The sequence below is a fragment of the Squalius cephalus genome (assembly GCF_949319135.1).
Source record: "Squalius cephalus genome assembly, chromosome: 16".
Lineage (NCBI taxonomy): Eukaryota > Metazoa > Chordata > Actinopteri > Cypriniformes > Leuciscidae > Squalius > Squalius cephalus.
The window spans coordinates 6217269-6279854 of NC_137137.1; the positions used below are offsets into that span (position 1 = coordinate 6217269).

Sequence of the window (62586 nt, forward strand, 5' to 3'; positions counted from 1 at the left end):
CATTGAAGTCAACAGGGTGCAAATTTTAAAAAGAGGATAACACGGTGTAGGCAACACCGATTTTTGTCGTTGTTCTCTGTATTGACAGCACTCCAAATTGACAAAAAATGAGCTCAATGTTAAAATTGACCGGAGTTCTCCTTTAATAATAAAGTATCAAACTTTTTTATAATAAAGAGAAAAAATTTGGCAACACTTTACAATAAGGTTCCATTTACTAACATTAATTAAATACAATATAAAAAAAAAAAAAATGAACTAACTGTGAAAATACTTATAAAGCATCTATTAGTCTTCATTAAAATTATTTGTAACATTTACTAATACGTTATCAAAATCAAGTTTTTGTCTTTTATTATTATTTAATGGATCTGAGCTAATATGACCTAACTCTATTTTTAGTAAATAACTTTAACAAAGATTAATAAATACTGTTACAATTTGTTGGCTCATTGTTAATGTAAGTTAATGCATTAAATAATGTGACTTTATTGTAAAGTGTTACCACAAAAAAACAAAAAGTACTTTTACTTTTACTTTCACCTTTCTAGTAGCCTAAATGCATGCCATTTGTGTGGTTTAACAGAGTGATAAAGCTTTAGTAATTTTAGTTTTTCAACATAGTAAAATAATAAAAAGGGGGGAAAAAAATCATGTGTTATTATAAAATTAGGATTTTTTACATGTAGGCTTATACCATAAAGCATAAAGAATATCATTGTTGAAAAAACATGATGATTGAAAAAGTCTATTAATAGTTCTACTAATAATAATGTAGTAACAGATGAATACAGCAATTATAGGCTTTAGTAGAGGAACTTGTAGCAAGTATTTCAGTCAGACCTGAGCAGAGCACCCTGATTTATATGTGACTGCTGCCACCTAGTGTTCAGATTGGGGAACTGCTAAATTATATTTTCATCAATACTTTGTAATGCATGGTTAACCTATTATTAATCACATTTATTTTATTATTTTATTTATTACAATTATATTAATTGTGAAGTATTTATACATCATGACAGTATTTGTTTTACTGCTTTTAATTGATGGTGATTGAAACAAAATTCAAATAGGATCTAATGAAAATCTATCAGGATAATCATTTGGAATAATAGGAATTACAAACAAACCTCCTGGGCGATACAAAGTTCTGGAACTTTGGTAGTAGGAGATTATGGAACCTTTGGAATGCAGACACCAAGACCCTTCTTCCCCCCCCTGTATTTTCAGTATTGCACTATTGTCCACTTTATGTTCTATAATATTGTATTGTTCTGTACATTATATAGCGTGTAAATTTACAAACATCATTACAAGCAAACATTTGAGAATGTAGGCGTTGCAGAGATCAAAATATAACTAAATACGCGTCTCCATCTAATAAAACTCGAACCCCATTGGTCCGCTCCTCTGCACCTGTCCTTCATTTCAGCCAATCACAGCGCGACCTCACGCACCTCCAAGATGGCGACGTCCATCCAGAACCGCTGTGGGCACATTCTGTGTTGGCAAAATACTCGCGATAACTAATCAAAACAAAGTCAGGCACACGCGGCAATACAACTAATCATATCATTTTCACCTTTGGATATCTGCACATGTCAGTTGACGGCGTGGTGTTTGGTTGAATGGCTGTTTCAGAGTGAAATTGGGCGTCCTCTCGCCATGGCCACCGACAACAGGATTCATTTCTGGAGGAGAAACCAAAAGGTTCCCGGGAGGTGAATTTAATCATTTATTTCTTTTTATAAAGTAGCTATAAAGTGTGTTATTTTATTAGCAGAAGTCATTTTATATTAATATATCGGCTCAGTCCAGCTGCTTTGTTTACTGGACTCTATGTATGTGTGTCAAACCCTAGTGAGCTGTCTATTTTGACAGCATGCTTGGCATCCTAGACGTATGTTGCGTTTTTAGGTCATCAAAATGTTGTAAATATAAATTACTTATTTAGATCATTATAGATTATTTGGACATGTTATGAAACCACTTGTCGTAGCGAAGTCAATTTTGGTTAATGTCAACCATAACAAAAGTTCACCATGGTAAACATAGTTGCCACCAAAATACTATGGTAACTTTGTTTTAATCTCCATTGTCATCAAAAACAAAAAGCTTACACTATATGATGTCCAAATAATTTGGTTGTGATGTTAATAATTGTAATAATTACTAAATGTACAATCTATCAATGTACTATACAATGGTTGCAATTGTAATTTATGTAAGGGAAACACAACTTCCTGCCAAGTTTTGGTTGTTTTTTAAACACTATTTAATTAAAAGCTCTTAAAGCTGGCATGTAGGTTTGGCTTTGTCTTTGCTGGGGCTTTTGTTTAGTCTGACTCTGGGCAGAGTTTGCTGAGTGTGCTTCGTTGCAGGTTGTTTGGATTTTCATGGTCACAGACAGAATCAGTTCATCTGACTCCGCGTGAATGTGAGCTTGTGATGACTGGACAGTTTCCTGTAGATCAGATTTTATACTGGGCCATTGCATAATCTTGATAAAGAGGAACTAAAGAGGAACACTCATGCAGGAGATTCACTGCTGTTAGTGTACTGCCGTCACCGAAATATTTATATATACTTGGTAATATTTGCATATGGAATACATTTTTTGGGGTATTTCTTTGCCTTTATGGGAGTATATTTATTTCTAGCCATGTCCAATAGCTTAATTTCAGTCTTGAAAACATATAGCCTATAAACATTTATATTCAGATATTTTTATTTCTCTTTAACTGTAAAACAGGCAAGAGTGGAAAATGATCATCAAAAAAATAATTTCATGACATTTTTAATATCATCTGGACTTAAGTAAAACATATCCAAAGGAATTTTTGAAATATTTGATATGGTTTGGATTTTATGAGTTTTATCTCCCGGGTATGAAATATTGTTCCTACAATATTTTTTCAGAAAATAAAAATTAGATTAATATATGCCTACTTTATACAAAGTCAGAATGTCCAGCACTATGGAAGGACATGTTGGCTTTAGGTCAAACTGATTAAACGAGCACAGAAAATTTGAACCAAGTCATGTGACTCTCACACTCCAAACCGACTCAACTATGATATTGACAACAGTACTGGATGAAAAATTCTTTCTCGTGCCTCCTACAAGAGACTAAAGAATATGTATCCCGTGGTACACGTTGCCTGTTTTAGGGTTAAGACAGCATGAGTTGTATTCATTGAAATATACAGATATCTTGCTATTATTTCAATATTATGTTGGTATCTGGAAGTTATTGTCTGAAGTTTTTGATTAATTGAATTGTTCTTGTCCAGATTCCTGAGCACACACTCTTACAGAATTGAAGGGGGACAAAATCTATACTAGTATGATCATAGTGAATTTTTTTTTATTAAAGTCACCATGAAACAGAAGTTGTGATAATGTTTTCTTCCCTGTTGTGACGTATATCCGAGTGAAACGGCTTCTCGAACAAGGAACAATGTAGGGTGAGACTTTGTCCATCAGGAATAAATTGGATGTTTGTGAATATTTGTAGATAGTTGTGGCTATTGGTGGATTTCATGATGTGAGTGAAGGGTTGTCCCGCCCTTGCGCCAGGTTAAACATCATCAGAGAAGAGAAGAGACGAGATGGCGCTGCAAGAGAGAGGGGACAATAATTGGATTCAATAATACAAGGGCACATGAATTAAAAAAAAAATGTATGTGCATGGACAAATCATTTATAATAAATAATACTGCAATATTCCATAAAAAAATTGGATTTCACTGTGACTTTAAATGGAAAAAAACAACAACATTTTAGGGGAGTATTTTAATTTGTATTATTTTTGTTTTAGAAAGGGGAGAATTATTGCACTACTGTTCAAAAGTTTGGGCTTTTGTTTTTGAAAAAGATTCCTACTAATCATTTATTTGATCAAAAATACAGTCATGAACAGTTAGCCTATATTGTTAAATATTATTAATTTAAAATAACAGTTTTGTATTTTAATATATATATTTAAACTTTATTTAAAAATACAACAGTCTTTACTCCGGTCCTCAGTGTCACATGATCCTTCAGAAATCATTCTAATATGCTGATTTGTTGCTCAAGAAACATTTCTTATTTTTATAAATGTTGAAAACAGTTATGCTGCTTAATATTTTTGTCAAAACCGTGATGCATTTTTTTCCAGGATTTTTTGATGAATAGAAAGTTCAGAAGAACAGTGTTTATTTGAAACAGAAATATTTTGAAACATTGTAAGTGTCTTTACAGCCATTTTTGATCAATTTACCGTGTCCTTGTTGAATAAAAGTACCAATTTCTTTAAAAAAACAAAAAAAAACAAAAAAAACATACTGAGCCCAATCTTTTGAAATGTTGCATATGAAGTTATATGAAGTTATTTATATGGTTATGGTAGTGTTGGTCTCTCAATCAGTAAGCACTACAGTATATTTTTTTATTTAATTTAAAATAAAGTAAAAATTCCTCAACTTTAATTAACTGAGAATCGTTGAGCGGTTTTTGAAACGGTTCTCTTAAAATTGGTATGTAAAAGTTTCCATGATCACTTCAGAAAGTTTTAAAAATGCTGTATTATGAGCAGATCATAATGAAGATGATGTTAAAAACAGATGGAGTTGCCCTCTGTGATGGGAAAGATGAAGCTGTTAGTGTTTGGGTGTGGTTGTTATCCAGACGGCTTGAGTTGCTTGTTCAGGGGAATCTGCAGCAGTTGGTGGACTCACAGTGGGTGTGTTCCTGCTGTAACATGAGTGGACGAGAGGTGTGGCCACTTTCCTCACCTTTTATCTCATTCAACAGAAGGGACAGAGCATGCAAAACTGATACTAGATGCCTCCAGACAACCTTGGTGTCTTCTCGGTCAAATAACATGAGCCACAGTAACATACACATACAGTAACAGCCTACATGTATGGTTACATTCACTATAATTGTTTTCATAGTCTTCAATGTGATCATTGTTTGTAGGACAACATTAAACAGGATGTGAAAATAATAAATAATAAAAAAAAAAAAAAAAAAAAAGTTGTATCCAAAGAGAAAAAAGTAAAATATACCGACTTCGAGATATATACCATATATCGCCATTTAGCCAAATAATACAGAGATATGATTTTTTTTTGTCCATATCGCCCAGCCCTACCACTCGGTCTAAGATAGTCTGAATATAAACACTTATTGTAGGTATACCCTAGGGATTCAGGATAAGACAAAAGCCTGGTTTGGAAGAAAGATTCATGAGGAACTGTACTCACTCATTATGAATTTTGAACAAAAAAGTTACATACTAACTGTACCTTTAATTACTTAAAAAAAAATGTGTCCCGTTTCGTTGGTTATCACTGTCAGTCATCGCAGTTTCCGATTCAGTCATGCATTTAAATATGGTTGTCAATCCAGAAACTTTGCAGTGTACTCAGCAGCATGAAAAACTAAACCTGTATTCAGATTGCCAATGGGTAATAAACATAAAGCAAGATATTGGCTAGCCTAAGGCTAAGGCTGAAAGAGCAAGCTCACTGCATTTTGCACTCTCCTGAATACTCCTGTAGTAATAAAACTGTCTTAACTGTACAACGAATCTCTTATTTACATTGTGTTTACACAGTGTGTGGCTCATGTTGAACAAAGCAAAACCTCATTCGTTTTCAGCGGTGTTAAGCAGATTCTGACTAACTCACTGCTATTGTGTTCACGCGCTCAACAGATATGTTTGTGATTGACTGCAATGCTCAACGCTTTAACAAACACTGTAAATTGAAACGTCTATCAGCGGGCACCGAATATACCCGGTACTTACCGGTACAGCACAGCAGGACCGTCACAGAAAGACACACAATGCTTCTGTCTGTTGATAGCTGAATTATGGACTTGTTTAATTCACTTTAGTGAAATTCCCATTAAGGGAAATGAATAATTACATTGATAGCTCTCCCACTATGTTAGCTTTTGTATGTAGATTATAGTGTGGAAAAGTTATCTGTGTGTGTATAGCAGAAGGAACACGAGTCTAAGATAACGCTGCCCTCCGGCAAGCTGCTCGTTTATTCAAACACACTCCTTGCTCAGCCTAATATTTAATGCAAATGCAAGCGGCTTGCTTACATATCTGGAAGTAACTTACTTTTTATTTAGTACTCATAAAAATTGATGAGCCATATCTCAGCTGCATTGTGTTTTTGCCAATTATTCTGTGGTCCCATTTGCACATAATGCATTTAGTATTGTGATGATTTCAACAGAAAAGGGCCTTGTAACAACCGTACCGTTAATTTTCCTTTCAACAATATGACCACACCTATTGCCCTGTGTTGCCCATAAAAATTCTGCGTAGCACTGCAGTCTTTGGACTTATCTCAGCATTGTGCAGGATATTGCTCAGTAACTCACGATAGCCTCTTATATTGTAGAGATTCATATTTATATGTTGTTGTAATGTGGAGGGCCCAGCAGTGTGCTTGGACTTGTAATTTGAGATGTATTTTTTGCTGTCACCAAGGACTAGCAGGTCTATCCTCTTGCTCAGGAATTGTTTTAAACTATCTTTACTTCTCCAGATTTTGGTTTTCGCGGTGTGTTTCTGACTAGTGCCGGGGGATGTATTGAATATTGAGTCAGGGCTCCAGACTAACATTTGAGAGCAGTAGCACCAGTGCCACTGATGCTCAACAGATGGTGGCAGTTGCACTGGGGGAAAATGTATCATAAAAGTTAATTTAATCATAAAATGACTATGGTTTTGCATTAATAAGTGCAGTTACACTAATTGGATTAAATGTTTGTTAATTGGAAATTTTACAGTAATGCACTGAGCTTGAATTGATATGCAGATAAAATTAACTTTTAGTAACAACAGTCACGTGCAAAAACCAAAAACTCATTTTTATTGAGGAAAATGTAAATATTGTACTCTTGTTAAATGTACCATTGTATAGTATACTGAACTGACCGACAGCTTCAGTGATTAGGAGCGCTCTTTAGTTTTTTACTGTGTAAATCAGTCACAATTTGAAGAAATGTTTTTGTTTTTCATGAGACTTTGTGACTTCCTTTTTTCCACATATTAGGGAGTGGAAATGTCTAATCTATTGGGTATAGTGGTCTTTTTTTGTCTTTCATGTTAGTTTTCCTACATCTTTGAACTTAGGTTTACAAATCATCACATAAAATATAACATTAAAATTGGATAATATTTAGAGATTTGAAGTGCTGGACAAAGCTGTTAACCAAACTTACAATTAAATTTCCTATTTGACATCACCAATAAAATCTGACTTGAACTGCATCATAAATAAGGATGCAACGGATCACAGTTGATCCGTGATCCTTACTGGACCAGGTCCCATGGTTTGGCACGCATGTGATTCGCAGATTAATTGCTTAGTTTAACCATCATAGGGTGAAAGTTTGTGAAAGTGAAAAATTATCCTATCCTTTTCCGTGACTCAAAAACCGTAATATGATCCGAACCGTGAGTTTAGTGATCTGTTGCACCACTAATCAGTAATCATAAATCTTGTTTAAAAGGCATTAAAAAGTGTAGCCTATATTTAGGCACGTAATCCGCCATATTGCGTGTTGCAGTTTCCCCTCATTCATTCACAGTAATATGAGTGAACTGTCTATAGCCTTTGATTCTACGCATAGTCTTGGAAAATCTATGACATTATCTTCCAAAATGTTCAGAATACAACATAGCACTCACTGCATACTGTATCTCATAATGCAGTGTACTTATGTTACTTGACCTTCAATTTCATTGTAACTGTTGGGATTTGTGATCTGTTTCCTTATTGACAGCTAGGAGATAAGATAGATAAAAAAAAAAAAGGATTTTTGAACTACCATTCAAAAGTAATATTGTGAAATATTATGGCAATTCACAATAATTGTTTCCTATGTAATTTAATTCATGTGATGCAAAGCTGAATTTTCAGCATCATTACTCCAGTCTTCAGTGTCACATGATCCTTCAGAAATCATTCTGATATGATGATTTGCTGCTCAAGAAACATTTCTTATTGTAATCAATGTTGAAAATGGTTGTGGTGCTTAATGTTTGTGGGAACCATGATATTAGGCCTACTTTTTGAGGAATATTTGATGAATAGAAAATGCAAAAGAACAGCATCTAAAAAATTTTTTTTTATCTTTTGTAACAATTTTGTCACTTTTGATCAATTTTATGCATCCTTGTGTATAAAAGTATTCATTTCTTTAAAAACAAAACAAAAAAACTTACTGAGCCCAAACTTTTGAATGGTAGTATATATAATGTCATGCGAAAGCAATGTAGCATGCTACTATTTGAAATCGTTGCATAATGCATTCTTTTTTTTTTTTTACATGAAAATGAAAATATTATAATATGTATTCAGTTTATATTGTGTGATATGCAGTAAGCTAGTATTTCATTGACCTAGTTTCACTATCCTTCATTATCTTGTGACTCAGAAGAGGTCGTTAAGACATGTTTAAGTAGCATCTCTGATTTAAACTTTTATTCTTGTATGGTGTTTTGTCTTTTTGGAGCTTGACATTCCCAGTCTTCATTCTCTTTCATTACATAGAATAGTGGACTGGCCAGGATATTCCTCAGAAGTTTGCATTTTTTCGTTCCATGGAAGAAAGAATATCATATGGGTTTGGAACAACATGTGATTGTAAATGCATACATTTTGAGATGTATGTCAGATATTGTCATAAGGCTGAAATTATTCAGGATCACCCAGCCCTTTTTTTCTGACTCTTTATAGCAAATGTCAGCTTTTCTTTCTCTCAGCTTACAGCCAGTATATGGAGCACAACACCCTCCTCTGGACCCACGGAGACACCGTCCGTAAGTGCTGCTAGCTGGCGACTGTCTGCGTGCAAATCAGCCATATCTTTTTCAGTTATTTGTTCCTTTACTCTCCTCATTCATGTTTTTATTTTATTTTGCATTTCACTTGTGGTCCGAATCCATCTAAACATGTTTATTGAGTGGAAGATTTGCATAGACCTTTTGCAACATTTCATTCTTGATTTTTGTTGTTCATTTGTCATGCATTTTCCTTTCTTACTGTAACCTATCTATATAATATAGAGTGTGTGCAGTATAGCCGTGTTAAAAAGCTATTTTTTGTTTTGCTATAGATTAAAAGACACTCCGAAGCCCAGCAGTGTGAACACCAAATCCAAAAAACCTGCAACTTTCCACGAATTTGCCCGGAGCACCAATGATGCATGGGACCTTGATGATGAAGAGGATGACTGTATGTTCAGTCTCAAACAGTCCTCATCTTCCCCTGTCCAATCACGATCTACGCCTCAGACGCCCCGCCTCAAACTCTTCAAAACCCCAGAGGACACAGAGCCACTGCCCCGCCTACCAGACAGGCAGGAACCAATCAGCACAAACCCCGATCAAGATGGACTGGATGTTGAAAATGGTCCAGCCAATGGCAGGGTGGTGAAGTCCTGTAGCGATGCCCAGCTGAATGTGAATGCAGGTATGCTCTGGTAGCTGTTGTTTTTAAGCTACATTATTGTAAGGAGCTGTAGAATCATTAAGGTGTATCAAATTTGCTTTTTTTCCTTCCTGTATTCTGAAAAGTATCATCATTACCTAATTGCTGTTTGTTATACTGCTGGTACGGCTTTATAAATGACTTTTTGACTGTCCAGTCACAGACTGCTGTAGATACTTTTAACTAAACAGTTTGAGGGCTAAACTCGATAAGGGTTGGAAAAACGGGTAATATTTTGGCCATGCCTAACCTTAAAGAAGCTAGCTTAAGTTTATTAACCTCATCATAATTGAAAAATAACCCTACTTGTTTTTTTTTTGTGGCAGTTAAATTTGTTTTGCTTATGATTCAAGTCAATCTTGTCCACAAGTTTTTTTTAATTTTTTTTTTTAATTTGACAAAAAAAAAAAAACATATTGTAAAAAACATAGTATATATGTGTGTATTCATGCGTGTATACATACATATCCACATGCATGCATACGTACGTATGTATGTACGTATGCATGTGGATATGGATATGTATATGTATATGGGGCATGCGATCCATATAAGCTGAGAATGGTCTGCATACACAAGCCATTCGTGGACTCACTGATTAGTATTAACACTATAAATTACTATAAATTCCCTTTTATAAGGTGTACCATACATAACATTTTGGTAATACATATGTGACTGTAATTTATTTATTTGCCAAACAATGGTCACTTTCTTCAAATATATGTTTGAAGAATATATATACATGCATACATACATACACACACACGTATTTTATGACTTTTACCATGCTTAATATTTGTATCTTTCTATCCTGTTTAGCTCGCAATACCCTGCAGAAACAACAGTCACTTCCTGTGCGTCCCATCATTCCATTAGTTGCCCGCATTTCAGACCAAAATGCCTCAGGAGCTCCTCCCATGACAGTGAGAGAGAAGACTCGATTGGATAAATTTAAGCAGCTACTTGCCAGCCCCAACACAGATCTGGGTAAGCTTTAAAACAAACAATTAGTGAATTTTTCTTGCAATAAAAGTAAACAAAAAAGAGAAAGATTAGGGACTGTTTTTAGTAGGATAAAAAAAACAGGTCACTTGAGGGTTGCTTGTTAACTTAATTTAATATAAGATATTAATGTCCGTCCATCAGGACCAACTCAAAACAGAAAGCCTCAAAACCCTCACGTGTGTTCGCACCTCGTTCTCCTGCCTGTTTTTCAGCCTCTAGCTGAATCTCTTTGCCAGGTGAGACAGTGTGGGATGACAGAATGGATGAAAGCCGTCCATGATGTTATCCTACTCTTCCTGAGTTCACGCTGAGAGGCCCTTCTGTTCTCCCCACGTTCTCCAACCAATCGTCTCTTCGAGTGCACCTGCGAGCTGGCGGAACAAAAACAAGTTTTGCGCGTGCCTTCACTCGTTTGTGCTGCTGATGCTGTAATGATGCTTTCAAAGAGAGTCACTCTTCTTTGCTTTATAGTTTCAGCCTCCGCAGGCTCTGAGCCTTCTGAGCGACAGGCTGAAATCACGGGGGAATGAGAACCATCACTCATTGGAGGGAAAAATAATGCTTATGCACGTCTTTCACAGCGCCTTATGAAAAATGTGCTTGTGATATAGTTGGAGGGGGTTCCCTGCACAGTATTCTGGGTTCATAATGGCTTCTGAGATCTTTCATCATTCTGCTATCATATGACGGTTGGCAGGTGTCCAATTCCATTAGTATTTTAGGAGCGCTTGAATATTGAATATCGAATTTCATGTTTGTTCTAACTCAAAAACGACCCAGGAGCGACTCACCAGATGTTGCTCAGCAAGTCTTTTAAGTTTTCATAGACATTGTGAAAAGCAGTTTTACATTCGCTGATCACGATGACCCAGGGGGCTTGGTGGGAGTTCACAAAAACAATCTTCAAAAAGTAGTGTAGGCTTCAGCACCTGGACAGATCGATGGTATTTGGTGTAATGGCATCCACCTGCAATGTAATGTTGTCTTTATAACAGTGACAAAATAAGTCATTGAGAATAGTTGAGTTGAAAAGCTCCACTCAATGAAAGAGAGAATGGCTAAGATTCACTATGATTCATCTGGTTTTCATGACTACAGTTATCTTTGCGCTCTATTGTAAGATTCGAAAGTACAAAACCATTTTTCTTTCTTTGATAGTGGTGCTTGCAAAGGCAAGGATATACCAGTCACACTTTAGCATCTAACTACTTGTCCTGAATTGTTTATTGAGGTTTGTTTGTGTAAATTAATTTACGATAGAGCCTTGAGGCTATTTTGCAAACGTCTGAAGAAATTTTGTGACATTGATTATAAACTGGTTTTATTTACTGCATCTAGAGTATTTCTTCAGTAGCTCGGAGCTCCTGAATCTCTATGATTTTTGTTCATAGACATAGAAGAGAAGCAACAGGAAATACACTAATTAAAACAAAGCAATTCACATGAGAAGCAAAATTTATATAAACCTAATTTAATATACATTATTAAACGCATATATTTTTAAATACTTTAGTTCATTTTATTTATCCACTTGCTAATAATGTCTTATGAATCGATTATAATTTGAGATTTGTACTTTGACAAGATACAGCTGATGTGATAAACTTATTTCAGGATATGTTATCTGAACACTAATGTTAAAGGGTTAGTTTACCTAAAAATTTAAATTATTTCATTAATTATTCACTGTTCCAAACCCATAAGCCTTTTGTTCATCTTTAGAACATAAATGAAGATCTTTTTATTAAATCTGAGTTTTCTGTCCCTCCATAAAAACAAATTCATAAAGAGATCATAAAACTAATCCATATGATCACTTTATATGATAAACAGATTGAATTTAGGCTTTTATCCACATATAAACATAGATCAACGAACATAAACAGAAGCTCGACCAAACATGCTTGACGCGTGAGAACAAACCTCAAATTTGCTGCGTAACACGAAAACGAACCTCACTGGTTCTCACACGTCAAGCGAACTTGCGTACTTGCAGTTTACCACAACTGATGCGTGAGTTGAATAAATGTTTAAATGTGAGTTGATGAATCTTTAAATGTGAATAAAAGCCTACATTAAAACATATCATCATATAAAGCGATCGAGTGTCTTCAGAAAATTTGGACTAAACCACTCAATTCATATGGATTAGCCTGGTTTTAATTCATTAAATCAGAACTGAACTGAGCTGGATGATGATATAATTTTCTGCAGAACTGCTTTATAGATGAAATGAACTAATTTAATAATTGATGATCTTAAAACAAACATAGTGTCATTGTTGATTCAGTTCCGTTGTAGAGTTGCTTTACAGCCGAAAGTTGCTTTATCACTGTAAAGCTGCTTTAAAACAATCTGTATTGAATAAAGCGCTATATAAATAAAGGTGACTTGACTTAAATGTGCTCTTCAAACGTCATGCCAATATCCCAAGCCACTGCTCGATCACCTGTGAATCGTGAAATTCCCAGCCATTTCTTTTAAAGTCAATGTGCAGTTAAGTCTTATTGGAGTTGCTATAGATCAAGGTGGCATGGCTGTGAAAACTGTGAATGTTTCACTAATTAAAAATAATTGTTTATTGATTATGTTGATGGAACTGTAAGTTAAGTGTCACTGGACCTGTGAAGGCAGATTTAGAGTATGTCAAGCATGATTTTCTATCACAGAATATTAACAAATTCTTGAAGTATGCTTTTAGATGTTGATTAAGGCTGTTCAATTTCTTGGTCCACTTAATCTGATTCCAGCCCCCTCCTCCTGCCCCTGCAGGTCTCTTTTTACATTGTACTTTCGGGTCCAATCCGCAGTATGATTGTGTCATCCACTTGAGTATTAGCAGCAATCGTTTACCGCTGTAGCTACAAAACAACTCAGCAGTTTCATTGTGCAATTGAAGTATTTGTCATTTTGGATTAACTTTACATTTTTTGTTCATACAGAGGAGTTACGTAAACATAGCTGGTCGGGAATCCCTCGTGAGGTTCGGCCAGTCACCTGGAGACTTTTATCGGTAAGTATTTACTTGTACTTTTTCCTTTCCATTGCACAATTCTTATTTAAAAAAAACAGAGGTGAGAGGACAAGAAAAGTTGTGGAAAAGAGGGAAGAATTGGACTGAAATATGTTGTGAGCCATCTTTGAATTCATTTTGCTCACATAATCACCACGACACATGCCCTAACCACTAGGCCACGACTCTGATGCCTTCCAATATTTTTTGTATTATTATTATTAATAATATAGCTGACTCTTATCGGTTTTCTTCCTAGGGAAAATATTTTTTTGTTAAACATGTTTAAAACGTACTAATCTGAAATGCAGCCAAATGCATATTCAATTCAATGAATACTAGCAAATGATAAATTACTGTTTATTTAATTACAGCATTTAAAATCTTTTTTTTATCTACTGTTAGCCAGCATCACAAACTTTGCAGTTAAATTGTGCATAGGGTGTGCAATCATTTTTTACGCTTTTCCGAGGGTATAAAACATCTGTGCCACTTTCAGTTTAATGTGTTATTGATTTGTTTTGCAATATTGGCCTTGCTGAGCACTTAATGTCAGCAGAAATGTGACTGTCATCATAGGAGGGGCAGAGTGGGCTGCTGTGTTATGGCTGTATGTGCGCAGATGTTTGGAGAATGCTTTACAAGCCTCATTTGCGTTTCTGGTACAAACTTACACCGTCAATAACACACACCTCCGGGCTAAGCTGTACAAGCAAATCCCCACCCCGGCCCAGCTCCTCCAAGCTTTTGCTGCTTCATGCAATGTTTGCTGGGGGATTAGACTGAATAATTCTAAATGTACAAAGATGCAGAGGTGGATGCGTGCTGAATGAATGGTAGGGTGCCAAATGGAAGCGTTAAGTCTCCGCTTTTAATATTCAAATTATGATTATAAAGAGCAGCGTTTACGTTTTATTTTTGTAAGCCCAAGTCACGTTTGTTATGTCAGAATCGCATTGAAAAGCCGTTTTAAGATGATTTCGATTTTTACCATGGAATTTGAATAGCTGTTACTACAGTTTTGAAGGGCCAATGATGGGGCGAATCCAAACGAGCTGAGTTTGTGCACTTATTATTCGCCTAAAGCTACAGGCGTGAGCTGAATTGAGTGAGATTCTGAATGTACGTTATCATTTGTGTTCAAGCGCTCGGCAACTCTGTGTGTGCTCATTAAAACAAGAGTTGAGAAACAATGGGAGGGGAAGACACTTTAAAAACATCATTTTCAGAAACATGATGGAGAGTCGTGACAAACGATCTAACTGACAGTTCCACGCCTCCACTTCTGCTCTACAAATAGCCTGCACTTGTTGTCTGCTCTTTAGGGACTCGTCTGTAGCTACCAAGTATATTCTAGCAAAATTGCATCCTGCCTGTGTGTTAGTTTAGTCACTACATGATTAGAAGTTTCTTCCTGAGTTCTGGATTTGTTTTGTTTTTTCTTGACTTTTTGAGGTCTGAGGTCTGCTTTCTGTATTCTCAAATGCGCTTCTTAGTTAGTAGTGTTTGCTAAGGCAAGCATCATCATTATTATTGCTCATACCTAGAGTTAGGGGTTTGTTAAAATCCCTAACCCAAAATATTAAAATGAAGCAATTACTCTATGCAATGTGAATTACAAAGTTTACTGTGGACAGTATAACAGGCAACGTTTTGCCCACACAGACAATATAATGGTGTGAACACATAAAAAAACCCATAGACTTGCATTGAAGGAGAGATCTGAGTCATCAAAAGTTTTTTTTTAAATAAATTAATACTTTTATTCTGCAAGGATGCATTAAATTGATCAAAAGTGACCCATTATTTTTAATATTTCAAATAAATGCTATTCTTTTAAAAATGTATCACAGTTTCCACAAAAATATTTAGCAGCACACCTGTTTACAGCATTGATGACAATAATAAATCATTCTTCAGCACCAAATCAGCATATTAAAATGATTTCTGAAGGATCATGTGACACATGAGACATGAGTAATGATGCTGAAACTTCAGCTTTGCATCACAGGAATAATTGACATTTTAAAATATGTTCAAATAGAAAAGTTTAATTATTTTCTCGTAAACGATCTCGTAAAATCGTAAGTTTTAATTTTGTAATAATATTTTACAATATTACTGTTTTTACTGTGTTTTTGATCAAATAAATGCAACTTTGGCGAACATAAGAGCCTTCTTTCAAAAGCGTAAAAAAATGATCACTATAACTTTTGTATATTTTGACTTGTAATCGGTGTGCAATGACGTTGACCTTGCAACCACCCTAGCATCTTGTGGTTCATGCAATTTGTTTAGTAAGGCACTTTGGTAAGAAAGCATCTGAAAAGAACTTGAAAGAAATGAAATGTAACTTGCTTGATTTGCTTCTCTTGTTAGAAGGTGTTTGAAAAAGTGTCATTTATATGAGCAGCACAAAAAAGCCATTAGCATCAAGTCAGTGAGATATTTTCTGAAAAGCATTTATTAATCATTTGACTTCAGCACAATAAAGCTCATCTCATTGAAATGATCCAATATGTAGATTTAAAAAAGATGAAAAGCTTTTTTCAATCTAACTTCTTTTTTTTTGACATGGGACTGCAGTATTGAACTGAAGTTACATGTTGCTGTTTTTAATATCTTTAGTTTGCATTATTTATAGGTTAGAATGTGGTATAAGGCAAAATACACTTGGAAGACATGGAGAAAGTATGTATACAGCAGTTGTTTTCTCAATACTATTAAATTAGCATTTCCTCTCTCCCTGTGATTCTCTCAGGGCTATCTTCCTGCCAATAGGGAACGCAGGGATCTGGTTCTCCAGAGGAAGAGGGAGGAGTATTTCGGCTTCATCGAGCAGTATTACCACTCCAGAACAGATGATAACCACAGAGACACATACAGACAGGTAAAACTCAATAGAGGGTATGCACGTGACATCACCGCCGGCCGAAGTGACTGCGGTTACGCCCACTGAGTGGCAAAAAGACTGAGTGGCAGCATTGGATTTCAGCGAGAATGCCACGAGAAACACACAAAACACATCTAAAACGGGAAAGAGCTTTGAGATTGACTGCACAAATAGATTTGACAAGAAATCTGAGGTTTATTTTTACAGACTGCCAAAAGCTACAGAAAAGAGAAGCAAATGGATCGCTGCATTTCCCAGAATCAACTAGACTGTGATATACTGTGAGAAATGTGGATTTGCAGTTATCATTTTGTGAATATGTTGAATTTTGGGGTAAAATCATACCCTATATATTGTATTGAACTATTTAAACTGATAGTCGTTTGTTTTACTCACGTTTTCGCAGTTTCCCCTATTGACTCCAGTCATGCAGCAGCTCTTTTGCCACTCAGTCCGGCTGAATAGCATGTTCTGGCGGGAAAGTGATGTCAGTGCATACCCTCAATACATAAAACATGGGAAGAGTTGGTTGAAATTGACCGTTCTGACTTGTGCATAATTTCCATGATTAATACCTTTATCAATCCACTGGAAAACAGTGTTGCTTACAAAGCAAGGCTTGAGTAACAGAATACTTAAAACAGTGTTACATAATTAAGAGACAATTAACGTAATTCTGTTATTATTCTGAAGAACATTTAAATATTCAAAGATTTAAATGTTTTTTGAGATCTTCACATTAGGTAATGTAGATGTTTAAGAGTGTTTTGGGGAAAGTTTTGCTGAAACATTTTGGAGTTCATTGTGTACATTATTATGTGTAATGTCTCTGTACCACATCATTGTGTCAATTACTACAGACAGTATTTTTACTCATCCCCTGGTGCATTTAAACAGGAAATGCATTGTCTGTGCTAATAGACAGCATGTCAGACATGCCGTCCTCAGACATTTTGTTGAAAGCAACCCAAAATATTTGTTTAAATCCAGATATCATAATACACAGGTGTAAGCTGATTTCACCCTTTCCCAGGATGTCCATTTTAGTGGAAAAGGATCTTGTAAAATGCAACATTTGTAAGATTACGGACATTACTGTATGTCTTTAAATTCCAAAGTTTATTTGTGAAATACAGGTTCATTTTGCTATTAAAGGGCTACTCTTAGTGTCCACACATCCCTCAAAAACACATCTGGTTTGTTTCTTGTGAACGTTGGAGTAAACAAGCTTAATTTTACAGGGCTTCCTTAAAGGGAAGTAAAGTTCACCCAGAAATGAAAATTCTGTCATCATGTACACACCAGGTTTTGTCATTCCAAACCTGTATGACTTTGTCTTCTGTCTTCCATTGCATGGACAAACATCCAGTTCAGTTCAATTCAGTTTGGTTACCAACATTCTTCAAAAAATCTTCTATGTTCCACAGAAGAAAGAAAGTCTTACAGGTTTGAAAGAGTAATTGATGACAGAATTTTCATTTTTGGGTGAACTATCCCTTTAAGACAGACTAGTTGATTTTGAAAAACCCTAAAAAACAATTAAAACAATTAAATATTTGTTTTGAAAAGTTTCTTATGCTTACCAACGATGCATTCATTTGATCAAAATGCAGTAAAAACAGTAATATTGTGAAATATAACCATTTTCTATTATAATATATATTAATTTGTTGGCAAAGCTGAATTTTCAGCATCATTACTCCAGTCTTCAGTGTCACATGATCCTTCAGAAATCATTCTAATATGATGATTTGCTGCTCAAGAAACATTTCCTATTATCAATGTTGAAAACAGAGTGCTGCCTAATATTTTTGTGGAAACTGTGATTTTTCTTTTTCAGGATTCTTTGATTAAATAGAAATTTCAAAAGAACAGCATTTATTTGAAATAGAAATTTTTTGTAACATTATAAAAGTATAATGTATACTTGCTGAATAAAAGTATTAATTTCTTTAAAGAAAAAATCTTAACTTGATAATCTTCACTATGAACTAGTTGCTTATTAGCATGCATATTACTAGGATATTGGCAGTTTATTAGTACTTGTAAGCAATTATTAATGCCTTATTCTGCATGACCATATTCAACATCCCTCAATCCTACCCAATACCTAAACTTAACAATTACCTTACTAACTATTAATAAGCAGTAATTAGGAGTTTGAGGCAAAAGTCGTCGTTAAGAATTAGTTAATGTAGTGAGAATTGGACCCTAAACTAAAGTGTGACCAAAATCTTTTAAATGGAAGTGTAGATTGGCACGTCACTGCTAATTATTTCTCTCTCCGTTGGCTTGCGAGCTGGAAAAACCAAACTCTAGTCAGGCCAATCACATCGTGTATAGAGTCGGTGGACGGGCTTAATGACGGCAGAGTTGTGACGGTTCTGCGTGAATTCCCTGCTACTTGAAAACAAAGAAGAGCTGCCGCTGCTGCTGGCGAATCGGCTTTGGCCGCGACTCTGGAAGATTTGGAGTTAAGCTTTTCTTTGATGAGAAAAGAACAAAGAACGGCACTGAAGTCATTCTTAAAAAAGGAAGATGTGTTCGGAGTTTTGTCGACCGGATACGGGAAAAGTTTAATCTATCAACTAGCTCCGCTGGTGGGAAAACGCTCTGGTTGGTTGTAGCGCTATCCTATTGCGTGCAGAGGGAATTTAAAAGACAACCGTTTATCCCGCCCCTCGGATTGAACCCTGCCAATGGTGTGTTCCCAGACCCAACATCTTGATGTGGGTCTGGCTTGTCAGGCTAACAATGGTCTTAATTCTCTCATCAATCCTTGCTGAGTTTGAACAAACAACCTTTAAACCTGTAAACCCAGAGGTTTTGTGTATAATACTTGCATACATTTCATCCTAGAGGTCTGGATGTTACATTAATGAATTGAACAGATTCCATTCTCTTCAACTCTCAGATGCATTTGCAGAGATTAAGATTATAAGTGAATAGTATTGTACATTTTAATCTGTTCCTCACACAAAGCTTTCACATGACTTCAGAAGACTCATAATGTAGTGCACAAGTCGTATAAATAATATTTAGGAGACTTTTGCATCTTTTCTTTGAAACTTATACATATTATATTTGATTTTTGGGTGAACTATCCCTTCAACCACTAGGCTACACCAGACGCCACTCTGTTAAGGAACTCTGTCATCTCTTTAGTGAGTCAAGGTTACACTAGCATCCATGAAGCTATAGAAGTAATACACCCAGATTTTGTTCGGTGTGTTATTAATGGGGGAGGGGGGGTCGAGATCAATATTCTTATGGGCTGTAAAACTCAGGTTAATGGTGCAGGACTGGTAGTCGATTGCTATGCGCTGCCTTCTCTCCTCTCTTGTCCGGTTCCTCAGGGCTTGCTGGCTCCCAGCCCCTCATTTCATCTACTGCAATACAAATCGGACACAGACCTTTAAAAGGATTTATGTGGTCGTACAGAACCGTTGGACTGGCCCCTGGCTGTCTGGGCAGAAACACTAAATGACCTTTTAGTGTGGTCACAGTCTGAGAGGGCGAGGAATGGCGGTGAATACGAGCAAACTGGACTTCGGTGGCCTTCGAGTGACCTGCATTACTACAAAGCCATTTCTTCAAGCATATGATGGAAGTAGAAATGGAAAGAGGGAAGAAAATAAAAGGGAACCAGATGAAAGAAAAGGGTTGCCACCTGTATGTGCGGCTGGACGCAGCGCTGTCCATTTTCAGAGTGAATTCCTGCAGGTTTTGTGTGTAGCTTGTTACGAAACCAGATCAATAGCGTGTGCAGTTTGGACCCTGATGGTTTTCCTCCATTTACTGGAAGGGAAAAAGCACATATAACTCAATTTAGTGCTCATGGGGCATATTGATTTAATCTCTTATTTTTTTCCCAGGTCACCTGTACTTCTGACACTCCAAGTCAGTAACTGGTTTGTGTGGGTGTGCATTGGAGTTTACCTGAAAATACCTGTGTCTTTCCATAGATTCACATCGATATCCCGAGGACGAACCCTTTGATTCCTTTGTTCCAGCAGCCGCTGGTGCAGGAGGTATGTGATATTCTCTGGCACCAACACCTGAGTCTCGTTGCACACCGCACCTGCGTCAGACCCTCCGATGTCACACAGCAGGCACTACACACTTACTGTAATTGCATAGATAAGAGAGTGAGCCTCACAATCATGACTATGTCATATTTTACCTTGGAATCAAAAGAAAATAAATAAAAGTAAGCCTAATTTTGGGACTATTTAATTTAATTTTTTGTATTGTGGCAATTGTTTGCAAGACAGTTAAGACGCATTTCTCCCAATTTATCATTGCCATAATGCATCTGAGTGTTTTGAGCTTTTTCTTTCCTAATTCCCATTTTTCTCTGGTGATTCTCAATACATTCTAATTACTGTAATTTGACAAGCTCTTCTTAAATTGGCATAAATGACAATACATCTTTGTTTAAATGCATTGCAGCAAGCACATTTTCTTCTCATTCTCATGTAAATAATGTCTTGTTGCAGAACATAATTGGTCATATTTCACACCGTCAAAATTTAGACAAAGACATATTCTTGAAAAGCTTCAAGAGATTCACTCAAGAAAAAAGCTTATATTTTTACTTTTTTGGTTTTTATATTCATAGTTTTTGGTTTAGTCCTTAAAATTTGTCAATATTTGATCATGATTTTGATCATTTACTTAAATATTTATACATATGTGGAAAAATGTGAGTTAAAATATACTGGTTTTTTTTTTTTTTTTGCAGTTCAGTTATTTTGTGAAGCTGTTCAGTTTACCAGTGTTCGGCTCTTTCAGCTCACTTTTTGGCCTTTTTTTTTTCCTGATGCATAATCTGTTTTGTTATAATTGATCAAAAAGACATCTTTAAAACAAACAACAACATTTTATCAGTAAATCCGCTGATGATATTAACTGGATGGGTTGCTTGCAGCCAGCTGAGCTTTGTGTCATTGAATGCTTACCAGCAGGGGGTGCTGTGGTGTTTTTAACTTGTTAGAGGAGTGTACAACACTTGTATAACCCATAAACAAGGAACAGAGCACTTGAAATGCAGCTGCGTTTGGAAATGCAAGTAATCCAAATGAGTTTACCTGTTGGCCTGTCAAGAGTGAATTAAGCTGCATCAATTGGCAAAAGTCTACACAACAATCACAGTTCTTATGAGAAATTTGTGAGAAGCATTGAAAGCAATTGTCTTGTTTTTCAGGTGTTTGAGCGGATTCTGTTCATCTGGGCCATCCGTCACCCCGCTAGCGGATACGTGCAGGGCATTAACGACCTGGTCACACCTTTTTTTGTGGTCTTCCTCTCTGAATTCGTAGGTAAGCATTTAATAACCTTCCACATGGATCAGTTGGTCCGCTTGACTGATTCTTCACCTTTCTGAATGTGTCCTTTTGGTTGAGCACATCAGTTCAGTTTGCTCCGCTAATGGCGCGTTGACGTGTGTGATATGTCAGAGAGAGATGCAGACAGGACAGTATCTGACAGATGATGGTGGAAAACGGTTTTATAAATGTAAACAAACTGACAATATCCTGTTGAAAATGTCAAACACAAAAATACAGAATATCAATTATCTTTGAAAGAAACCCTGAAAGATAGACAGTGGGTGAGTGAGAGAAATGGTGAAAGAGGGAGACTGATGGAGAGAGTGACAGACAGAAAGAAAGGGAAATGGGAAGAAGACAGAGAGAGAGAGACAGTTTGATAGACAAGGAATTAGACAGAGAGAAAAAAACACAGGGACAGACAGATAGGGAGAGAGGAAGACAGGAGAGATGGATAAACAGATAGAACGATCATTCAATCTATCATTCTATCTGTCTGATATTCTATCTATCGCTCTATGTATCGTTTGACTGTTCTATCTATCACTATCTATCGGTCTAGTTGTTGTCTTGGAGCAGTAGGTGATAGATAGATATGCATTAGATTATATTAGATATAGATAGATAGACAGACACATGGACAAGGGGACAGATGGAGAAAGACAGATAAAGTCATGCAGGGAAATAGACTCTCCAGCTCTTGTCCTCATTGCTATTCTCCCTCCACCCGGCAGCTTTCCCCTCCCTTCCTTATTTATTTCCTGTCCTCTCATGTGAAGGTTAATTACTTATGGATAGTTAAGGATTACAGAAGAACAATAGGAGGCTCATTGATCTCTCTGGTGTGCCGCTGCTGCAATGTCACCAGTGCAAACACCAGGACATACCCACAGATTACCTGGATCACCAATCGATTTCTCTTTTTCTCCCCTGTCTCTCTCTCTCTCTCTCTCTCTCTCTCTCTGGCTGTCTACCTCGCCCAGCACTCTTTCTGTCTTTTCCTCATCCCTCTGTTTCTCCACAAAGCTCATTTAGCGAAAAGCAGATTTTTCATACTGCTTTCGTGTCATTCTGCAGGGCCTTTCAATCTCTAATTTGTTTGCGGGCCATGTGAATATGTGTGTGCGTTTGGGATTCACCGTGTGTATGAGCGAGCGACTCAATGCCGCAGGTTGAATGAGCCGCATTGATCGGCTGGATTTAAGTGTTTACAGAGGCTTGTGAGGGTGCCGAGCACACGGTGGGGGGCTCGACCCGCCGATCGATGCATCTGAACGAACTTCATGATCCCAACATGCTGGCAGCGGGAGATAAAAGAGCGGGGTTAGCGCCCTCCCTCCGCCCCAGGTTTCACCCCCGCCGTCGAGACCGGGGGGCAAACGCGTCTGGGTTCACGGGCGCTAACTGCTTCGCTTGCTCTCAAACGCAGCGTTTTGCCAACTTTCGCTGCGCTGTTTCTCTTGGCTGGCACGCCTCAGTGACTTTCTAGGGCTCCTTTGCGAGCTTTTTAGCTTTCTGCTGAGACCGTCCTCTGAGAAGGCAAGAGAGAGAGACGGCATAGGAGAATATTGGCGCTTCACATTTAGCTCAATATCAGCAAGTAGCGTTTTAAAGAGTAGCCGGCAGGAAGGAGAGTCACGGCGCCCTTCGGTTTAAAGTGTTGGTATTGATGCGCTGAAGAATTTAAAGTGGAGGGACGAGACACAAAGAGGAGGGAATATTCTCAAAGGGTAAATCATCACATTTACCCTGACAGACAAAGAGGACAGCGGGGAAATCTCCTCTGTAAACCATCAATGCCCTGACTCCGTCTCTCTCACTCTCCCTCACACACACATTCATTTTTTTTATTACTGAAGAGGGTGTGTGATATTCTCACCTTGTTATTTATTGTCTTCCTGGTTTTATGAACCGTTATTTGCTCCATCACTGTGCATATTTCGGATTAGATGGGTGGGATTTGTGGTTTGGTGGTTGTGTTGCTGAATCTGAGCAACAAGCCACAAGAGGGTAAAGGCTTTTGTGGCTTGAAAATGTTCATCAAAACATTGATAAAATAATCGCAGTATTAAAGTTTATAAAATGTATGCTGTTTATAGTTGTCAAGCAACATGACTCTTTAAAGGTATTGTTCACCCAAAAATGAAAAGTCTGTCATTCCAAACCTGTATGACTTGCTTTCTTCTGTTGAAAAAGAATGAATCAATCACTGAGTGAATCAGTGAATAATGAATCAGTCGTTTCTTTCCATGCAATTGGCACCTGGAGCTTTTTAAGCTTGAAAAAAGCACCATTAAAGTAGTCCATGACTAATGCATTAAATTCCAAGTAATATAGCCCCTTTCACACGCGATGATCCTGGCAAATTGCCGTGAAATTGCCAGAACACCCTGTGTGAACGCAAACACGACCCGGGATTGATGCCGGCATCGATGCCGGGTTGGGGACCTAGTAACATTGCCGTGTTCAGTCCCGGAACGCGCGCTGTGTGAACAAAAGCCGTAAGAATGCCGTGTCGCAGTGATGACGCTGAAGCCGGGATCGTTCACAGGCTGTGAAACGGTACGCAATGCGCAAGTTTATGATCGAATCAGAGAAAAAAATGCACAAGCGTGGTTTCTCAAGAGAGAAAGCGCAGCTCATAAGCAAACTTAAGACGCTGCTGAGACATTACAAGTCACATCAATGTCACATGTCTTTACGGGATTTTTACGGGTTGTGTGTGAACGCGCTCTCTGATTCCGGAAAATCACTGGCAGTGTGAATGAACCAAAATCAAACGAACCCGGGTCAAATCCCGGGTCACTTTATCCGTGTATTTTCCGTAATCTCTGTGTGAAAGGGGCTTAAGATTTAAGTTATTCGCAGAAAATCTTCTCCTCCAGTGGTTGTGACCGGATCATTAAATCAGTGAATTGAGATTGGTCTTGATTTGTGATTTTGTGAATGGATCATTCAGACCCATTTTTTTTAAAACTGAATCAGCAAATTCATCAATTGGTTACAAATCAGACATTGCTACTTCTCTCATTAACATGCCGAGTAGAACTAGGGTGGATGTCAAGATTCAATTAAGTATTCAATGAACAATTTTATATGGCTTCAAAGGCTTTAAAGGAATACTCCACCCTGTTTTCATATTAAACTATGTTTTTCCCTTAACTAAGACGAGTTGATACATACCTCTCTCGTCTCAGTGCGTGCACTTAATCGCTCAGGCGCGCGGTGACACTTTGAAAGCGCAGTTCATTCAATATGGGCCAAGCAGAGAAACAACCAAACACCTCCACGTTTTCCCTATTTAAATACAGTTACTCGCGTAGTGTAACTCGACCTAGGACGGTGACACAAAACAAAACGTTGCGCTTTTCTAAGCGTGTAAAATGGATAACTATATTGTATGGCGGAATACCATTGCAAGTGCTTGTAAGCACTTCGTCTTGGCGCAGTAATATCTTCACTAGAGGGAGCGGGGGCCGGTGAGAGGATTTTTCACGAGTGAAGATATTACTCCGCCAAGACGAAGTGCTTACAAGCATTTGCAATGGTATTCCGCCATACAATATAGTTATCCATTTTACACGCTTAGAAAAGCGCAACGTTTTGTTTTGTGTCACCGTCCTAGGTCGAGTTACACTACGCGAGTAACTGTATTTAAATAGGGAAAACGTGGAGGTGTTTGGTTGTTTCTCTGCTTGGCCCATATTGAATGAACTGGGCTTTCAAAGTGTCACCGCGCGCCTGAGCGATTAAGTGCACGCACTGAGACGAGAGAGGTATGTATCAACAGGTATGTATTTGTTGCCTTTGGCTTGCTCAGTTGGGGATACTTAATTTAATTAATCAATCAACAATACTATTGATCAGCATTATCAAACATGGATGTTTTAAACTAGAAACAAACACTGATGTACTATTTTATTTAATCCTGTGAAGCTGCTTTGATACAATCTGTATTGTGAAAAGCGCTATATAAATAAAGTTGACTTGACTTGACTTGACTTAAGGGAAAAACATAGTTTAATATGAAAACACGGTGGAGTATTCCTTTAAATATGGTGTCATATTAACCACTTTTATTAATAATAATAATAATAATAATAAATTACATTTATTTAGTGCTTTTCTCGGCTCTCAAAGCACTTTACATAGAAGGGGGAATCTCCTCAACCACCACCAATGTGCATCATGATCCACCTGGATGATGCGACGGCAGCCATAGTGCGCCAGAACGCCCACCACACACCAGCTAACTGGTGGAGATGAGACAAAGTGATGAAGCCAATCAGTATATATATGTATATATATATATATATATATATGTATATGTAAAGTTAGTGTCCCCCTCACTTTACTTGAGCGTATAACATCTCATCTGAAGGACGGTGCTCTTTGACAGTATAGTGTCCCCGTCACTTTACTTGGGCGTTAGGACCCACACAGATCACAGGGTGGCCTCACTAACACCTCTTCCAGCAGCAACCTGGTTTTCCCAGAAGGTCTCCCATCCAGGTACTAACCAGGCTCAGCCCTGCTTAGCTTCAGTGGGCAACCAGTCTTGGGCTACAGGGTGATATAGACTTTGTTGATTAGACTTTTATGTTGATTTTGCATCTTTTTTTTTTTGTTCCAGTCCTGTTGTTTTCCACTGAAAAAAGAAATTCATTCAAGTTTTGAATGAGAAAATGATGATGGTTTTTGGGTGAACTATTCCTTTCATAAAGAATTCAATTGATGTGCGGTCACCAGGTGTGCGTCTGTCGGCATATTTCATAAACCGCTTTGAACATGGCTCATCCAATCCGCTTTTAGAGTCTGAGCTAGAGTCTGAGTATGGATCATTTAATGCTCAAACTGAGAAATGGAGGAATGACCTGAATGAGCTATGATTTGTTTCCCGAGTTGCAGACTTCACTTATGATTATTGAATGATCTCTCCAGTCTCTCATACTCACACACATACATACACGGCACAATAACCCCCTTTTTCCCCACAGGGTCAGAGAACAAGGTGGCAAAGCCTCTCTTTGTGCCACAAACAGGATTTCTCCTGCATTCTGTAAAGCCGCTTTATGCAGCAGCACTATGTGTGTGTGTGTGTGTCCAAAGCTTTGGAGTGATGTTGAAATGTGGAGGGCTAAATGGATCAGGAATCTCTCCAGTGATGTGGCCAGTGACATATGGCCAGGCCTATGACCGGCAGGGCACTCCATGCTTCATTTGTGGTCAAAGAGGGCTATTTACTTTGCTTTTCCAGCTTTTTCCCCCCCTGCCAGCTCTTTCCTGTCGTTCTCCATCCGTCTTTTTTTACTCGAATCCCATCCGGGCTCTCACTCGGCCCCCATCAGCTGTTCTTCCTGCTGCAATGCAGAGGTTTCCTGACAGTTTCCTCTCAGAGTTTGAGCAGAGAGGTTTTTGCCATTCCTCTACCTGCGTACCCCTCTGATTCACACATACAGTGGGGAAAAGAATTATTTGATCCCCTGCTGATTTTGTAAGTTTGCCCACTTACAAAGAAATTAATCATTTTTATGGTAGGTTTATTTGAATAGATAGAGAATATCAAAAATCCAAAGAAAACACATTGTATGAAGGTTATAAATTGATTTGCATTTCAGTAAGTGAAATAAGTATTTGATCCCCAAGTAAAACATGACTTAGCACTTGGTGGAGAAACCTTTGTTGGCAAGCACAGAGGTAAGATAGTTTTTTTTTTTTTTTGTAGTTGGTCACCAGGTTTGCACATAACTCAGGAGGGATTTTGGTCCACTCCTCTTTACAGATCCTCTCTAAATCCTTAAGTTTTCTTAGCTGTCATTAAGCAACTCAAAGTTTCCAGTCCCTCCACAGATTTTCTATAGGATTAAGGTCTGGAGACTGGCTAGGCCACTCAAAGACCTTAATGTGCTTCTTTTTGAGCCACTCTTTTGTTGCCTTGGTGGTATGTTTTGGGTCATTGTCATGCTGGAAGACCCATCCACGACCCATCTTCAGTGTTCTGGCTTAGGGAAGGAGGTTCTTGTCCAAGGTTTTTACGGTACATGGCCCTGTCCATCCGCCCCTCAATACGGTGAAGTCGTCGTGTACCCTTAGCAGAGAAACAACCCCAAAGCATAATGTTTCCACCTCCGTGCTTGACTGTAGGGATGGTGTTCTTGGGGTCATCGTCAGCATTTCGCTCCCTCCAAACACGGTGGATTGAGTTGATGTCAAAGAGCTAAATTTTGGTCTCATCTGACCACAGCACTTTCTCCCAAACCTTCTCTGAATCATTTATAGATGTCCACTGAGCAGGGGGACCTTGCGGGCGCTGCAGGATTTCAATGAAGGGTGTTACCAAACAGCATTTGTTTGAAATCAAAATCTTTTGTAACAATATATATATCTTCACTGTCCATTTTGATTCAATTTATAGCATCCTTGCTGAATAATTTGTTTTAAAAAAATCTTACCAACCCCAAACTTTTGAACAGTAGTGTACATACTTTTATTGCCTAGTAGATGGGGATGCACCAATTTGAGAATAACCGATAACCAATAATTCTTTATATTTGAAAGCCGATGACTGATATATTGGCCGATAAATCTAAATCCAAATCCAAATTTTTATATAATTTTGAGAGCCTGATTACAAAAACAAAACTCTTACCATTTAAAAGCCTTGTCCCAAGCACACAATTATTCTCATTATAATTTTATGGAGCCGATATGACAGAATTGCTTTGCACATGTTGCACTTAACTGTATTTTCCTTTTTTGAATTGATTCCAATCATATTTCAATCAATTCAAAATCATGATGGTGAACTGTGCATCTGAAGTGTCTCAGCTGAACGAAATTATCCATTATTTATCGGCTTTAATATATGGACCAAATTTGGGCCGATAACATTAAAAATGAACACATATCGACCGATACCGATATTGTGGTCGATATATCATGCATCCCTACTAGTAGCAGTATGCGAATAGGGGCTAAGCCTAATGCTGTTCACAGTCAGTTTGATTTTGTCTCTAACAACAGACCTCAGCAGCAGTTGTCCATATGGTCTTCAGCACGTGTTGATTTGCAGCTTCAGTTGAGTATCTACGGTCGTTGGAGCATGTATTCTTCATTCAGTGTCTTCGACCTTGGATCTGACCTTCTTCTTATCTATATTTCAGCTCTCATGTACTGCAATAAGTCGCGTGATTGACTGAATTGCTTTGGCGATGCGCAAGCTGCATGCAAACATGCCTAAAGCGCTCTCTCTCTCTCTCTCTCTCTCTCTCTCTCTCTCTCTCTCTCTCTCTCTCTCTCTCTCTCTCTCTCTCTCTCTCTCTCTCTCCCTCTCCCTCTCCTTCTCTTTACTCAGTGCTTCATCAAAATAGCTCCTTGTTCTTCCTTCCCCTCCCTTCCTTATTAAGAAAAGAGTAAGAGAGAGAGAGAGATCAAGAGATGGAGGACTACATTAGTTGGTTGGTCGGTGGGTGGGTGAGTGGAGTGGCACACAGAAGTCTTTTCCAGCCAGGTCTGGCTCTCTGGGGCATAATGTGTGTATCAGCATCATTTAGCACATACTGTTTAAAGAGTCGGGAAAGGTCATGGCTGCGAGGGGAAGCCTGCGGAGGGTGGGAGGGAAAGGGGCGAGTTGATGAATGTGTTGAATAAAGAATGCAGTTTGCCGGCTAATGATCTAATGGCTTCGTGGTGTCTGTGCATACGATGCACGACACACCAGAACTGCTTTCGCCCGCAAGAAAACAAAGACTGCTGAGAACACCTGCAGCATGTGTGCTGGTTTGATCTGCTAGTGACCCAACATTAATGTGAGTGTGTGTGTGTTTTGTGTGTATTCTTTTTCATAGAGGAAGATGTCGAAAATTTTGAAATGGCAAGTTTACCACTGGATACGCAACGAAACATCGAAGCCGACAGCTTTTGGTGCATGAGCAAATTGCTGGATGGGATACAGGTATTTGATCCACTCAAGGTTTATGGTAGATGGTAGATGTCATAACCATCTTTCTCCATCAATGTCCATTCAAAAGTAGCATGAATTCTGTTCACTTATTTGGACATTGGCATTTAAAAATGTTCTGCTTTGCGCAAGCAGTGTATAAATCCTAACTTTTCAAAAATTTCATTTTGCCTAGTTTGTCATTTTCTTCTTCTTCCTCTTCTTCTTCTTCCTCTTCCTCTTCCTCATCCTCTTCTTCTTCTTCTTCTTCTTCTTCCTCTTCCTCATCCTCTTCTTCTTCCTCATCCTCTTCTTCTTCTTCTTCTTCCTCTTCCTCATCCTCTTCTTCTTCCTCATCCTCTTCTTCTTCCTCTTCTTCTTCTTCTTTTTCCTCTTCTTTTTCTTCCTCGTTTTCTTCATTGTCTTCTTCCTCAACTTCCTCTTCTTCCTCGTCATCTTCCTCTTCCTTCTCTTCTTGATTTTGTCTTCCTCATCCTCTTCTTCTTCCTCACCCTCTTCTTCTTCCTTATCCTCTTCTTCTTCCTCACCCTCTTCTTCTTCCTCATCCTCTGCTTCTTCCTTGTCCTCTTCTTTGTCCTCTTCTTCCTCTTCATTGTCCTCTTCTTCCTCTTCCTTGTCATCCTCTTCTTCTTCCTCTTCTTCTTTTTCCTTCTCTTCTTATTCTTCTTCTCTGCCCTCTTCTTCTTCTTCTTCTTCTTAATAATAATAATATTAATAATAATAATACAACTACTATTAATAATAATTTTTTATTTTTGTTAATGTTTATTTCCTTAAATGTTTATATAAACTTATATAAATGTGTATATATAATAAAATGTACAAATTATTTCATTATTTCTGTCATCATCATCTTTCTTATTCTTTGTTCTTATTCCTCTTATTTCCTAATAATCATATTACTTTAAAATAATAATAACTACTGTTTTCATTTCACTTTATTCAAAGGAGGCAAACTTCATAATATATCGAATAATTGTATTGTTATTACTGTTAATATTTATTATTATATTAAATATATAATACTGTTAATTATAATATATAATTACTGTTCATTTATATTTTTTAAATTAATTTTATATATAAATTTCATTCATATCTCCATTGTCTGTCTTATTCTTATTCCTCTATATTTCTTGAAGTGCCCCAATTATGCTATTTTAAAGTTTCGTAATGTTATTTGAGTCTCCTACAACAGGTTTACATGCATTAAAGGTCAAAAAAACTGTTTAATTTTCTCATAGTATACATTTGCACATCACCACATTTTCAATGATTCTCAAACGAATTGTCAGATGAATCAATATCTCTAAGTCCCTTTCCGCGAGCTACTCTGCTCTGATTGGCCAGACAGCTCAGTCTGTTGTGATTGGTCTACCGTGTACAGCGCACAGCGAAAACAAAAACGCCCATTGCCATAACAACGTCAGCTGTCGAGGCTTCCTACACCGTAAACTAAACATATGTCTGAACAATGAACAATGAACAATGACGTCGATTTTACCATATCAATCTGAGCGCGAGTCCGATGATGAAACACTGAAAGAACTAGTTATTCAACCCGAACCTCCATCGCAAGGACGACTCGAGCAGGACGTTTCTCAGTGATACACTTCTCAGTTTGAGGTACATTATGAGATGTTGCAACTGTAATTCCTCACCATCAGCATTAGCAAGTGCATGTCCATCCACAAAACGATTATTCTACTTGTACTAATTTATTTACCGAGTTTTTTTCTAATTTATTGTGGTGAATGTGGAAACTGTATCAATAACAGTGCATACATTAGCATTAGCGTGAATGACTGATAAAACATAAACGTTGGTAAAACAATTCTTGCTCCATGCTTAATCTTTACTCAAAGTAGTGAGAACGACAGACAATCTGCATTAATAGACACAGTTTTAGGCAATAGTGGCCCACAACTGATTAGCAGAAGTATTTCAGTAAGACATTGTAGAGCACAGCTTCTTTTCGACATGATGCTGTCCAGTATCCACAGGAGTCAGCTGTTAGTTTGAGGGTTCAAGTTTTCCCTGGTCTCTGCGCGCGCAATAAGTGAGCGGGCAATATGCTAATGTTTCGTCTTGATGTCACAACGAAACTTCTTATGACTCGTTTGAAAAACGATTCATTTCATTGACTCAGTCGACTCTTAATTTTGAAAGACAATAACTTTATATACGGTGCACTTTCAGATTTAAAACTTTGCAGGATGTTTTCATTCACTTAGAGCTGTGTTACACACTACATGAAAGGTCATTTTCAAAAATCCATAATAGGGGCACTTTAATACCATTTCTTATAATAATAATAATAATAATAATAATAGTTGTTATTATTATTATTATTATTATTATTAACTATTTTATAGTATATTTTATTATTTTATTTTGAAAAGCAAAATTCAAATCACATACTTCCATCATGCATCAGCCAAGCTACTGCAATTAAGACAGTTATGGTAATTTCTCCAGGTATTCTTGGTCAATCTGCAGTTCTCTTAGGACAGTATCGCTTCTGTGTCTTTTTATTTAGACTAAACCCTGTAGTGGTCATCCTGTCCTTTTGCTCTTTTCCAAAAGCCAGAGACCAGTGGAATACAATACAATACAAAAAGACTCTGACGGCCAAAAAAAAAAGTACCAGTCTTTGTTGTGCTTAAGCCCCAGAGGATAAGACACTCACCCGCCTAGGGGAGAGAGACATGAAATACTTGGAGAGGAAGTTGAAGCTAGGACGTTTAAGCTAGGGGGATTCAGATCCTTGGCTGGCATTCCCTTGAGAAAGGCCCTCTGTTAGAGAGAGACGAGCGTGTCAGGGCACTCATCTGCAGGCGGGAGCAAGGGTCAGATGCAGGCCACAGTCAGGTTGTCCCGTGGGCCGCTCTGTGTTGTGCTCATTGGCTGAGTGGAGCCGAGCTGAAGGGCAGAACACGCGCCGCAGCACAGCAGATGGCCACTGGCCCTTAATGACCCACAAGGGAAGAGGAACAGAGACTGAGAACTACATTAGTTATAAATAACAATAACTGCTATAGCACCCTCGTTTCCCTCAGTTAATCAGCTGGTAACAAGCCACAGATCTCTGACAGACCCTTTGTTATATTATATTATATTATATTATATTATATTATATTATATTATATTATATTATATTATATTATATTATATTATATTATATCACAATCTGATGTTGACATTATCGCACAATTAGCCTGATGAATATTCTAAATGTAACAAGCCGTTTATAAATCTTAAATATATCAGTTATTATTGTAGATTTATTTTTCTTTTTGCTATTTTATCATTTTATTTATTTCTATTAAATTGTTCATTTTAAGGGCTTTTAAAAGCATAAAATTAATTTTATTTTTAACAGGTTTTTATTAAAAAAAGTTATCACGTAGAATAAAAATTGCCTTTCCATAACACTATCCACAATGATTTTCATGTGTAGGTCAAAGTGGCTCATGATGCTTGCTTTAAGCGATTGAAGCGCTGAGACAAGTCATGTGAAAGAGCCCTAACGAGAAAACAAAATAATTATTCCATGTTCTAAATACTGCCTTTGTTTTTCTCCATCAGGACAACTACACTTTCGCCCAGCCTGGCATTCAGATTAAAGTGAAGGCGCTGGAAGAGCTTGTCAGCAGAATAGATGGTAAGATCATGTTCACAAACACATTATCTACCAATTCCTTTCACTCTGCGTAGAATTAAAGAAATAGTTCACGCAAAAAATAAAATTTTATTTTATCTTTTAAACTAAATCTCAGAAACTACAAAAAAAGCTAAATTATAATTAAATTAATTTAATTTGCCCCGATCACTATTCTTTCATTGTGTGACTTCAGCTTCATATTTCTCATTTTGCATTCCTACGGAAGAAGGAATTTTCAATGACATGAGAATTGAGTAAATGATTACAAAATTGTAATGTTTGGGTTAAATGGTTCTTTAGCATTGTTTGAGGCAGTTGGTCCTGGTGTGGTTGTACCTAGGGTTACAAGCAGGTTACCTTTTGAAGCTGCTTGAAAGATAGAAATCACACTTCTTGTTAACTTGTGGCATTAAACTTGCAGTCATCTATTTCGGGCCCAATCGTGTGCTTTTTGAGACAAACGCCCTCACAAGCTTCAGCGCAAATAACATGTCATGACTGCCAGAACAAAATGGCAGTGTCTGGAGTCCCTTAAACGGTCCCATCTATTTTGCCCTTTGCCCTCCAGAACGAGGTGAACTATTTTTTTCCGAACCATAAATAGCAGTGCAAAATGCTCAAAACAACAAGGTGTTGTTTTTCTGCCAGGGTGCGATCTTGTTCATCGCCTTGGAAAAGACTTGTTTTCCCAAGGTGTTGGCCGTTTCTGTTTCTTGGAATCACACGTTTCCGTTATACCACTAGTCCGCCTCTGTTTTTTTTCTGTCAGAGTGTTTATACCATCTGGATGCCTACTCCCCTGTTCAGTGTGTTTGGTGTGATAAGCTGAACAGCCCACACTGAAACTCTTGGTGAGAGCCGCCGCATGCCTCTTTCCCATCAATCAGCTTCCACGAGCACCGTGAGCAATAGCAGACCCCACAGTCTCGCCGGGGAGCACAGGAGAGAAATCAATTCCCCATAAGCCCCTGCGATTAGGGTGTGAAGGCAAATGGAAGTGAGTTGAGATGAGAGACGAATGGAGTGGACTGAGCGAAGGGAAAACAAATAGCACTTTCACATGGCTAGATAGTCAGGGAAATACACTAGCAAGCACTTTGTAGATGTTCACAAGTTTTTTTCTTTACACTGAAATGAGGAAAATGACAAGTAAGCTTAGATTCTGCTCATGACTAGTCATGTGTGAATAATAAATTGCTGGTTCTAAATCAGTGGTAACCTCTTCGCCTTCCGTCTAACATGTTAAGCAACATATAATGTATCACATGTTATTGAAAATATTTTGCAGTCCTTAAAGGACAAGTTCGGTATTTTACACTTAAAGCCCTGTTTACAGATCGTTTCTGATGAAATAGAACGGTTGAGATAAAAATGTGGACACATGCTGCTGTCCCGAGAATTTTAGGTTTATTTCGCTTCTCCCCCCCACCTACACAATGGCAGCCTATGGGCACTGGAACAATCCTTCCTAAAACGCATTAAACTTTCGATTACAAAGAGATGAAACTCACCGAGTGGTCAGGGGTGTTCACTGATATGCTCACACAAAAATCGCTGCAAAAGATGCTTTCCAACAGGTTTTATCGTAGTTTTTGTCCAACTCCATTGACTTGAATTGGATGGGCTGTGTGCGGTACGGTATTACTCCGCCGCTTCTTCTTCTGCTTCTTCTGTGTATTCAATTAAATGCCAGTGGTTTGCTTGTAATTGGCAAAGGTGCATTATCGCCACCAACTGGGCTGGAGTGTTTATTATTCAAGCTCTCAACGGAAGAATCTACGGGTGTGAGACGTTTGGAAAAATAGGTCCACAGTTTTACAACGAATGGTAAAACACCTGTTGGAAAGCATCTTTTGCAGCCATTTTTTTGTGAGCATATCATTGAACACCCCTGACCACTCGGTGAGTTTGCAGGCCACTCACGTCTTTGTAAACGAAAGTTTAATGCGTTTTATGAAGGATTGTTCCAGTGCCCATAGGCTGCCATTGTGTAGGTGGGGGGGAAAGCGAAATAAACCTAAAATTCTCGGGACAGCAGCATGTGTCCACATTTTAATCTTAACCGTTCTATTTCATCAGAAACGATCTGTAAACAGGGCTTTAAGTGTAAAATACCGAACTTGTCCTTTAAGGTTGGTATCTAGTATCTAGTAGTAACAATAACAATTTAATTTAATTATATGATATGATATGATATGATTAATATCATATTTTGATGGTTTAATTTTAAATATGGTGATTATCTCTAAGGTGGACACCCAACATAATATATGATATTGACCTTGTGAATCTAACTATGTCATGTTAACAAATGGAAAAGTTGGATCAGCCAAATTCCCACGTCCATAGTCAAATGCGGTTGTAAAAGAAAAGTGCTGAGGTTAACTTTTGTGCAGTCTAGTGGTTTAAAGGAGAGAAGTCAGATGTGTGCCACACACATACAAACTGTGTGTGTGTATATATATATATATAATATGAGGAAATAAATTGATATATTCCTCAAAACCCTTTTCTTTTTTGCTTTAATTTAACCATTATATTGGTTAAAATAATAATGGGATGCTGCCTGTTGCATTTGCTGGGGTTTTTTTTTTCTTTCTTTTTTTTCTCCTTTTGCAAAAGTAAAAATATAATAGACTTTTTGTCTGTATCTTTATTCAGTATGAGGGCAGTGGTTTTGAAAGATACATCAACGGATCAATCTGTGACGGCCCTTTTTTACGGTTGTCTGGAAAAGTATGACTTTGAGGCATAAAAACATTTTTAAAGAATTTTAGAAATCAGTTGGTTTAAATTTTTGTGATGCAAGAAATAGTTTGCAAAGGCTTTATACTTTCATCTTGTTTACTGGAATCAATTCATTATGAACAAACCTTTTGTTGGGATTGCAAGAGAAGAGAATTTGTGATAATGTTCAAACCTCACACCAATGACTCACTCCATTAGCTGAATCCATTATGATGCAACCCTTATGTAACATTGCAAAAGATCATTCATTATTTAAACCTTTTTTTTTTTTTTTTTTTAAATGATAGTTTTTGCTTTTATTCGTGGCGGAAAGGGTTTTCATTTTTCTTCTGACAGGTCCGACTTCAGTTCTCTGCACTTTCCGAGAGCTGTCACATTTCTCCATCAATATCTATCAGGACTCAAGTCAATATGTCCGCTTTCGAAAGCCATTCTTATTGTGTTCAAAGGCCGAACGAGAGCTTATCAGAAAAATCCCTCTCTCAATGAGCTAAGCACCAGGCCTTCTCTCTCTCTCTCTCTCTCTCTCTCTCTCTCTCTCTCTCTCTCTCTCTCTCTCTCTCTCTCTCTCTCTCTCTCTCTCTCTCTCTCTCTCTCTCTCTCTCTCTCTCTCTCTCTCTCTCTCTCTCTCTCTCTCTCTCTCTCTCTCTCTCTCTCTCTCTCCATTCAATCGAATATAATTACACACACGTTAGGGGTCTATAATGTTAATTCAGTGAAACAGGTGTGGGGAGAATTCAACAATAGCGGTGATCTTAGTTCAGGGCCAGAGGGCTTCTTTAAACAATGTGGGTCCATAGATGGGTTACAAAAGCTACTCCCAGTGCATCACTTTGCAGAAACTACCAGCAAATGTATCTAAATCCCCTGTGCTTTCTTTTCTACGCCCACAGAGGATGTCCACATCCACTTTCAGAAGTGTGAGGTGGAGTATCTGCAGTTTGCTTTCCGCTGGATGAATAATCTGCTGATGAGGGAGCTGCCGCTGCGCTGTACCATACGCCTGTGGGACACATACCAGGTACTGTTGCACCAAAACAGCCAGACGATTAGAATGAAAACATGTCAGAAAAGGCTTTACTTGAGCTTTATGTCTATGTGCCATTTATCTGATCATTTTATCCAAAGTGACTTGGAGTGGCCTGGGGTTAAGCGTCTTGATCAAAAAGAGTGGTCATAGTTCATGGATCACTTACATGTTTGAACCTACAAATTTTGGTTATCAGTCCAAAACTTGAACCACTAGTAGGGGTGTACATATTTGTGCTGAGAATTAGTTTTTCAGTTCGGTTACTTTGCTATAGTACCATTTTTGCTTTCATTTACCTGAGCTTTTTAGGAAAAAATCATTATACCACATAATTAATATTTATTACAATGAATTTTACAATACATCCTTCAGTGTAGGTATAGAAATATGAATTATTATCATTATTAATATTATTTAATTTTAATGTTTCAATATTCATTCCTATTTGTTAAATATTATGAACTAAAATTTTAATTCAAGCCAATACATAATGTAAATTTAGGGCATAGAAATGTGTATTATTATTATTATTATTATTATTATGATAAATATTAATGATAATAAATATGCAAGTTCCTACACCCCTAAACTGGAGGGACAGTAGTAGAATATTGACAAAAACAGTACACTTTTTTTGTACAGTACTATTGTCAAGTTTGTATTGTAGTTTTGGATTAAAAAAAAAATGAATTAATCGCACATTTTTCATTTTTCTGTAACTAATAGGGATTAATCGCACCTAACTAAAGATTTTAATGTATTTGTATATAGTAATCTCCAAATTAATGTAGAAACAGCATAAAGACAGTATAATTTAAATATTTGTTTAATGGCATCTTTTTGTGAAAGAAGGCCATTATCACCGAAACCAATTCTGATGTCTCGATGAAATTAGTTATAGGCATTCAATGTAACAGTATAATTGAAATCTATCAGTTTTAACATTTATTAGGCTTTAAAAAATACAACAACTTTTAATTTAAGTTAACTTAAAACAATCTTCAAATAAACCTATTGTAATAAATGTCACAATTAGCTGTGCCTTCAATAAATCAGGGCTCAATTTTTCAATTGGCCCAGTCAGACCAATTTTACTTGCCCTGTCAAAATGCACAAAAAGTTATTGTTTTCATTGTTTTGACCCATGTAACCTTTGTAAACAGTGCTTTAAGATTTTCAGGCAGGTCTAACACATTATTTAAAATTTAAATAAAGTTATCAAACACTTCAGTCTTCACTGCATAAATTATAAATTAAATGTAGATTAATCCTTATTAAAGCTACAAAAGTTATTCAGTCAAGAGCAATGAGTGATTTCTCTTTTGTTCTTTAATTAACATTAATGAAAGACATCACAGCAGCAGGTTTATTAGGCTGCTGTCACTTTAATACCAGGCCTCATCCTCTCTCATCCTTCACTGTCGCCGCTCCTCCTTTCATGCTCCCGAAGCCCCGCATGAGAACTCGAAGCTGGTGCGGAAATTAATCGCATGCACTGACGTGTTCATTTTGACAGCCCTACTTTTTACATCCCTAGTCACCCCTATGTCACCTCCTGTAACAGGGTTTGCTGGAATAATGCAGACTCCCATGAATGATTACTGATCTTCAAGTAATTTTTTTAAACGCTTCAGAGGTTATGGGTGACATGTCCTTGAAGACCATATGCTGCTCATACATTTTTTTTTTCTTGTTAAAATGTCACAAAGGTGTGAACTACTCATATTCCTGTCATTCATTAATATTCCTTTGAAGAGTTTCCTTCCACTGATTTCCTTTCGTGTCCTGTCTTCATGTCCTCTCTGAGACTACCTTTTGATATATCTCCTTGCTCATTTCTTTGTCCTTAACGTCTGCCTCCGCCTATCTGCCGTTCCATCTCTCATGCATGGCTTTTTGACGTAGATCCATTCCCACAAGGTGGGTTTTATTGGATAAAGGGGGAATAGTTGTCAGGTGACAAGTACAATCTAATAGAGGGAATGGCGAGTGGTGGACCATTTGCATGTCATTTGCTTTTTTACTTTTTGAATCAGTGTTGTTACCAAACATTGTCGATAGCCATGTTTGATCATCAGCCCCTTTAAGCGACCTTAAAGACAACGCATACCTTTAAAGAAGACCTATTATGCCCTTTTACAAAGTCTTGATTTTGTTTTTGGGGTCTAATAGAATAGCTTTTCGTGCTTAAATGTTTAGAAAACATTTTGCATATATTTTACATTGTTGCAGCATCTCATTTCCCACTCTGTTTAGTTCCTCCTTCTGGACAGATTTGTCGGCTGGAACAGTGTGTTGTGATTGGTCAACCACTTCTAGAATGTTCAGAAATGTCACCTTGACCACCACAGCGAGTTTCAACTCACTACTAACGCAACTCAACCAGGCTTTGCCTTGGGTGGGAATTATTTAAATAAGGAATATTGTGACGTGTTCGTTCCTGGAAAAAAACTCAAGACTACAATGAAGGCATTTCAGGAAGTTCAGAAACTGTTTTGAGTGACTTTGTGCTTTGTAACCTTGCAGACATTTTTCATGCTCAAACAGTTGAAAGTTGAAAATGTAAAAAATCATAAGAGGTACTCTTTAATATATTTTGACATTTTTCTTAACCGCATGTGTAAAATCTTAAGTAAAGAATTACAGTGTACCTTTAAGCTCTGCCTGACAAGCAGTTATTTTCCATCTGATCTTTCTCAATTCCTGCTTCTTTTTTTCTTTACTTATTTCCTCAGGCGTTTTCACTGTGGGGTCAGGGTTGGGGCGAGCAGTAAAGGTGGCATTGACCCACCTTGCTGAGGTAGAGAAGGGGAAATGTGTCAGTGAGGCCAGCTTAAAACACGGAGAGAAACCGAGCCATGATGCATGTGTTTACAAGGTTAAACTACGCTTAAACCATCACTTGTATCCTGCCCTGCCTCCTTCAAATGTAATAATAGATCAAAGAGAGACATGCAGATCATCTATTTCATAAATAAATAAAACTGTTAATGTTATAAAAAAATAACATAAAATGCTGTAAAAATAAATATTATTACCATCAAGATGTGCATCACTTTTTGGTCAAGATCTTGTATTGAGAATGCAAGAGTCCAGCACTCTGTAAAGTCTCCTCCAGCACAACCCAAAGACTTTCAATGAGTTTAAGGTCAGGACTCAATCATGTGTGAAAATGATTCTTCATGCTTCCTCCCAACCATTCTTTCACAATTTGATGAATCTTGACATTGTAATCCTGGAATATGGCCATGATTTGTCTTTCTACATGGTTGTTTGAGAAATGATAATATACACACAGGGTTTGAAGAACTGTGGCCAAACATATCATATCAACATATCAAACATATGTTTTCTGATAGAAACATAAAAATCACTGCTATAATGATCCAATCATACACTCTTAAGCATTTGCCTATTTAAATCCAAACAGTGACTTTTTTTTTTTTTTGGCCGGGCAGTGTGAGATCTCCATATCAATATAAATTGGAAATTTGTGTTAAAATAGATCTCTAATGTTGAACAAGTGTTAAAAAATCTAATGTTAAAAATGTTGAACAAAATGAAAAAGATAATGTAAAATATAAAGCAGCTCGATGCCACATTGACAAGGGGTGCCTATAAAGCAAACTTAAGCGCAACTTTACAGAACTGGCTCATGAATGTTAATGAGATTACATGAGAGGGCAGTCCAGGTTATGTAGCAGCATCTGCAAGATTCAATTAATATTCATGAGCTCGGGCATCATTTATCGTGACATCACAATGCGTACAACCTGCTTCAACTTTTTTTGGATAACATGGCTTGATGAAAGCAGATTTGGGTACATTTTGATTTCTCTTTGCCATCTAGCATTAATTAGACCTTTTTTGTCATTTTGTAATAAACTTCCATTGTTAAAATGGCAATTTGGGCTTTTCTGATAACACTGAATAATATGTTCCTGGTTAATTGTTAATGAATGCTTTCATTGACATTATCCAGTGAGCACAGCAGACACATGTTGCATGTTTGGCGGACCAGAGTAAGTTAATTAGATGAAAGGGTTTTATCCACTCATTCGAGGTTAAAGGCAGAGAAGAGAGTCTCAACTTCTCCTGGGCTCCTTTATCAGGTCCCTCCTGTAATTGCACGTTTGGCACAAAGACTCACTCCTCAAGATCAATTAGAGGTGCACAAAGAGCTCAGGCCAGAAAGAAAGAGATGTGGGCGAACAAAATGAAGAAGGAGAGAGAAAGAGCTGTGAAGACAAAAAGGAAAGTCATGCTAATGTCTGACTGATGTTCTAAAGCATCTGCATCTCACGGGACCCAGCCCCTCCATTAGTGAGATGGGTTTTGTTGAGAAGTGGAGGAGAGAACACGGATACGTTCCTAGGAAAGAGACTTAATCACAAACGCTGCTTTCTTTTGCTTTTGTTGCTTAGTCTTCACTCATCTTAAGGCTCCTTATCTCTCCTGTCTCTCTTTGTCTCTTGATCCATTCTTACTGTCTCTTTCTTCTCCCCTACAAACAAACAAGTACAGCAACTGTGTCAATTGGTGATACTATGGTACTTGTAGTACACTTAGTTTTGGTCCACTAATCAGAGTGAAAAAGGAGAAACAATATACTAACTGGCAAATTACGGTTATATAGGTTTGGGATCAAAAGTAAAGACATTTAAAATGTTACAAAAGATTTCGATATCCAATAAATGCTGTTCTTTTCAACTTTCTATTCAGCAAAGAAACAAATATTAAGCAGCGCGAGTGTTTTCAACATTGATAATAAGAAATGTTACTCGAGCAGCAAATCAGCATATTAAAATGATTTCTGAAAGATCATGTGACACTGACAAATAATTGTAAAAATCTATATCTATCTCTTTTTATAAATTTTTTTTTAGATAAGATACACAATTAATTTGTTAATTTCTTGATATTTTCTTAATATTTTTTTTCACTTTTAGAAACATATCTTAATAGTGCCACTTTTATTATTTTATTATTATATATTTTATTTATTAAAAAAAAAATTCACAGTGCAAAAGTCCTCTTTATTTGTTGATGTAGTTAAATTTTAGAGAAATAATAATAAAGTGAGATTTGAACCCGGTGATAATGATAAACTGAATTCCTAGAATCGCTTCTAGTTCTTGCAATTTCTTTGTCTTGATAAAAATCCAACTTTTTCCTCCTTCCTCATTCTCCTCCTCTTTTCCCCATTTCTTCTCACTTCAAGAGGGACCAACAGAAATGAAAGCAAACAAAGCTATTTATAACCGCTCGCTGCCTCTCAAGTAACTGAATGTACCACACTGTACACAACACAAGTAGAGGGGGATGCTGGGGAGAGAAGAGGACGAATGTGGAGCGGAGAGCCGGAATGGGTGGTGTCTTCTTTAGATATGTTGGGAATAACTAACATGACCTAATTCCCACTCCAATACATTAGATGGATGGTAAAACTACATTAGGAGCTCTGTGTGTAGGCGCTCAACTGTAGCTGAATAATTTTATGAATAATATTTTAAAACTCATATTACTCATCATGGAAGAAAGCGGTTCTTTTTATTTCTTCGCTGGAGCAGTAGCTAAGCAGCAGCAAATCCGGTTCAAATGAAGATGGAAGAATCCTCACACAGATCTTGTCTATACATCAACCATTTATATTGACCATGTCTGTCAGTGTCAAAAAATGCAAAAACACCTTAAAAGTGGCTGTTCTTTTAGTGTTATTTATATACTATTATAATATACTATTATATTGTTTATATACCATTTATTAATATTTTAAATTAGCTTTTATTTTTATATTGTCTCTTCATTTTAATTGTATTTATTTTTTGTCATTTTTATTAGTTTAGCTTTAAAGGGGTCATATAATGGTACGTGCACTTTTACAAGTTGATTGTACTGAAATGTGTGTTGGCAATCTCCTTATATGGTTTCCCCTCTCTCAAATCAAGCCGTTCGATCTTGTGACGTCACAAGATCGGACGGCGGACGCCCCTCCCACGATTGTTGATTGACAGCAGCGTTTCAACACAGACCCGCCCTCACTCGTGAGCGAGCTGTCATCATAGTCCGCCGTTGTTGATATGCTGGAACAGAATGGCGTCTAAGTGATTGTGGTTTTCTGTTCTTGGGTGTAATAACGAACACAGCAGTCATTTTGATGTTCCTAAATCCGAACCGCTGAAGACGCAGTGGCTGAGTTTTGTTTTCGAAGGGAATATTCCCCACGATCAACGTCAATGCTTTCATGTTTGCGCGAATCATTTCACACACCAGACTGCTTTACAAACGAGGTAAATAGAAAGCTGGTTTTGCTAAGAAGCTGCTTCTGAAAAAAGGATCGGTACCAACTATTCGTGTTCCTGCTGCACCTCCAGAAAAACTGAAGTGAGTGTAACGTTTTATTAACCTTTATATTAATCTTTGCAAATCGCTTGCATGCTTCACGATGAATGCGGCTAAGGTTTACACTCAGGGTACATTTACGGCATGTTTTCTATGTATGACGTTCTCAATATAATTCATAATCCCACGTTTATAATGAACAACGCGTTATGGTTATTGTGTTATTACAAACGGTGTACGCACAGAACAGAGGGGCGGGGTGAGCAAAGCTCATTATCATTTAAAGACACATGCACTTAAACGGCGTGCTGAAAACAGAGCTGTTTTTGACCAGATAAAATGAGTGTTTTCTTACAATACTAATGAGAATTTTTAATTAAAGTATATTACAAAAGACCCTAAAGAATCATATTAGCTTGTACAAAAATGGCATTATATGACCCCTTTAATTTATTCCATTTTAGTTTTAGTAATTTTAGTACTTACATTTATTTTATTTATTTTTTTAAAGTTTTTCATCTAATATTTATATTTATAATAGTAGTAATAGTTCTAGTTAACAATAACGCTGGTGAGGTACAGACTAAATTCACAAATAATTTTTTTGTTGAAAATCTTCCTCTTCATAGCTTTCAAATCTCTTTTACGTTCTTGTTTAGAAATGGCCCGGTTTGATATCATTGGTTCTCAAACTATGGTGAGAATTCAGTCTTAGAGGCACTGGTGCTACATCGGTCTGGAGCCCTGTATAATATGACTTCAAAGGCTCTAAATATAGCACATACTTTTGTGGCACTTTCATGTTTTTTTTGTTTGTTTGTTTTTTTTTTTTTTTTCATAAACTGCCGTTGTAAGGGGAAAAAAAACTTGTAAAGATTTAATAAAGTCCATTTTAGTTTTTCAAAGCAGCTTTGTGAAGTCATAAATCCCACAGCCAGCAAGCCAAAGACAACTCGAGGAAAAACTCCTTAAGATGTTCAGGTATGAAGACAAAAAGCCTTAAAAGAAACCAACACAAGGGTGAATAAATGATGACAGAATTTTTAATTTTGGATGAACTATTGCTTTAAACCTCAAGGCTGGTAACTGGAAGGTTGCTGGTTCAATCCCTGCAAGGAGCAAACCTCGAACAATCATTATTTTGCCCTTTGAGAAAGCCACTTAACCCCAGGGGTTGTCTCTCTAATAAGTGTGCTGTATGTCACTTTGGATAATCATCTGCTTAATGACTGCTTACTTATGCAAGCATGTGCATTCTGCTCTGTATCTGCTCTTGATCCTCAGGCGGAGTCAGAGGGATTCTCACATTTCCACCTCTACGTGTGCGCCGCCTTCCTCATCAAATGGCGTAAAGAGATCCTCTCCATGCTGGACTTTCAGGTACCGATATGTTTCCGTGTTTCGTGCATGTCACGGCCGCTGGGCTCCTTGAATAAGCTTAGGTCGTTTACATGTGACTGTCTGCATGTCTTCCCACACATGCATGCATCACTTGAAAGCGTCCCGTCCGTCACTTATCCCAAGACTATCGGAATAATTGGCCCTCCAGTGGAGAGGCCTCTGCTGAAACCGAATTTCACAGACCAGCGGATTCACCACACCTCAGCGCCCGCGAAAAGAGAACGTTCTGTTATTTGCCCCAATTCTCTCTCTTTCAAGCTTTCTTTCGAAGGATCTCCACGCCTCGGCTCCGTCTCTGATTCTCTCGTTTATTATTTGCCTCATTGTCAGGTCGGGTAGAGAAGGGTTTGATGAACAGCTATTTGAGCTGGCGTTTATACTCGGGCTGTCAGTGGTTTAAAATAATCACATTTAATCATCTATGGACTGATGATCGTGTTTACACAATCGCTTTCACAAATTAGCTTATTTGATTTTTAAAAGCTTCTATAAATATTAATAATAATATTTATATTTATTGTTGTTGTTGAGGAAATCTGTGATGCGATCATATGAAAATTCGTAAAATATTTAAGACGAAAATTATTCATCTTAATTAAAATAAAATATAGTGGTGATAATGGTAACAATAAATTATTAATATATTTTATTAAGATAAAGAGTTTAGCCTAAAATATTTTAAGAATTTCCCCATGATCGCTATCACAGATTTCCTTACTTGATTTTAAATAATGATATATAAATAACATAAATATTCACATTATTATTATTATTATTATCATTATAGTTATTATTAATAAGAATCTTTTATACCAATATTTTATTCAATATTTTAATGTTTATTATTAAATATTTAAATTTTTATAGTAATTTTTTAAATAATACTTTATTTAGGTTTTTTTTTTTAAATTAGATTCTGCATCCCAAATTTTCGTTGTAGTCTTAGATTTTTTCAAAAAACATTTTTCTTACCAAACATCAAAGACGTTGATGTTTGCTATAGTCTTCTGGTGCTTTAACCGTACATAAGATTGCACATTTAGGGCGACTTTCACTTGTAGTTGATATTTCAGACTTGTTGAGCTTTGATGGTTATTAGTTTACTCCTCAAAGACCGCAAATGTCCCATCTGGATTTGATTTATAAATAAATGACTCAAGTGTTTCTCCATTATTTACTGATAAATGAGCTTCTGTTTACAGGATTGTTGTGCCTGAGAATTGAACTAAGACACCTGTGTTTTTGCAAATCGCAAAAAAAAAAAATTAAACCATTGTTGGTTAATGCCGTAATGGTTTTAAGTCAATTTAACCATGTCAAACATCTTTGATCAGTCTTTTAAGTTAACTTAATTTATATTGATGCTGGACTATTCGAAAAAAAAAAAAAAAAAAAAAAAAAAAAAAAATGGTGCTCATCACAACAGCCTATATATATATATATATATATATATATATATATATATATATATATATATATATATATAGGCTGTTGTGATGAGCACCATTATTTTTTTTATTTTTTTTTATCCCAAAGCTCAAAGGCAGTTAGCAACTTTAAAATCAATGATTTTCAGCTTGTATGCTACTCCGCTAAAATTACCAGACCGAAGAACCCGAGATCTGATCTTACACAGAGTGAAGCTGATTATGATAGATCTGTTCTTGTGCACTTGCAGCAGCTGTAGGTGGTGGAATACCCCCCCCCCCCCCCCACACACACACACACACACACACACTCACTCACACACACACGCTAAACACACAAGCAGTGACCTAAGAGCAGCACCAATCATGAATCACGTCATCCTAACATTGTAATCATGCCGTGATTACAAGCATTTCCAGTTGAGAACAGTAAAAATGCATTTCTAAGAATAGGTAATAGCCAGGAAACAGTATTTTTTGAGGTGGAAGGCTGCTACCAGCAGATTGACGAAGCTCTTTAAATGATCCAGTTTTACAGAATGTGTTTTTATGTCTTTTCAGAGCCTGCTAATTCTCCTGCAGAACCTTCCCACAATACACTGGGGCAACGAAGAGGTGGGTTTACTACTGGCAGAGGCCTACAGACTCAAATACATGTTCGCTGACGCTCCAAGCCACTACAAGAGATGAGAACCCGTAACCGGACCACAACGAGACTCCGCAAACCCAGACGATGATCTGACCTAACAACGAACAGTGAAGTTAGAGCTCACCAATTTTCGCCAATGACGTCAAATTTGTGTCATCGTCTGTTACAATTCACAATAAAGAATGAGATGGCGTAAACAACCACGAACAAAACAGATATTTTGGGAAAAAACTGCCATCTTGATGGCTGACAGTTCAATTTGCCTGCAGATGACTTCAGTAGATAACTGACAACGAGATGCCAAGCGCTGAGGAAAAGAAAGCGCTTATGTGAGCGTATCAGAGTAAAAACAGAAGGACATGACATACTAGCATTGTTTCTCCGAAGGCTTCCTCCATTTGTTACCTCAGATGTGAAGAAACCATCTCTCTCGGTTTTATTTTGTGGCAGATCTTTTTTTTCCCCCTATGATGTTCTCTTGCTTTGTGTTATTAGAGCATAATGTGATCTCCTCTGACCTTTTGCTCATTGCGACATTGATTGTACCACACGCAGGTACACGGGTCGATTCCTGTTGAAATCACTCGGAGACGGCGTTATTGAAGCTCTGCAATACATGAAACTATGGCAGCCGTAAAGGGTCATTTCTCAAGCATTACGGATTCGAAGAATCAATATGCAACCTCCAGAGGATGTGTTTGGGTTTTGATTTGGGTTTTTATGTTTTATTAGAATCGTAAGACTGTGTATATTAACAATCAAACGTGAGAATCTAATCTTTTAAAGTGGCTTTGTATTCGTATGAAGCTCTTGCACAATTATTTCTTAGAAAATTGGTACTTTTAGAGCTTTAGTATAAGCGTTCGAAGGCCACTACTGAGGTTTCAGCGAAGACGGCTGAATCAAACTGCGGTGAAATATTAATGTGGCTTTATAAAGAATGAATCAGTGTGATGTGAGGTCAGCATATGAGACCACAGGACTTGGAGTCGTGTTGAAAGAAACCTACTGACTTCGAGACGGACTGAAGGGTTTTGGTATTCTCTGTGTGATACTGAAGCGTGGCTGGGTAATACCTGCCAGACACGCTTCAAGCTGCACAAATCATAATCTTAAATACTGTTGGAGAACAGTAGATGAAGTCTCAAAGCACTGTGAAAAGGCATCTACCATTCGCACGTACATTTAATCTCCCCGGGCAACCAAATTATGCAGATGCTTATGCTAATCAGATGTAGATGATCTGATTATCTCCCTTTTCCCTTTGAACCCTTGTTTCACCTCTCGGTATATTTATTAACTCCGGCTGATTCGTTTTGATTGGTGATTAATTGTTCAAGTTCTGAATCTTTCCAAAGTAGATGTGTGATCTTTAAAAACCGGCGTGCAATGCTAAATGATTTTCTCTGACTTATCAAAAGCAAATATTTTCATTAAAAACCTCTTGGACCATATACTTGGATAACTTGGACCAACACCCTGCATGGATAATCTGAATAATAAATTAAATGAGTGTCTTTCTGCTTTAATTATTGAAGCGAATGGATTGTATTGATTAGAGGAAGGTGTCAGAATCAGTTAAAAGTGATGCTGTTGAACTTCTGGCTCAGCGCTGTGGAGGACTTTGAGTTTGCTGATGTTAAACGCTTGAATAATGTACATTTTGTCGGCTCGCTGTCCTTGTTCATCCGTCAGTGACATTTGAAACCACCTGCACCGTACGGTCTCGCTGTTACAATCTATTTTTGATGAAGCATTTGCAGCGCTGCACTCTTATTTTGAAGTGAACTGGAATGTATTTTTTTTTTCTTTCAGTGTATGTCTTTAGGTTTATGTCTTTGCATACTGTAATAAGCTGATACTCACTCCAGAGATAATTAGTTTGCGCGTCACCCCTTCAAAGTGCGCTTATGAAAGGGTGACTTATTGTCAAGGTTTGGTATTGCTGACCCTGGTGAGGAGATGAGGCGGTAATTATTCATGAGACACACTGAGTGAATTTACAGATTAGCTCCCATTTTTAGTCTTTTGAATGTTATGAAAGATTTAAGTCAACATGAAATCAAAATGGACACCATTTACTTCCTATTCCATTTTATTACACATTTAATACACTTCCTTAATACATATTGCTGGTCTTATTGCCTGCGATTCATTAGTGCACATTGTGATTTGGCCTTCATAATCTTTATCACTGCCTCTGAAACACGTTTTCTTTTCTGCTGATGTCACTTAGTCTGATGGAGAAAGTTAACCAATAACCGTATGACCATGTCTGGCTCTTGTACAGAGACTCGTCACCCTTTCTCAATGCCTTATCAAAAGTGTAACATGTTATGTCTTGTTCTAGCTAATCAAAAAAAAAAAAAAGCTTTTCTTAATCAGTTATTGCTGTGGTTAGTACTGTACACTGCAGTTCAAAGGTTTTGGGGTTGGTAAGATTTGTTTTTAATGTTTTTGAAAGAAGTCTTTTATGCTTAGCCAGGCTGCATTTATTTGATCAGAAACATAGTAAAAACTATATATATCACAATTTACAAACTGTTTGTTTTTCATTCCTGTGATGCAAAGCTGAACTTTCAGCACTCCAGTCTTCAGTGTCTCATGATCCTTTAGAAATCATTCTAATATGCTGATCTGGTGATCAAGAAACATTTAGTATTATTATTATTATTATCTTTGTTGAAAACAGTTGTGCTGCTTAATTTTGTGAAAGCCATGATACATTTTTTTTAGGATTAGTCAATGAATAGAAAGCTCTATAGATTAGCATTTATTTGAAATAGAAATCTTTGTAACTTTAAAAATGTCTTTACTGTCATTTCTGATTAATTTAATTAATCCTTGCTGCATAAAAGTATGAATGCCCTTTTGAACAGTAGTGTACACTGTAAAAGCAATTTTCTTTCATATCCATTAGAGAACCCATAAAGCTGTCTCAGCCAATACAATGGCTTTATTTAAGAAGGAGGATATGATTCTGCAGCAGTTTAGGATCTCGTATGATGATGCAGATGATGTTTCACAGTACACTGCAAACTCGCTTTCAGCTTCATTCTGGTACAGTATATAACGCTCACTTTCTATCATCCAATCAATTCCTGATGGATAAAATATTCATGTCCACCCTGCATTTTGTTCTTGAATATTATGTTCCACTTAAATTGGTTGCCATTTTGGTTTTGAAATGCCATTTCATGTTGACTTTTACACTTCTGGCCATCTTTCATCATGAATGTTTTAAATGGTTTCTCAGACACATCTGATTGTATTACGTATTGCCTTTTCCTGCATGTGCATTCGTACCTTGTTTTTGCAAGTACACATTAAACCACTGTTTTTTGATGATTTCATCTGCTTATGGTACAAATGATGAGTATTATCTTATTGTGAATCTTAGGCCCTGTTTACACCTGGTATTAAGAAGTGTTTTCGTCAATCCGATCACAAGTGGACGAAGCTAAATACAGGAGGAAACGGAGTCTAAAACATTTTGAGCTTGTCCACTTTCAACCACTTCCAGAGATAGTTGAGAACGCATTCGACAGGATTGCTTTCGTAGTGTAAATGCTCATGTGTTCGAACAGCCACAAAAGACTGTCTACTCTACGCCTACTGAACTTATGTGTAAACATTATTGGAAGTGCGCTAGCCGGACGAGATTTAAACTGTTGGCTGAAGATCCAACTTTGATTTGAAGATAAAAAATGTACCAAGCACAATGTTTTCTCACCATTCCTGATTTCTAACACACGCAGTGTTTGACGTGGTCTTTCAGCTGTCAGAGCAGAAACGAAAGCTACTGCTCTCCATATGTTTTTCCGTCGTCTCCGGGCGCATTTATATGTAAATTTCTCAGCTTATTTCGTCCATTAGATCAAAAGATCTGAAAAAGCCGATAGACCCTCCCCTCGAAGAAATCAGGACAGAAGTGGTTGAAAGTGGACAAAAGAGACGGATTAAAACACCAGGTGTAAACGGGAATGTGTCTCCCTCGTTTAATTTTGATCCGATAGATCGATTTGATCTTAATACCAGGTGTAAACAGGGCCTTACTCGTGTTGTTCATGAATTCATATTTGTTGTTTTGTTTTTACTTATTTCTGGCCTTTTGATTGTGAGCGAGTCGACTGTGGTTAATAGAAATTATGTTTTTTCCTTGTTGTTTTCATAGCTTTCTCTTTCTTTTATAGAAGAAAAGAATAGAAAACGTGTGTGCCCTGCCGGTACGTCCACCATGTCTATTTATAGACGTCCTCTACGTCTTAAGTTATTTGTCTCCTTCCAATGCTTTTCCCATCTCTCCATTTTGGGCTCTCCGCTTGGCATCATTCCTCCTTTCATTTATCCGTTCCATCCATCGGGGCTGTGTTTGAAAGATATGCTTTCGTTTTTTTTGGATTTATTCAAAATGTACTCTATAATTTTAGGATCAAATATTTGCCTTTGGTCTGCAAATAGAAATGGTGCTTCTCCTTGTATTAGTCATTCTACTTGTGGAGTGAGTGATTTTTGTATCTTTTTTTTTTTTTTTTTTTTTTTGTGCAGTTTTATGATAATGTTGATGTGGAAGAACAGTATACTGTGGTTTATGCAGCTCATAGCGTCATGATTGTTTTCACAGTTTGCAATGCAAATGAGTCTCTGTAGCAGCTTCATGGTGTGTCCCGATGCCAGATCTCTGTTGTTCTTTTATTTGTGTTGTTTTCCCCTCCGCGTTTAATGCCAAAATCCTCGAGTCAATGGGTTCTTATTGCTTAATCAGTGCTTTTGTAGTCCACCACTCTGCTTTTAGCCTTAAAGAAAAGAGGAAATGTGGGAGTTTTCTGCTGTATGTTTGATTTTTGGATTCTATTAAACTGTTGGTACTCTGTTTTAATTTCGTTATTGTGTGTGTGTGTGTGTGTGTGTGTGTGTGTGTGTGTGTGTGTGTGTGTGTGTGTGTGTGTGTGAAGAATGACCGTGTCCTCTTGATGAGTCCAGGCAGCTGACGCTCGGAAGCGCCCTGTGGAAATGTCAGCTGTAATTAGCGCTTGTTAAGCAAATGGCGGGGTTAATGACCTCGTCGTCTCCCTGCCCACAGCCACAGTCTGTTGACTGTTGACTGACTGCGACCAAACCGCCATTAAACATTTATTATTCAATTTGACCGTTCCGTCCAAGGTGTTGATGGCCATTCCAGGATGCTGCGAATTTCGGGGGGAATTATGGGACATTAGAACAGCTAATTGTGCAGTTCACCGTTTATTTTTAGCCGTCCTGTCGAAAGGACAAAAGGTGATTTCACAGACATGCCGTAAGTAAGTCCAGAGAGAGAGTGTACTGAGAGAGAGTGTGCTGACGGACTGGCAGGGAAAGTGTTTTGGGCCTCTGCGGTACGCTGTCCTTATGAGAAATGACGAGAGAAGATTTTTAAATTAGTCATTTTGAATTATGTAAAATGTTTGGCCTTTACATGTCAGCAGCTTTCTGCTTTAGGGGGATCTATGTTGGAGCAAACCGAAGGTAACGGCACGCAACCAACTGCACACACTGACAGAACAACGCAAGATTTGGTTAAAGGGTTGGCTTTTTAGGCATTAAAGGGATAGTTCACCCAAAAATCAAAATTCTGTCATCATTTACTCACCCTCAAGTTGTTCCAAACCAGAATGAATTTCTTTCTTCTGCTGAACAAGAAAAACTCTTTTTCTTTTTCAGTAACTTTTGCAGATTAATAGTAGGCTATTTATATAATAATAGTATTAATTAGTATCTAATTAATGGCATATAATAACAATAATAATATTTTAATAAAAATCAAATTAATATTTACATTTTATTGTTGCTAGTCCAATTGTTTTTCATGCTGTGATAAACTTTTTTTTTTATTTAGTTCACAAGATAGGATAATGTACAGTCAGCCAGGTATTTTTGCTAATAAACCCATTGAGGCTGATACAAGACTGTTCTTGATCACCCTGTTTATTTTGTGATAATGACCAGCCTGGACTCAAAGCGTCTTTTTTATCCCAAAATTCGCATAAAATGGATGGAAACATAGTTAGTGACACGTTAGTAGAAAGTCACGATGACCACAAGGTACACAGAGTAAAAACAGAATTGACAGTTGGTAATATATATCTAGTGTAACGTGGGATATGATTGATTAGTAAGTACTAGTGAATATGTATCATATTAAATATTACTATTGTTAAGTGAATATAATGTGTACAGTAATTTGCACGGAAGTGATGTAATAGAAAATTATGTTTTTAAAAGAGGTAAAGTGATGTTAAACAAGCAAGCAATTTATTATAATAGCCAACAATATTTGCTGTGCACAATGGCAAGTTTATGATATCCCTATATAATAATAGCACAGTCCACTTTTTAATCCTGAAGAGTGAAAGAAAATTAGCAGTTCCACTCAAAGGAATGTCTCTGAAATTGACTATGGGTTTTTACAGTGACAGTTGATTTAGAAGTATAATTAGATCTTTAATTCATAGATAGATTGTCTTACAAAAAGTGTACAGAAACTGTGAATGTGGAAGAAATGAGTTTGTGCTTTTCTGCTGATCTTAATATAGATATAGATCTTACATAATACATGCAGATAATGTCTCAGAATTGACTCGGACAACAAAGCAGAATTTGCTAAATCTCAATCATGTAGTCGTATATAACGAGTTTGCTTTATCGAACACTGGCAATTAGTCATTAGATCTTTGTCAAAAGTATTTGGTGTATCAACCTAATAAATTGTTAATGCAACTCATTGTGTCTCTTAAATGTGTCTGACAGTTGTATAAAGCCAGGCAGTCTTATTGAATTTGACAATTTCAACCTGCTCTTGCCATTGTTGCGCTCAATCTGCATCAGACAGTCAGTAAATGGGTCCATGGCCAATTTTTTATTTACAGCTGACTTTACATTACCCTATGACACCGCTACTTACTAAGCAGAACAAAAAAATGGACATGAAATATTAATTTGAGTTGAAATTTTCTTTATCTTTATAGTATGCTGGGATAGTAGCAGGGTAATATAAATGTTTAAAAAATGCGTAAAATTACCTAATTAAAAAAAAAAATCCGTTTACGTAAAATTACATTCAAATGAATTCCCCTAAAAATAGCTTTAAAATTGAAATGTCCTTTTAATATTTTTAGTATATGCAATAACCTTAGTAAGTGGTAATTTATCTTCTGTTATAATGCACCCTGTTTTGCTTCCTTTATTCGTGACCATATTAACAATATAACAAAGCCTCTCGCTTCATTTTAGATTCCAGCTCCAACCCCCCACCCCCCCACACACGCACACTTCCAGTCACTCTCCATCTTTCGGTCTTTTCGCTTGGTTTGCTCTCATGCACAACCCTATTTGCAGGTGGACCATTGTGATCTGTCTAAATATTACTTCTCCATCGTCCCCGGTGCTCCACGGCCCCCGGAGCTCCCATCCGTCAGGGCTGATGGAGGCACGAGGCAGGAACCGCTCTCCCATGCAGAAGGCCTCCGTCGACGCCTGAAATATTGATCACAGCAACTCATGGAAGAGCTGCCACCCAAAGCCTGTGACAGCACTCGGGTCACTGTGACAAAGACAGAGGTGAGTGATTTCATGTGATTAGGTATAGCCAGAGGCACTTGTGGCATTTTCAGTCTCAAGTGTGCTGAAAGGGATGGAAACGAAGAGGGAGAAGAAAGAGAGTGAGAGACAGAGGAAGTGAACCTACTTCTAGGTCCTTTTTGCCGGAGTGCCATTATTCAGGGCAGCTGATTCAGGAATTCAATAATGGATGGAGTGAGCTCTCTCTTTCTCTGTGGAAGAGTAAAAGCTGCAGCTGAAAGGTCATTGATGCTTCTCTTCCAGTCTCACTTTATCCTCATTTCCTCCCAGTTCCCATCCAGTAGCTAATCAGTGACTGACAGCTCAACCCACTCATCTCTCTCTCTCTCTCTCTCTCTCTCTCTCTCTCTCTCTCTCTCTCTCTCTCTCTCTCTCTCTCTCTCTCTCTCTCTCTCTCTCTCTCTCTCTCTCTCTCTCTCTCTCTCTCTCTCTCTCTCTACACACCTGTGTTTGTCTCTTATCTGCAGATGGAGCGATAATGGTTTGATTGTTGCCTTTGAGTAGTCACTGAACATGTCTGAAGGAACAGAACATTAAGACGCTGTGCCATTAACGGAATAATGTCCTCTGTTCTTTGCATAGCTTGAACAGAAGGTCAAGAAGCCGGAGCCGTCATGTTCCACATGACCGTGTTCTAGCTTGTGCTTGGGAACATTCGGGAGGTTTATAGAGAGCTGGTTTCTCATAAAAATGGCAAGTGCTGGCTGAAATCGGCAGTTGCAATCTGATTGGTTGACACCGGTTTCCTTCAGGAATTGGTACGTTGCCTATCCTACTTCACAATAGGCCTATAGCATAAAACATTTGCTAATAAAGCCATGTTTCCATTCCATGTGTTCAAGAGAACAACCAGTTGGAAACTGGCGCGAAATAAAAATGGAATTTTTTGTTTTGTTTTGAATAGCTGCATTTCCATTTCAGATTTGCACAAAACGTTTGCAATATTTTCTAAATGTCGATAAAAAAACGATTGTGAAATTACTGCGTTTTTTTTTTTTTTTTTTTTTTTCTCGCGATAAGTCATTCCTAAAACCATGGCAACAATTGCCTGAAAAACCACCTCATGCTGGTGTAAAATAAATGATATGAGTTTTTGAGAAATTGATGTGTTTCCATTGGGCGTATTTTCAATTTACCCAATTTGAAGGGTAATGGAAACGCGGCTTCAGAGCGAGCAGCCGAAACGCAAAAAAACGCTGTTATGTTGCATCTTGCGTTCAGAGGCGGATTCCTGGTGTTCAAGAACGCAATCATGTGAGACGCTTATGTGAGGTCATTATACCCAATCATTTTGATGACTGACTTTTGCTCAGGCATTTTAGAATGATCAAACCAACATTTGAGATGCTGTGCGATGAAAATTGTCTGCTGGTTAATCAAGTTATCCAATCACATCAACTGAAGTCACATGAGTTTTTTTGCTATGCATCAAGGGATTGATTCGGTAGGCCTAAATGTGTTTCCGTTGTAGTTTATCTGCACGTTTTCTTATCAGATAAAACAATTATTTAACTCAATTGAGTAAATATGTTTTTATGTGCATTTTTAGAATTGATCCACATCATGCCTTTTCCATCAAGCGTCTTTTTTATCCCAAAATTCGCATAAAATGGATGGAAACATAGTTAGTGACACGTTAGTAGAAAGTCACGAGGACCACAAGGTACACAGAGTAAAAACAGAATTGACAGTTGGTAATATATATCTAGTGTAACGTGGGATATGATTGACTAGTAAGTACTAGTGAATATGTATCATATATTAAATATTACTATTGTTAAGTGAATATAATGTGTACAGTAATTTGCACGGAAGTGATGTAATAGAAAATAATGTTTTTAAAAGAGGTAAAGTGATGTTAAACAAGCAAGCAATTTATTATAATAGCCAACAATATTTGCTGTGCACAATGGCAAGTTTATGATATCCCTATATAATAATAGCACAGTCCACTTTTTAATCCTGAAGAGTGAAAGAAAATGAGCAGTTCCACTCAAAGGAATGTCTCTGAAATTGACTATGGGTTTTTACAGTGACAGTTGATTTAGAAGTATAATTAGATCTTTAATTCATAGATAGATTGTCTTACAAAAAGTGTACAGAAACTGTGAATGTGGAAGAAATGAGTTTGTGCTTTTCTGCTGATCTTAATATAGATATAGATCTTACATAATACATGCAGATAATGTCTCAGAATTGACTCGGACAACAAAGCAGAATTTGCTAAATCTCAATCATGTAGTCGTATATATCGAGTTTGCTTTATCGAACACTGGCAATTAGTCATTAGATCTTTGTCAAAAGTATTTGGTGTATCAATCTAATAAATTGTTAATGCAACTCATTGTGTCTCTTAAATGTGTCTGACAGTTGTATAAAGCCAGGCAGTCTTATTGAATTTGACAATTTCAACCTGCTCTTGCCATTGTTGCGCTCAATCTGCATCAGACAGTGAGTAAATGGGTCCATGGCCAATTTTTTAAACAAAAAAAATGCTATTCTTTTGAACTTTATTCATCAAAGAATCATGAAAAAAAATAAAAATGCATCACAGTTTCCACCAAAATATTAAGCAGCACAACTTTTTCCAAACATTGATGATAAAAAGAAATGTCTTGACGAGCAAATCAGCATATTTGAATGATTTCTGAAGGATCATGCGACTCTGAAGACTGGAGTAATGATGCTTTGCCATCACAGGAATAAATTACATTTGAAAATATATTCAAAAAGCAAACTCATTTTAAATTGTAATAATATTTCATAATATTACTGTTTTTACTGTATTCTTGATCAAATAAACGCAGCCTTGTTGAGCATATAAGAGACTTATTTCAAAAATATTAAATATCAGATTCCAATTTTCTTACAGTATTCTGTATGCACAGTCAAAAGTCTGCCTATACATATGTAGGTGGGGGGTATGACCTTCCATATTGATCTGAATGCCTCCACCCACACCCGTTTAATGACTTTGAGTCACCTTTGAGACTCATGTAAGTCCTGTGTTGATTAGAAGTGTTATGAATTCAAAATAAAGTAATGTTTGCTCCTTTTACTCTGCAGATCTCATATCTCCTGAAGTCTCTGTGGCTGTGCCATTTGGAGGGTGTTATGCAATGTACAACTCAACCAACAAACATCAGACACACATTAGGCTTGAATAAATATCACGAACACAACTTCATATTCACGAGCTCTGTGACGGTCGGGACACGTGAAAGGTTAGTTGGGTGTTCGTGTAATATATAAATATACACTGAAACTGACAACTTTCTGCCAGGTTCTTATGGATCCAGGATCATTCTGGAAGCATTATATGGATGTTTCTGCAAGTTTTTCTTTACTTTGTTCCCACAGATGGATTGAGATATTTCACGCTTATACCTCCTACATAATTCTCAGTTTATAATCAGCATATGTTGTGCACACCTTCAAAGAGGTGCTAGTTTGCACATAATAGTCAAACAACAAAAATTGGTGAATGTGTGCCAAACATTGTAGCAGACAAAGAAAGGAACGAAATGGTCTCATTTGCATTAGCATGTACGTGGTTCTTTTTATCAGGAGATTCAGTACTCTTTCAGAAGATGTGTCATAGCGCTTCCTACCATATAACAGTGAAAACACGGAAAGCCGGAAATCTTCGTAAAGGGCGGGGAAGGAGTTTAAAAGAAAAGAAAAGCTTAAGAGTCTTTGATTGGATCATTATTATGTTTCTATCATGTTATATGTTTGGTAACAGTTCTTCAAACCCTAATTGATGGAGGGTGTATATTTTCATTTCTTAATCAACCATGTAGGAAGACACATCATGGCCATATTCCAGGATGACAATGCCCAGATTCATCAGGCTCAAATTGTGAAAGAATGGTTGGGAGGGAGCATGAAGAAATATTTTCACTCATGATTGAGTCTTTGGGATGTGCTGGAGGAGACTTTACAGAGTGCTGGACTCTTGCATTCTTGAACAAAAATGTATGCATCTTGATGGAAATAAATGTTGTAATGTTATTTCCATCAAGAGGTGCATACATTTTTGTTCATGATCTTGTATTGAAAATGCAAGAGTCCAGCACTCTGTAAAGTCTACTCTATCTTTTTGTTTATTATATACTATAATACTATTTACTATTTACATTACTATACTTATACTATTACGTTTTTTAGTTTAAGTCTTAACTTTCAGTAATTTTTATTTCAGTTAGTTGCTAAAGCAACATTTATAGGTTCTGTTTTTATTTGATTTAATTTCAGCTTCATTTCAATTAACAAAAAAAACAAAAATCATTTTTAATAGTTTTAGTTAATAAAAACAGTATGGACTAAATGTAATAGTTGAATGATTTCAGTTATGAGTAGCTAAAATTTCAAAGTTGTTTCCCAAAACATTGCAAGAAAGTAACAAGGACTGGATTGCAGCAATATGTGGGTGTGATAAATGACATGATTTTCATTTTTCTTTTTGCATAGTCCCATTTATTTGCATTCATGCATTGAAAAAGTGAAAATTACTGCAGAACTGTTTTCCGATTCTCCCATGCTAATAAGTATCTCTCTTATGGTCTATGACAGGTGCCAAACAGGCTTTATGAATGTGTAGTGAGGTTATGAATGCAGCCTGAAGTCATGATGAAGGGATTTAGATGGGTTTACAGCTTTAAACTTAATCCTAAATTGGAGGGTTTCCTTCCAAACCCCCACATGGCCCAAATCTCTCAATAAAACAGAGAGAGGCAGCAAAGGAGCCTGAATACATATTTAAACAGGCTACTGAATATAGAGAGAATGTGTCTTTGTGTTTAAATTTGTGTTTTAACAAGTGTGCGTGCGTGCGTTCGTTTAGCAGCCTCATTGTCGAGGCACTTCCTATGATTTCTGTGTCCTGTGTTCTTTCCAGGCTTGCTCGAGTTTCAAACGCGGCCTGATTCAAATATTCCCTTTTCTTCTTCAAAAACCCATAAAGTGCTGATAAATAGTTTGAAGAGAGAGGCACTAAAAGGATGAAACTCCAGAGAACAGACAGAACGGAGTGAGTGCGGTATCAGGTGTGTAAATATATGTGTGTGTGTGTGAGAGAGAGAGGCCAGCCCTGTCAGTTGTGTTGGATAAATGATGTGACGGGTGAAAGTGTGCTGGAGTGTTTGAGAGGTGGATGAGTCTGTCACACTGATTGATTTTCTTTCTTCGAGCGGCGCAGGCGTCGATGGGGAATGCAAACAAGTGGCCATCTCACTCTCCACCATCTGCGCTCTGAAGACAGCTTTTCAGCGGCAACAAGCATTCTTCAAACGCTCTTTGGAGACCAGTTTGGAAAGTTTGTGCAGCTGATATCTCTCTGTTTTAAACTCTAAAACTTTTTTTCAAAGGTTTTTAGAAATTTGATCTCTTGCGCTTTTGCGAACTAAGGCCATATTCTATGCAAGTATGCAAACATGGACGCCAGTTTTTTGGCCCAGTGCATTGCTAGTGCTCGTACTTGACTTCACTGTAGTCGTGATGTTACTCCAGTACTCAAGGGGGCACTAGAGTTACTTTCAAAAGTCTGTGCCATCAAACTAGATGAGTTATTTACATCAAAGACTTAAGATATATAAAGACGGTGCTGTCATATTAATATGAATGGGAGAAAGTGCAGTGCGCAATATGGCGGAATAAGTCCCGCCTTCTAAATTAAAGAGCCAGTCGCTAATTGGAAAAGTCATTGCGTCACTGCAGATGCCGTTAGAAGCTCCAGTTGCAATAGAAAGAGGCTGAATCCGAAATCGCCCCCCTATACCCTCAAAAAGGGCATTGTTTTAGGGGACAGCCATTTGTAGTGGTGTCCGAAATCATAATGGACATTTAGTGCACTCATTCTATCCCACATTGCACCGTAATAACGAGTGTACAGCCGATGTACGCTCAACGCCTGTCCAAATTCATTCACTCGTTTTTATTAATTTCTTCAAGTGAACTGTATTAGTGAACTAACATAGGGAATAGTGATTGAGGGTTTAGGGTGCGATTTCGGATTCAGCCACAGTCAGTGTTGAGACGCGCGCATGTTTGCGCATGCACATTAGCTGCACCAGCTTGAAATATTCAGGTTTTTTTGTCATGATTTGAACCTTTAGAAACAATTTTTAAGACAGTTGTTCTCAGATTTCAAATATGAAATTTAATCGTAAGCTTGGTGAACAACTTTGTTGAATTTGATGTTTCATTAATGAAACTGAGATCAAATTAGCGCTAGATGTATTGATATAAACAGACATGGCATTTGAGGACTATTTCTCAGTTATTTTGCTTTATTTCCAGATTCAATCATAGGCTCGTTCTTACATAGTTGAGCACGTTCGCACATGCGCAGTCTTCAAAAACGGTGCTTTAAATCTTTTACCAAACTAATAGACGTAAATTATATTTTTATGAATCACATTTCACAGTTTTATCACAGTCCTCTTGTTCCTTAACATTCTCAGGGTCTGAATTTGACTAATTGGTTTGAAATTGACGCTATCCTCAATATTTACACTAGAGAAGAACTGGAGGGGCGTGACATTTCCCGAACACACGTTAAAGTGGTGCCAATCACATCACAACACACTGGGCCAGCTAACCAATCACAGCATTTTTCGTATTTCGGAAAGAGGGGCTTCATCGAAATCGGTGTGTTCGAGCCAGACTGGGGAGAGAGGAGCTGTAATAATGTAAAATATGTGAATAATACTGCGTTTTTTTAAACAATCAAAAACAAAATCAAGACTTTGTAAAAGGGCATAATAGGACCCCTTTAACAGTGCTAGTTTTAAGTGGCTTCTGCAAACAAGTGATGCTACAGTTTTTCTCAGAACTAATGCTGTAGCCTATTCTTTTCGATGCCATACTGTGGGATATTCCTACTGGTCTTACTGGATATCTCCAACTTACAGTACAACCATACAGGTGTGGCGGTGCTTTGCAGGGTTCCACTGTTGATAAAGAAGTCTCTTAGCAACTAAATTGTAGAGGATGAATGAAATGATGCAATGCTAGCAGTTGTTTTGCAGGTGTAAAATAATTAAGATATCATTATAATAATTATCAGAAATGCTAATTTATTAGATTTTTTTTAATTTAACAGTTTTAATATCATGTGATTTTGGAAGTTTTGGCTCATGGTTGCATTTCATATAGGCCTACTTTAAAGGTAGAGACACATTTTGTTATACTGGTTGAAGCTCTTTTCACATCCTGTAGCAATCAATAGTACAAGTGGCCATGTATATCTTCTGTGGATGTCTCAGGACCGAAAAATGTTCATCCAATTATTATATTCGGTCCGAATGCAATGATGCGATGTCTTACCTGCCTGTCAGCAGACATCACACGTCATCAGCACTTTCCTTAAGGCTATGCAGAGTTGAAGACAGACGTCAGTCACCGAGCACCGCAAACAAACAGCAGCCGCCATTTACAGTTCTTAATGAACCAAAACAATGAACTTATACTGCATTCACGTCATTTCTTAACCGTAATTACAAGAAGGCAACCTGTAACATTCTGCTCTAAGCTGTTCAGACTCGGATTTCTGCATTTCTATGTCCACACTATCTATGAATCTTCAGCAGTCAGGTGGTACAACTAGAGCTTTGTAAGTTGTTTACGTTCATTATTATTGTAATGTGCTTTATGTAATGTAATTTAATGGCTTCTCTCGTCTCATGACGCTTTGCAGACTCTGCTCTGGCTGTGCGAGTTCACGTGTTTTGGAGGAGATTGGAGCTTTGGAGACACTCTGATGAGAGGGTGGGATCTCATGCTTTCAAAGCTAACTTGCTAATGGTAGCCTGCTAATTGCCAACCCTACCTTTAAACTGTGTGTTTAACATTAGTTGTGCACATATCCCTGGGTCCTGCCATGTTCATGTTAGCCTGGTCCTACCAGAATCTCATACATTTCATTAGTATAGAGAGTCTGGCCACTCTCCATTGACAAGCGTTAACTTCCTTGAAGGCAGATACTCTGTTGAA

General features: G+C 37.3%; 1 protein-coding gene across 2 annotated transcripts; it reads left to right on the top strand.

Moving 5' to 3' along the window:
- The first annotated feature begins 1459 nt into the window (after positions 1 to 1459).
- Positions 1460 to 50068, top strand: tbc1d22b (TBC1 domain family, member 22B). Of its 2 annotated transcripts, XM_079897453.1 has the most exons (13): positions 1460 to 1724; positions 8783 to 8839; positions 9136 to 9491; positions 10332 to 10499; positions 13460 to 13530; positions 16292 to 16420; positions 20389 to 20454; positions 21630 to 21744; positions 29601 to 29707; positions 33302 to 33377; positions 37019 to 37146; positions 44782 to 44877; positions 46887 to 50068. In XM_079897453.1, exons 1-13 carry the CDS (start codon positions 1669 to 1671, stop codon positions 47013 to 47015), a joined length of 1554 nt encoding a protein of 517 aa, XP_079753579.1. In that variant the 5' UTR covers positions 1460 to 1668; the 3' UTR covers positions 47016 to 50068. The 2 variants fall into 2 exon arrangements, with proteins under 2 accessions (XP_079753579.1, XP_079753580.1); XM_079897454.1 differs by lacking the exon at positions 8783 to 8839.
- Positions 50069 to 62586: the final 12518 nt, after the last annotated feature.

Bases quoted from the DNA above. Each gene is read 5' to 3' on its own strand.
- tbc1d22b (XM_079897453.1), top strand. From the start codon at position 1,669: ATGGCCACCGACAACAGGATTCATTTCTGGAGGAGAAACCAAAAGGTT. The intron at 1,725-8,782 runs GTGAATTTAATC...TCTTTCTCTCAG, and splicing joins AACCAAAAGGTTCCCGGGAG to CTTACAGCCAGTATATGGAG. The intron at 13,531-16,291 runs GTAAGTATTTAC...TGATTCTCTCAG, and splicing joins TCACCTGGAGACTTTTATCG to GGCTATCTTCCTGCCAATAG.